Source organism: Acomys minous (genome assembly GCF_964271855.1).
Source record: "Acomys minous genome assembly, chromosome: 7".
NCBI classification, from domain to species: domain Eukaryota; kingdom Metazoa; phylum Chordata; class Mammalia; order Rodentia; family Muridae; genus Acomys; species Acomys minous.
In genome coordinates this window covers 90,977,451-91,049,539 of record NC_140488.1, presented here as the reverse complement: position 1 = coordinate 91,049,539, position 72,089 = coordinate 90,977,451, and the positions used below count along the sequence as shown (strand labels likewise).

The 72,089-nt window shown below is 37.9% G+C and overlaps 1 protein-coding gene across 5 annotated transcripts; it reads right to left on the bottom strand.

The window, feature by feature from the left end:
* Positions 1–48,320: 48,320 nt before the first annotated feature.
* LOC311601885 (uncharacterized protein) lies at positions 48,321–62,029 on the bottom strand. 5 transcript variants are annotated; one of them, XM_084789603.1, is made up of 7 exons: positions 61,266–62,029; positions 58,927–59,103; positions 56,978–57,382; positions 55,989–56,168; positions 52,827–53,231; positions 51,835–52,014; positions 48,321–49,753 (listed from the first exon to the last, which is right to left on the bottom strand). In XM_084789603.1, the coding sequence occupies exons 1-7, from the start codon at positions 61,891–61,893 to the stop codon at positions 48,345–48,347; spliced, it is 3,384 nt and encodes a 1,127-aa protein (XP_084645729.1). In that variant the 5' UTR covers positions 61,894–62,029; the 3' UTR covers positions 48,321–48,344. The 5 variants fall into 5 exon arrangements, with proteins under 5 accessions (XP_084645729.1, XP_084645731.1, XP_084645732.1 ...); XM_084789605.1 differs by having other exon boundaries at positions 51,835–52,011; XM_084789606.1 differs by having other exon boundaries at positions 51,835–52,011; positions 53,085–53,231.
* Between the last annotated feature and the right edge of the window lie 10,060 nt (positions 62,030–72,089).

Genomic DNA, 72,089 nt, shown 5'->3' with positions numbered 1-72,089 from the left:
AACACATGACAAATAATGTTTCTCTTCTATTTTAGCCTAGCTCTTTTTGTTGTTGTTGCTTATCTGTTTTGGTGGTTTATTTTTTAGGGGAAGGGCAGACATGTTCTCTATACCTAACTCTGACTGTCCTGGAATTTGCTATTTTAATGAAGCTGGCCTTGGACTCAGAGAGATTTGCCTGCTATTTCCTCTAGTGTACTGGGATCAAAGGCTTAAAACCATGAATCTTGGCTTAGCTTTTCCTTTTAAGGCCCTAGAAATTTTAGATGGTACAAGTGTTTTCTGTGTATGGACTTTGTTATCAGATTTGCTGGCTTTCATTGTCGAGACACGGGCAATAATTGTAAATTAGTAGAATTGGATCTTGTAATATTTGTATGGGAAGATTTATTTTGGAGATTAAGGGTGGTGGCAGGACTTAACTATTGATTTTTTCCTCAGTGGTTATTTTATTCTGGTTAATGTAAGTGTATATGCAAAAAATATTTAATAAAAGTCTAAAAATATCAATTTATTTTCTTTTTCACAATTTTTTGTAGTACATGTATTGAGAATGTGTCCATATGATTTTCCAGATTTCCTAAATGTCTGTTGTTATGTCCTTCTTTTTGTTTCTGAATTTATTAATTTTTGTATCTTCTCTTGCCTTTTAATTTAGTTTAAATAGGGCTCTTTCTATCTTGATTTTGTCAAAGAATCAACTATTTGTTTTATTGATTCCTTATATTTTTGTTTGTTTCTATTCTATTGATTTTTTTTTACCACAAGTTTGATTATTTCTTGTCCTCTATTCTTCCTGAGTGTGATTATATATATATATATATATATATATATATATATATATATATATATATATATATATATATATATATATTTTAATTCTAGACTGGTGGTTCTTCACTTTCCTGATGTGGTGATCATTTAGTGTGGTTAGTAATGTTGTGGTAGCCCACAACCATAAAATTGTTATTTTTTTCTACTTCATAGCTGTAATTCATTACTATTATTAATCATAATGTAAATATGTGATATATAGGATATGTGATATGTGACCTCAGAAGGGATAATGACCCAGAGTTTGAGAACTGATTTTCTAGAGCTTTCAAGTGTGCTGTTAAATTGCTAGTAGAAGATCTTGCTCTTTTACAATATAAGAACATAGTACTATGAATTTCCTCTTACCTCTGCTTTTATTGTGTCTCATAAATTTAATTATGCTGTATATTTATTTTCATTGAATTTTAGAAAGTCTTTAATCTCTGTCTTGTTTTTGTCTTGATCTGTTTGTCATTCAGTAGAGAGCCCATCAGTTTCCATGAGATTCCAAGCTTTCTTTTGGTTTGGTTGTTGTTGATGACCTGCTTTATTCCATAGTGGTCTGACAGGGTACAGGGAGTTATTTCGATTTTATTGTACCTCCTGAGACCTGGTTTGTGACTGAGTATATGATCAATTTTGAGAAAGGTTCCATGAGGTGCAGAGATGATTGTATAATCCTTTTTGTTCATGTGAAATGTTTTATAAATATCTGTTATGCCCATTTACTTTATAATGTCTGTTAGCCCCAGTGTTTGTTTATTGTTTACTTCAGAATGACATATCCATTGCTGAGAGCTGGGTATTGATGTTTACCACTATTAATGTCTGAGGATTAATATGTGATTTAAGCTGCCATAGTGTTTCTTTTTACAAATTCGGGGGCCCTTGTGTTTGGTGCATAGTTGTTAAGAATTTAAATGCTATCTAGTAGATCTTTTATTTGATGAGTATATACTATTTTTCTTATCTCCTTTGATTAATTTTCGTTTCAAGTAGACTTGTTAGATATGAAAAAGAATGGAAGAACATACAATTTAAAGGGGGTTTTAAGACAGCATGGAGAAGGAGAGGGGACTTTTTCCTTCTGTGACTTCAGCTGAATAGAAAGGTCAGCTATGTGCTTTCTCTGCTTCTCTGAGCTTTCACCACAGCATCTGACTCCTGAGTCTTTGCTAATCTGAATGTTTGAGAATTTGTTTAAAAATGATATAATAGAAGGATTCCAAGATGGTGACAAGTGGTGTGGACTTTGTTTAGAAGCCAGAGTAATCGAGTCAGGGAATTGAACTGATTTCTTAACTAGGAACACCGAACTCCCCACCCCACTACATCAGGAGAACTCCATAGTTTGAAATGAGCAAACTATGGAAAACCTATGCACCCCTGAACATGGGAAGAGCACAGACCCCCTGGAGAGTGGCAGCTGCTGCAGCAGCAGCTGTGGCTGCTGAGGTAGGCAGCTGGGAAAGACTGGCAGGGAACCTCTCGCAGAGTCAATTGGCATGGTGTCTGCAAGGAGAAACTGGCCACGTGCACTGCTCTACTGAGAAGCAGAGGAGAGGCTGAGGCAGAAGTCCAGCTGAATTTGCTACTCACTGGGGAGCAGCTCCATAGAGCAGTTCCCAATGCCTGCCCACACCTTGCTTCCAGTGTAGCTGCCCCAGAGCCCTGCAGTGAGAGTCACCTCTCTGACAAGGACATGGATTTCAAGATGGCTGTGATGAAGACACAGGGAAGAGATTGCTGAAGCTACCAGGAACCATGGACCACCACTGCAGCTGGAGATCACTGGATGAGAGAAATCTACACAGTGTGGACTATGGGCCCATGTGAGGGTCTGACCTCCTGCCATTCAGAGGCAAATAAAGAAGGGCAGACAAGTCCCCACAGCCTCAACCAGAGCCTGCCTCTGAGCTGGAAGCTGTGGCCTTGTTCTGGCAGTGTAAATTCGGTAAATGGGACTGAAATCATGCTGGCAGTAATGAGCTCTTGGCCCAGGGAAATCTCAGGGAAATGAGTGGATCAGTCCTTAGACACCCTCCACCCACCCTGCACCAGTCCACAGAAGGACCAGCTGCCACACAGGGGCCTAGAAGGCTATGGTCACTTTGACTGGACTCAGTAGGCAGTCTGAGACCCTAAATGCTACTGGGACCCACAGTCCAGAGAAGCTGGTGATCACTGGCTGAGACAGATCCACACAGTGGGTTTGACCTCCTGCCATCCAGCAGCATGGGGAGGAAAGTAGACTAGTCCACACAGTCTGAACTGTAGCTTGCCTCTGAGCTGGGAGCTGTGGCCTTGCTCAGCAGTGTGAACTCAGTAAATGGGACTGAAGTCACCCCAGCAGTGAAGCATCAGAGCTCCTGGCCTAGAGAAATCTTAGGGAGATAGGAGGATTTCTCCTTAGACTACCTCCAACCACACCACTCCAGTCCACAGAGAGCCCAGGTGCCGCACAGGGTCCCAGAAGGCTGTGGACACTGTGACTAGACTCAGAGCATGATCTGAGATCCAAGACACTACAAGGAGCCACAGACAAGGGGAGCTGGGAATCACTGGATGAAAGAGACTCTCACAAGCAGGTCTGACCTCCTGTCATTCAGAGGCACACTGAGGTAGGAAGTCCAAAGGGCCTGGACTGAAGCCTGCCTGTGAGCGGGGAGCTATGGCCTTGCTCAGTAGCATGAACTCATTTAATGGGACTGAAATCATGCCAGGAATGAAGCATCAGAGCTTCAGGCCTAGGGAAATCTTTAGAAAATAGGTGGATCTGTCCTCACAGCCCCTCCACCCAACACTAGAAGCAACCTACCAACATAAGAGATGGCAAGATGACTAAAAGTCAGCGTAAAAACATAAACAACAAATATGGCATCTGCAGACCCCAGCTATTCCAAAGAAAGCAACCCAGAGAAATCAAACGCAATTGAAATACAAGAAAATGACCTAAAATCCTTAGTAATGAATATGATAATGGAGGAAACAAATAAAATCCATAATCAAATGGAGGAAGACAAAGCCAAAGAGGTGGAAAGCATAAAAGAGGCCTATAGGGAGGCACTGGAAAAAAATTCAGGAAAATATAAACAACCAGATGAAGGAAATCAATAACACAGTTCAAGATCTGAAGGCCTATAAAAAGGCAATGAAACTCAGGAAGAAAGACAATCAGATAAAAGAAATCAATGAAACAGTTTAAGATCTGAAGATGTAAATGGATACAATGATAAAGACACAGACAGAGAAACACAGGGATGAGAGAGCTTAGAGAGGAATGCAAGCAACGCAGAGGTGAGCTTCTCTAACAGAATCCAGGAGATGGATGAACAAATTTCAGGGCTAGAAGATGCAATTGTAGATCTTAAAGCAACCATTAAAGAATAGGCTAAATCTGAAAAATTCCTGACACAAAACATCCAAGAAATCAAGAGCACCATGAAAGGAAAAAACCTTACGATAATAGGCATTAAGGAAAGAAAAGATGCAAGACTCCAAAGCACAGAAAATATTTTCAACAAAATCATAGAAGAAAATTTCTCAAATTTAAAGGAGAAGCTTATAAACATACAAGAAGACTACAGAACACCAAATAGAATAGACCAGAAAAAGAACATATCCCCACCACATAATAATAAAAACACAAAATATACAGAACAAAGAAAAAATATTAAAAGCGGCAAGGGAAAAGGCCATGTAATATATAATTGCAAACCTATCAGAATTAGAGCCGACTTCTCAGCAGAGACCATAAAAGCAAGAAGGGCCTGGACAGAGGTCCTGCAAACCCTAAGAGACCACAGATGCCAAGTCAGACTAGTATACCCAGCAAAAGGATCAATAACCATTGACAGAGAAATCAATATATTCCATGACAAAAACAAATTCAAACAGTATCTATCCACAAACCCAGCTTTATAGAAGTTACTAGAAGGAAAATTCTACCCCAAAGGGACAAGCTACAACTAAAACGACAGAGGAAATAGATAACTACACCATCACAAAAACTCAACCACACAAACTCTCTACTGCAACCAACATCAAAATTAAGGGACTTAATAGTCAGTGGTCATTAATATCTCTCAACGTCAATGGTCTCAATTATCCAATAAAAAGACACAGACTAACTGGATGGATGCATAAACAAGATCCAACATTCTTCTGTATTCAAGAAACACATCTCAGACACAAGATAGACATTACCTCAAGGTAAAAGGTTGGAAAAATATTCAAAGCAAGTGGTCACAATAAGCAAGCTGGTGTGGCCATTTTAATATCTAACAAAATAGATTTTCAACGAAAATTAATCAAAAGGAATGAGGAAGGACACGTCATACTCATAAAAGTAAAATCAACTAAGATGACATCAAAATTCTGAAAAATCAAACTCAGGGCTAAAATCAATAAATTAGAAATAAAGAGAACAATTCAAAGAATCAACAAAACCAGGAGCTGGTCCTTTGAGAAAATCAACAAGATAAACAAACTGTTGGCCAAACTAACTAAAAGACAGAGTGACACGATCCAAGTCAACAAAATCAGAAATGAAAATGGAGACATAACAACTGACACTGAAGAAATACAAAGAATCATAAGAGCATATATGCCACAAAATTTGAAAATCTAAGTGAAATGAACAATTTTCTTGCTCAATTCCACTTGTCAAATTGATTCGAGAACAGATAAACTAAATAGGCCCACTGCCCCTACAGAAATACCAGCAATCATTGATATTCCCCCAACAACAACAACAACAACAAAAGCCCAGGGCCAGATGGTTTCAGTGCAGAATTCTACCAGACCTTCAAAGAAGAGCTAATAGCGATACTTTTCAAGCTTCTCCAAAAGATGGAAATGGATGGAACATATACCAAATTCATTCTATGAAGCCACAGTAACTTTGATACCTAAACCTCACAAAGACCTAACAAAGAAAGAGAAGTTCAAATAAATTTCTCTTATGAACATTGATGCAAAAATACTCAATAAAATATTTGCAAAGTGAATACAAGAACATATCAAAGATATCATTCACCATGACCAGGTGGGCTTCATTCCTGGCATACAGGGATGGTTTAATGTATGGAAATCCATCGATGTAATCCACCATATAAACAAACTGAAAGAAAAAAGCCACATGGTCATCTCCTTAGATGCCGAAAAAGCATTTGATAAAAATCCAACACCCATTCATGTTTAAAGTATTGGAGATATCAGGGATACAAGGCACATACCTCAACATAATAAAAGCTGTATACAACAAGTCAATAGCCAAAATAAAAATAAATGGAGAGATACTCAAGGAAATTCCTCTAAAATCTGGGACCAGGCAAGGCTGCCCACTTTCTTCATATCTGTTCAAATTAGTACTTGAATTTCTAGCCAGAGCAATAAGACAACTAAAGGAGATCCAGCGGATCCAAATGGGAAAGGAAGAAGTCAAATTATTCCTATTTTCAGAATATATGATAGTGTACATAAGTGATCCCCAAAATTCTGCCAGTGAACTCCTACAGCTGATAGACACATTCAGCAAAATGACTGGATAAAAAATTAACTCAGCCTTCCTATATACAAAGGACAATCATGCAGAAGATGAAATTAGGGAAACCACACCCTTCATGATAGCCACAAGCAATATAAAATACCTAGGAGTAACCCTAACCAAACAAGTGAAGGACTTGTTTGAAAAAAATTCAAATCTCTGAAGAGATTGAAGATGACATCAGAAGAATGAAAGATCTCCCTTGTTCATAGATCAGGAGAACAAACATAGTAAAAATGGCCTTCTTACCAAAAGCAATTTACAGATGCAATGCAATGCCTAACAAAATACTTATACAATTTTTTAGAGGCATTGAAAGATCAATTATCAACTTCATATGGAAAAACAAAAAATCCAGAATAGCTAAAACAATCCTGTACGATAAAAAATCCTCTGCAGGAACTTCCATACCTGATCTCAAGCTGTATACTATAGAGCAACAGTAATTAAAACTGCATGGTACTGGTATAGCAATAGGCTGGTTGGTCAATGGAATCCAATCAAAGACCCAGAAATGAGTATATACTCATACGGTCACTTAGTAGCCAAATCAATTCAATGGAAAAAGAATAGCATCTCCAACAAGTAGAGCTGCTCTTACTGGATGTCTACATGTAGAAAAATTCAATTAGATCCATATTTATCACCATGCATAAAACTAAAGTCCAGATGGATTAAAGACATCAACATAAAACCAGAGACACTAAATCGATTGGAAGAAAAAATGGTGAAGAGCCTGGAACATATTGGCACAGGAGACAACTTCCTAAACAGAACACCAACAGCCCAGGCCTTAATGTCAACAATTAATAAATGGGACCTCATGAGGCTGAAAAGCTTCTGTATGGCAGGAGACACTGTCAAGAAAACAAAGCAACAGCCCACAGACTGGGAAAAGATCTTCACCAATTCTACATCTGACAAAATTCTAATATCCAAAATAGCTAAAAAAAAAAAAAAAAAAAAAAAAAAAACTCAAGAAATTAAACCCCACCAAACCCAATAACCCAATTAAGAAATGGGGTGCAAATTTAAACAGGGAATTTTCATCAGAGGAATATTGAATGGCTGAGTAACACTTAAAGAAATGTTCGATGTTTTGAGTCATCAGAGAAATGCAAATCAAAATGATTCTCATATTCTACCTTATATCCATCAGAATGGCTAAGATCAAAATCTCAAGTGACAGCACATGCTGGTGTGGATGTAGAGAAAGGGGAATCACTCCTTCATTGCTGGTGGGAATGCAAACTTGTGCAATCACTTTGGAAACTTTCTGGCACTTTCTCAGAAAACTGGGAATATGGCTCCCTCAAGACCCAGCTATCCCACTTCTTGGAATATATCCAGAAGATGCTCCAGGACACAACAAGGACATGTGCTCAACCATGTTCATAGCAGCCTTATTCATAACCGCCACAACCTGGAAGCAACCTAAATGTTCCTCAGTCAAAGAATGGATAAAGAAACTGTGGTACATTTACACTATGAAATACTACTCAGCTATTAAAAAAAAACAAAAAAAGAAACCCAAAACAAAACAAAAAAACAATAAAAAAAACAAAACAAAACAACAACAACAACAAAAAAGGAAATCCCAAAATTTGTGGACTAGTGGATAAAACTAGAAAAGATCATACTGAGTGTGTTAACCCAGAAACAGAAAGACTCACATAGCATATACTCACTTATAATTGTACACAAACCCACGAGGCATGTCACATGAAAGTCTTCACTTACCAGGAGATAAGAATAGTTGTGAAGACATTCTATTAGAACTCTAGGTGGGAGAAATATGGGAGATTGGGGAAATAGAAGGATACAGATGGTCCTAGAAATCTACAAGAAGAACATCATGACGGGTGTATCTGGGCCCAGGGGTCCTGCTCAAACTATTGCCCCAACCAAGGACAATACTTGGAGTAAACATCGAATCCCTTCTCAATTCTAGCCAATGGTCAGAACATACTCCACTGTTGAGTGGAGAGCTGGGACTGACTTGGACATGAATTCTGGTGCCCCATATTTGACTACTTCCCCCTGATAGAGAAGCTTGGTGGCATTCAGAGAAAGAATAAGCAGGCAACTAAGATGAGACTTGATAACCTGTGACCATATAGTGGAGATGGACATCACTCTCTATCACAGACAGAGGGGAGGGGAATAGGGTGAAAGTGGGAGGGAGGGAGGAATGAGAGGATCCAAGGGATGAGATAACAATGGAGATGTAATCTGAATTAATTAAATAAAAAATAAATATGACATACTATTTTCATTATTATGTCCCAAGGGGCCTTTTTTTCCCCCGATACAAGTTATTTTGACTTTTTTTTTTAAGATTTATTTATTTATTATCGTGTATACAGTGCTCTGCTTGCATGTACTTCTGCAAGCCAGAAGAGGGCGCCATATCACATTACAGATGGTTATGAGCCACCATGTGGTTGCTGGGAATTGAACTCAGGACCTTTGGAAGAGCAGGTGGCGCTCTTAACCAATAAGCCATCTCTCCAGCCCTATTTTGACTTCTTTATGGGTCTTTTTCCTTTGTAATCTTCTTTAGGTTGGAAAAACTATATTCTCTGACTTTGTTGAAAAGACTTCCTGGACCTTTGACCTAGGATTTTTATTTCTCTATTTCTATTACTCTTATGTTTGTTCTTTCCCGTTTAGAGATGTGTTTTCCAAGGACTTTCTTTCAGTGTAACATCTGGATGTGGGTTTCTATATCTGTTCCTTTCTGCTAGATTAGAAACCTTCTCCTTCTGATGACTCAATAAGATTGATTTATGGGTAAAGCAGAATATCATTAGGGGTCATTATATTGATACTTTTTGTTTCATTTGTATTTGGTTTTACTGAGTTCCCAACTCCAACAGGTAGCCTGTGCTAGAAAACCAGGTAGGATGCCTGCAGATCTTCTATTTCTCTGGGGTTGTCCCCAGATACAGTTCCTCAGTCTCATCATGAGCTATGCAGCTGAACACCTATTGGCAGTCTTATCTGGACCCTTTTCCCTTTAGATTTATTGTGTATTTGAGTAGGCTGGGTTTTTTTTTCCTTTCTATTATAAGGAGTACATACACAATAGGAGAAAAGAAGCAAATTGCAGTTAGAAAGAATTATAGCTTATAAATCCAAATTGGAGGAACTATAATGGAAAATGCACAAAAATGTAATTAGTGTTGTAATGAAATATTTTTCAAAAATTATTTTAGTTCATGGAAGTGGTAGTGATATAACTAGCCTGATAGTTTGCTGCCTTAAGGAAAACATTTGTCAGATTTGTTGTCGGAAACTTTACTAGGGTAAGGGATATTTTATATTTACTTTAAGTTTGTCCATTCTTTGCATGTAAGTATTATTTGGGCCACTGAGTCATTATTTGCTAAACGAATAAACTGAATGTAACTTCTTAGAAATGTGAATGAAATTTCCTATTTAAAGAAAATTAATTTAAATACACATATTTGGTAAGAGAACCATATTTTGAAAATAGTATGTTTCTCCAAAAATGGAAAAGAAAAATTTCTTCAAATTCTAATCATACATCTGATTTTTCAGTCCCACTCACATTGAAACTTTATATCAATATCAAAAAGAACTACTTCAAACAGAACCCAGTACAAAATACCTTTTTCATAAATATTACTTCATTCTCTTAATAGTTCATGATATTTGGATATTAGCCATTTAATACCAATTTATAATTTATATTAAATATATTATTTCTATCTAACATGAGTAAGTGGATACATCATTATTATTTTATACCCCTGAAAGTAAATAGGTTTTGTGGGTGTTTTCATTAAATAATATATTGGTATTAATTCTTAGAGAACTTCTTACAACTTATTTTAGTCATATTCACCCCCTATTCTTGCCTCCAACTCCTCCAAGCTCTACCTCTTCTGTTTGCCTCCCCCAACATTTTGTATCCCTTTTATCCTTGATTAAGAAACTATCTTTTGGGAGATGCTATGGTTTTCAGTCTCTCGCAATCTTCCCAGTCTTCTTTGATGTTCCTAGAGTTTCAGAACTAATGGTTGTAATGTAAAGGTACTTGGAGAGAGGTACTGCTATGCTTCTGACCTGTGCATTTTGACTAGTTGTATCTTCCTGTAATAATCTCCATGTCCTGCAAAATGAAGCTTCTCTAGTGAGAAGTAAGGGTTACATTCATCTCAGAATATAAGGATTAAAATTTAGAAGGCAGTTAGAAACTCTGCTGGTTTAGGAAAGTGCCAAATGCTGAGAGAAATGCTGACATAGCATTAAGGATGTGGTACTGGAATCATTCTCACAGACATATTCTTTTTTCTCTCCTTTCCACACTTAGTGAATTGTTGATTAGCCATGGCAGGACAATCATTTTACATACTGTCATATGATCTTTGTGGGAGTTATCATCCAAAACAAAGAAACATAATTTTTTTCAAGATTAAATCAGGATAACCACCAGAATGCAATGCTGCTTTACTTTAATTAACACACACACACACACACACACACACACACACACACACACACACACACGCACACATGCATTCACACTTGCATACATGAACACACAGACTCAGAAGTGGAAAAATTAATGATTTGTTAATAAGTTCTTAAATGTTGTTGACTTCAATTCCACTTATTTTGAATCATTTTCAACTTCACATTTATCTGACAATATAGAACAATTTGAAAGCCATTCATGAATCTTTCCAACTTTTTCCTCTTTCCAAAATTATTTTTTCAAATTCTGTCTCTCTATTTTCTTCTAAAACTGAAAAAAAAGATACCTTTTCCATCTTGTATCAACTCCTTATTTTCTTTTTTTCACTTTCTTTATTTCTTTGTCTTCTTTTGTTTTGTTTTTTGTTTTTGTTTTTTGCTATCAGTGTTTGGTTCTATTCTAGGTCTCTAGGCTATCCAGCCCCTGGATACTGGTCTTTTAGACAGTGTCAGGGGTGGGCTTTCTCTTATGCCATTGATCTGATAGTGGACCAGTCATCATTTGTTCACTCTTACAATTTGGGTGTAACCTTTACCACAGCACATCATGTAGGCAGCAGATATTATATATCAAAGGTTTTGTGGCTAGGTTGGTTTCATATTTTCCCAACTGGAAGTCTTGTCTGGTTTCAGGAGATGACCAGTTCAGGCTCTGTATCCTACATTGCTAGGAATCTTAGCTGGGGTGCCTTCATATATTCCAGGTAATTTCCACTGCACAACATTTCTAGATTGTCCCTGAGATTTCCCCTGAATCCAATTGACTCTCTCAGTACTCTCTCCCTCTGTCTTCCCTCAACCTGATCCCTCTTGTTCTCGTCCCCACCCGCATCCAGATGCCTCCATTATCCACCACCATGACTATTCTATTTTTCCTTCACAAGGAGATTTATGCATCCCCCTTAAGCCATACTTTTTGGTTAGCTTCTCTGGGTCTGTGGATTGTAGCATGGTTATCCCGTACTATATGAGTAATATCTGCTTATAAGTGAGTATACACCATGTGTGTCTTTCTAAGTCTGTGTTACATCACTCGGGATGATCTTTTCTAGTTCAATCCATTTACCTTCTAATTGCATGACATCATTATTTTTAACAGCTGAGTAAAAATATTTCATTTTATTTATTCATTTTTTAATTTAGTGACACGAATATTATTTCCTGTTTCTGGCTATTATAAATAAAGCTGCTATGAAAATAGTTTAGAAAGTAGGTATATTCTCACATCCTTTGGAACATCCTTTTCTTATATTCCCAGAAGAGGTATAGCAGGGTCATAAGGTAGATCAATTTTCAATTTTATGAGATATCCATACTAGTATCCAATGTGAACTTATTAGCACAATTAGAATAATCTTTTGATTTGTCATATTAAAAACTATTCAAATGCTAATATGATTGGTTCTATTATACAGGTATTCTAATGGTCTGGCATATTTGATTATCTGACCTTGTAAAATTTCTCTCCTACTACTTTTTCACAGCAGTCAATGCCACATTGGCATAAACATATTACTTTCAAATGTAACATTTGCTCACTCTGATATATATAAGTGGTGTATAAGCTGTTAAGCCTGGACATTTTAAACTTCAAGCTCAAGGAGATGAGAATCAAAAAGATTGTGTAGTAGTACTCTTCAGAGTTGCACATCTTCAGAAACATCAACTTGAATAACTACAGACATGAAAAACTTTCCTGGAGCTTAGAATATTAAATGGAATGTGATAGTAATTAGAAATGAGAGCAAACACTCTGAAATTTGTAAGAAGGAGAGTTTTACTTATGTCATTCCTTTGCATCCCGGGCAGCAGCCTGAGGTGTGATACAATCCATAATGCTAAAGTAGAAGGAAGTATGAACTGCCTAGTGTTCCAGATCTTTTCAATGTACTTATCTCAGTAAAATATCTAGGGCTACAGATGCTGATGTATCACCTACTAATTGATCCTGCCAATCCTGTTGTCAAGTCTAATCCTGCAGCCTGTTTAGTGAACATAGTTTCTTGACTATCCAACTGATAAATCAACATTAAGCTCCAGGCCCTAGCCTTCTTTTAGCACTGACTTTGGCTCTCATAGATATATGTATTAGGTAAACCTATTTACATTTAATGAACAAATTAACAACTGTGAATCTAGATTCCATAATGATCTATGGAGATTGACACAGGCACCATGCTGATCCAACAGAAGCAGAGAAAACCTCTTGCTCTAGGTTCTAGGTCTGCACATTGGAACTTTGTTTCCTAGTACATTTCAGCACTGGAGAGGGTCCTATAGTCTCAGGGAATAGACTATCTCTATAGCCTCAGCTTCTCAACTTATCTCTATACTAAGATAGTACAGAAGGTCATAACATGAAGTGGATTCAGGATTAGAGATCAAGGCTATCAATCTAAGGAATACAAATAAATGATATTAATGGGAAAATGTATATATGTTATTAAGGTTAAATTGTTATTGGCTCAAAATAACTTTTTTTTATTACATTTTTCTTTTTTGATGTTTACAAACTTGGGTCTTTTTTTTCTTAAGATGTATTTATTTATTATTATGTATACAGTGCTCTGCCTGCATGTACACCACATGGTGGCTCATGACCATCTATAATGTGATCAGATGCCCTCTTCTGGCCTGTTTGTGTATATGCAGGCAGAGCACTGTATACATAATAATAACTGAATAAATAAATCTTTTTTTTAATTCTAAATATTTATAAACTATTAATGGTTGGGGGTGTAGATGACTATGAGCCACCATGTGGTTGCTGGGAATTGAACTCAGGACCTCTGGAAGAGCAGACAGTGCTCTTAACCTCTGAGCCATCTCTCCAGCCCCTCAAAATAACTTGACAAAGACAGTTTTCCAATAATCTTCTTCCTAAGCAGAAAGCAGAGGCATGAAGTAGATATTAAAAGGATGAAAAATAAGACACAAAATCATTTTATAGAGATGGATGTCTTAAAAACAAAGTAAAAAAACAACAGAAGAAGAGTAAACAAAACTTTCCTAAAATAAAATATGGAATTTACAACTCCTTACAAATCAATAATTGTTTTGTATATATGAATCAAATATAATTGTGTCATGTTTTTCTCAAGCTACACTCACTTGGCTATCAAACTTCATTATCAGGAGTAGAAAGCTCCTTAAGTTGTTATTTCTATAGTGTAGTTTGCTGAGATAATTATTGTTCAGTCTTTTATAGCAAAGGGAGTGCCAAGGATTGATGCAACAGACCTCAGACAAGCACCTGGAGAAGGAGCTACCAGGGATGGAAGAGACATGTAAGAAGTTGACTTCTTTACATCTAACTTCACTATTGCTTTTAATGCAGGGTAAAATATAACAGGGCCCCAATTCTTTCTATTGTTCAGCTTTCAGACTTGTTTCCAGAGTCTTGATGTTTGTACTTGTATTTTTTAGGTAAAATGAAACTTATGTTGATTTTACAGACTGTTTTTCAAACAAACAGACCAGTTCAACTTGATTTGAACATGAAGCTTTCAGAAACTGGTCATCCACAATGATATTAAAAATTTGTAATGTGTTTATGCTAAGTTCTAATTATAAAAATTTCCACTTCTGTTAAGCTTTGCTTACTTGCATAAATCATAAAGGCCCTGTATAAGAATTCCTCTACTACAGCTTAGATGCCACTTTTCCTCCTACTAAGAGGGCCTGGGTATAAAAATATAAATTTAGCTTTGCAATATCTTGATGTAGCTCCTGGACTTTGACAACATAATGAGAAAGGGAGACAGAAAAATATGGGATGAGGAGGAGGAGGAGTAGAGAGGGGGGATTGAGAGAGAGAATGAGAGAGAGACAGAGAGAGAGAGAGAGAGAGAGAGAGAGAGAGAGAGAGAGAGAGGGAGAGAGAGAGAGGGAGGGAGGGAGAGATTCTGAGAGAGAGAGAGAGAGAGAGAGAGAGAGAGAGAGAGAGAGAGAGAGAGAGAAGGAGAGAAAGAGTAGGCTGTGACTCCACAGGCTTTATAAGTGGCGTGGGGTGAAGCATTCACATAATAGAAACATCATAATGAGACATCACATTGGCATTTAGCGTGACTGGTTAGTGAAGGCAAGAAGAATCTGCTTATGGGAATGTAAGTAATTTCTAACATTGATTACTATAATACAATCTTTTATTTCTTTGAGTTTTTATTTCTTTTTTCTTATGAATTAGTGTTTTTTTTTCTGTATGAATGTTTATGTATCACAGGTGTGCCTTGTGACTATCAGGGGAAGTAAAGGACACTGAATCTTCTGGGACTGGAGTTAGAGAGATTTGTGAGTTGCTAAGCTGGTAGTGGGACTAGAACGTGCATCCTCTGCAAGAGCAGCAAGTACTTTTTACTACTGAGACAACTCCCCAGGCTCCATTCTAGAGTTTTATTCAGATCTTGAAAAGATTATTTCATTCTTGTTTGAGAAACTTTGTTGAGTGACTGTGTAGCATTACCTCTTTGATAAATGAGATAGTGATAATTGAAAAAATTTCCTAACTAAATTCTTGTTTTCATTTGTTATTAAAACAATCCTAAATTTAATTTCTACTTTAACAACAGAAATTTGGCAAAATGCTAATAAATTTAGCTTAACGAAATCAACTCTCTTTTAAGATTAATTTATCCATGCCAACTTATTTACTTGGGACAAATATTCACTGAGTTTAATTGAATTAAAGCAACCATATAGTAGAAAATGAAAGGTGTGTCTAATGAGATGGGCCAGAAACACAGCTTAGAGTAAGCCTTGAAGAATCCAGACTGCTAAGCACACATGTCTGTGCTTTCTTAAAAAAAAAAAAAAAAAAAAAAAAAGATGCCTAATCAAGTGGAATGCTAGAATGAAAGTGATCTTTTGCTATTCTATTAAGTGAAAGCATTCACCTGAATTTTAACCAACTCTTGAGGAGTTTCTAGGCCCTAATCCTGGGCTTTGTCTCTCATTGAATAGAACTCATCCTTATGAAGGAGGTCAACCGATTTTACATCTTCCATTAATAGAATCCATTCTTATGCTTATTACAAAATCTTCCTCTAGACTGAAGCCAGTGGAATTCATTTCTATTGTAAATGTCCCAGGTTCTTTGTCATTTTACATGGAAATTTAGATGTAGCCATCCCTGAAGCTTTGAGAATTGTCACATGAAGAACTTCTCCAGAAGTCTGACTGTGTTTAAATGTGTAAGAGAATTAAAAAATGGTATCAGACTCTCTACAGGTTTTGATCAGGTCTGACTAGCTCTCAGGGACCTAGTGGCAACTTACATCATCACCTGTCACTACCAGGTGTGATTCATAAAAGGTCTTAGCCACCCCAGATTTCTCTCTATTCTCCCTGCTTCTCTTTCTTTGTTTCATTCACTCATTCTCTGTCATGTTCATCTCCCTATCCAGGCAGAGTGCCTGCCTCTCTGTCTTTATGTCTCTTATGCCCCAACTCTGAGATGGCCTTTCAGTCTACACCTCTTGTGTAGCCAGGCACAGTAATGCATGCTTCTAATCCCTGCACTCAGGGAAGCAGAGGCAGGCCAGGTGGATCTCTGTAATTTTGAGGCCAGCCTGGTCTAGAAAGTGAATTCAGGACAGAGATAGAGACTCCCTGTCTAAAACCACGACCACCACCACCACTACCAGCACCACCAGCAGCAGCAACAACATCAATAACAGCAACAACAGTAACAACAACCTCTTTCACTAGATTTGTTGCTTTGTGTAATTTTTTATCAGTACATCTTGGTATGGGAGTCCCCATACCTCTCCAGTTTATACTACCATTCAGGCTATAGAAAAGTACAGCAGAACTTCTGTTGAACAAAGGAAGAATAGATTGCAATGGGAAACTTATTTCAAATTTAACAATGCAGAAAATGTTGATTCCTTGAGGCAGAGATGAAAGTATGAAATGCTACAGATTAAGTATACTTTCCACAATATTTAGCTTCATTAATAAAATGATGTATAGCATATTTTCCTAAACAAAGTGTCCATATTTTTAGGATTTTTTGCATACTTAATAAGAGAGAGAGAGAGAAAATGGGAGAATCTTGTTCAGTTGGTATCTGCAGTTGCACTGCCCCTCCCCTACATGGATTTGATAAATCTCATTCCCTCTCTCCAACCTTGCCACCTCTGAGGAAAGCTTCTGCATTCCTGGCATTCCTGAGCACTGCCCCAACCCCTACACCTGGAGTCATCAGCTCCTCAAGTCCAGCAGGTGGCAGATACATTATTTTCCTTCCCCTGAAGTCATTTTTAAAAACCATACCTGGAGTGTTCCTTCCTCTGAGCTCATGCCCTGAGGCTGCTGAAGTCACCTGGGAGCCTCAGTTCCCAAATAAACCTGCCCTTTTTATACTTTTAATTTTGCTTGGGTTGGTTTATTTTGTCAGCAGAGACAACAAATCAAGTCTCACTTTCAAAAGAATAGGGCATTGATAGATTATGACTAATGCAAATTTCACAAACTCAAATGTTGTGAGCTAGTATAAAACATAAAATAAAGAATAATTGCTGATAATGAAGTAAACACACATGTTGGTACATAAAAGCAAAAATGCAAGTTACACAACAGACTTGAACATTTCCTGAACTTTGATTGAGAGAGCCTGGTTAAATAAGCCTAGCCAACTCTATGACAGGCTTCAGTTTCTTGTTAGCTTAAAACAGGCCCCACTCTTCAGAAATGACCAGAACTTACTGGGAATCTTTTAGAGAATGTGCAGCCTAGAAATTGTCTAGCCACCTGGCAGGAGGACAGTAAGTTTGCTTGAGGCTGATTAACTGCTGGTCTAATTGCTCAAGGATGATTTACTGCCTCTTATGATTAACTCATGACAATTGACTAAGGTTGTCCCCGCTTTTTAGGTTTGCCTGCACATTTTCAGTTTAAATGTTCCAATCATGTTAAAGATTATCTAACCCCTCTTGGAATTCCTCTGAATGCCTTTAAAAGGATCATGTGAGCTCACCTTGGGATTGCCATTTTGTATAAATGATGACTCCTGCAGAATAAATGTTCTTTGCTGCATGTAAACTATGTGAGTCTGAGACCTTTCTTTTGGTGAGTTTTGGACACTAACATGATATAAACACTGAAAAAATATTAATACCATTGCTCCCAGTCATCATTAATTTAGAAATGGAAATTAGAGTATAATGGAAAAAATCTATATCAGAAATTATAATGTTTACCCACCCATTATGATGGTGATGGTCCTGCATTGCATTTACTGATTTGAAACTTGTTATACTGTAATTACTGTAATTTTCAGAGCAAAAGACTGCTTTACAAGACTTCTCAGTGAAATAGAGAACTATAATTGCCATGTATTTGGTTATGGAACAACATACCAGATAATGTACCCTCTGATAATAGTTCTTGAATAATTTTCTTAAAAATAAGATGCCATAATGACAAAGTTTGTAAAATGCAAAACAATTTTTATCCTCCAGATAATTCAGTATTTCTTTTCATAGGAAAGCCTGAAAATCCCTGGAGTCAAATGCACAACTTAAAACCAAAACAAAGAAAAATCTTGCAAATTCAAATTGTATTATTTTTTACAAAGACACACACATACATACACACACCTATGTATAAACACAAATATAGTATTACCAATCTAGTTGTTCATGGAACAACAATTACTATTTTGTAGGTATGACTTTATAACAAACCCAAATTGTTTGAGAAACTAAATGTCCATACATTATGAAGGAAATGTACTTTTAAGTGAAAAGTGTGGCTGATGTAGCAATATTTGTGCTTCTGAATTTTCATTGATTGAAGGTTTTTTTTTACTTTATACTTTTTATTATTTTAGGGTTTTTTAAAATAAACTCTATGCTTACAAAAGAGAAATTAAAATATATCACTGAGCAGGGGTTGGCTCTGACTACATTGTTTGCCTCTGGATCCCTTTCCTGTAACTAGTCTCAGTAGAAAAGGATGCACCTATTCTTGCTGTAGTTTGATATACCTGGGCTGGTTAATGCCCATGGGGGGTCTCCTTTCTTCTGGGGAGAATGGGAAGAGAGGTGGATGGGGAAGAGGGGAGGTGAGAGAGGAGTTAGGAGGAGAAAAGGGAGGGAAAGGTATGACCAGGATAAAAAATCAATAAATGAGTTCACACACATATTTGATTAATATAGCTGTTGTAATTACAATAGTGTCTGGAAAGGTAATTTGGTGTGATGTCAATAGATACTAACTTTTGTCAGTTGGAAGCAAACGGAAAAAAAAAAAAAACAAAGTGTGAGACATCAATCTCAAAGAAGAAATATAACCAGACTTAGGGAATACAAAGAAAACTGTTAAATCAAGTCCTGTAACATAATCTGCTGCCTGGTATCTTATTATCTTATTCTCCTATTTCTTATATTAATTATAAAATTGATGCCTGTAACCCGAGATACAAAATCCAAAGGACCAAATTCCTTCCTCTAAGTATTTTCATTGCTCTCCCACTTCCTGCAGCCGCAGCTATCCAGCTGTAATAGCCCAGAGCCTGTGAGTAAGCTTTCCCAACCAGTTTTTTAAGGCTTCCCCTCTCCCCTCCCACAGTAGGATTCTGGAGATGCACAGGAGTGACCCTGACTCTTTAAGCCCAGCCTGCTAAAAGTCAGACCAGGGAAGGCCAGGGGTGGAGTCAACCTCCTCTACATGGTGTCCAGTGACTGGTAGCTTTGCTAACTTGGTGAATTATGGGCTAAGAGAGTCAAATATGCCTGACTCTCAACTAAAATTACAAATTGTCGCTGGTTTCTTTCTCTGCTCCCCCCGAACAAAAACAAAACAAAAACAAAAAAACCCTATGGTTATACTGTAAACTCTTATCTAAAGGTTTATAATTATTTACTGGGTGTGATGTTTGGACCATATATAAAGCTTCTTATTCATTATTATTCTCTGTTTGTATCTATTTAGATAAAAAAAAAAAACCAACAAGTCTCCTTTTATTGTACCTTGGTTCAATGTGTTTCTTATTTCAAGGTTATTATAAAGGTCTGTTTCAAGATTATGTTTTTACGCTGATCCTAAATGCTTTTGTTCCTAATTTATGTCTTTACTAATTCCTAGAAAAGTAAATAAAAACTGTTCCTACTGTCACCAGCAGCTACCTTACATTCAACTACAAACTTCCAGGCTAATGGGTTTGATACAATTTCCAAATTATTTTATAATGTTCTACTGCATAAACATTTATTTATTTATGATCTTAAAACTTAAATTACTGCCTTATAAAAATATTTAGACTTATTGTCTAAATGTGATGTTATTAATCATACAAAAACTCTTCTACTCTCTTTTTATGGACTGTGTTTTTAGACTGTGCTTATTTTTTTAACACTCCAACTTAACAGGGATAAAGACTAAACTTTTATTGTTTAAGTAGTAAGATAAACTATAAACAAAGTTGTCTATCTATTCTTAAGATAAACAAGACTGCAGGCTCATTGCCATCTTAACTAAATAGCTAAAGATGTTTCCTGAACTCCCTGAGAAGAGCTTTCCCAACTGGTTCAACTACACCCAAACTATACTACAGACCTTAGCCACTACCCCTGAGGAAAGAAAATAGAGGTCTACAATGCTCCCTCCTGCCGGGATCCAGCCTGAGCTAGTACTGCCAGGGACCTGTTTCAGATGCTGCCAAAAAGGAGACACTGGTCCCATATCTGCTGCAGCCTTGCCTGTTGGCAAATTAGCCTTTGGATGTCAAAATTCTCACAGGTAGGCTTGTTGTCTGTGCCCAGCCACTGGAAGTTCAACCAGTACAAGAGCATTAGACACTTCCAGCCTTTAAGATCCATGACCTTGTGGAATACTCTTAGATTTAGCAGCGTCGCCAAACCCAGGGTAACACTTCAGGTCTATTTTAACCTCATACTCAGGCTACACAGTCACATTCCCATGGGAGGCTTCAGGTACCTTGCTAGCCCTCTTCATATATAGGAGACCAAACTTTAACTGCTTTGTGAATGTTAAAGGGTCTAAGAAGGTGTTTTAAGAATGGTGCATGCAAGTTATAAATGTTAGAATGTCTAAAAAGTGTTTTAAGTTGATAAGTACAAGTCATGAAGGTTAAAATGTCTAAAAATATGTTTTATTTCATCCTGTTGCACTTGCTATTGTTGTATTAACTGTTCAGAATGTTGACACTGATCAATGGAGCTGTAATTTATTAATCTAACTATGAAATCATTCTACTATATGATCCTATCCAAGCTCAAGATTTTAATTTCCTTTGGTTTGTCTTTTTCTTAAAATGTCTCTCATTGTACTAAAATGAGATACTTCCGGTCTTCTCAACAGAGGGAAGAATCCCCTCTTTCATGATGTGTACTGATGCTAAAGTGAGCTTTTGTCTTCTGCTTTTACAGGAGGTTTCTGTCCTCCCTATGTTATCATTTCATGGGTATCAGAAAGGTTCCATAAGGCTTTCCTAAACTCACCTCAAAGACTATTTCTGCTTTTAACACAAAGTTCTTTTCCCATGCCTCTACTATGCTGTATGTCTACTGCATTTTCCTACAATGTATACTTGTCTAACAATGTATATTTCACTACAGATTTCAAACAGTGATGATGCTAATATGTCTAAAATTTATTTCCCTTTATGAAGTTAAAAGGACTCTTGTAAGCTACAGGAAATCCATCTCTCAGGTCAAATGGAAACCAGATAAGCAGTGTCAATCAAAAGCCTGTTTCTCACCTATCTCCTATCTCTGAGGGTGGGATTCCTCCCACTTTCCCTGGTTTTAGAACTCCCTAACTACCCTATTACCACCCTTCTGCACACAGCACCAGCTGAATTATCCCTTCCTAGTCATGTAAATGTTCCCCTTTGTCCAAGAGGCCATCGATATCTCTCTAGTTCACTAGGAGTAGGGCTACCCAACCGGAGTGCTCATGATAGAGGCTGGTCTTTCTCACTGACCTACAACTAGGACAGTTCCCACTAGATAAAAACTGATACAATTACCCCCACCACCTTTTGGCCTCTAAAAATTCCCAGTACACTAGGTAGGTGGCTGTGTCCACAGGCCAGACCAGCCACAGATCTGCATTCTTTTGGTCACTGTCCAGTTATGATGAGTGGCAGGAACAGTCTGTACACCTGTTTTTTGAATCACTATCTCTTCTGCGGATGCCCTAATAGATTACTGGTTTCAGCTCCCCATGGGAAATATTCAGACACCTGTTCCTCCTAGCATGCCTTTGGGATGCCTTCTGGAGAATTTCACATCCCTATGCCCACATTAAGGGTATCTAAGCTTACATGCCTCTAAAACCAAACTTGGACAGATCCAAAAATAAACCATTTTAATTATTGCCAACAATTGGGTAAAACTGAAGGAAGTTCCCTATGTTCAGTTCTTTTCATTGCTCAACAAAATTTTTCAAATATTGCCAGCATTGTCTCTTTCCTTGTTTTCAAGCCTTTTCTCTTTGCTCTCCCAAGAGTTTCAAATGTACACCTAAAAGAAAATTTCTCCCTAACCTACTAACTTTGTTTTCTGCCCATATATATGTTCCAGTATCCTGCTAGACTTCTTACATCTGGGACATTGTCAAAGCAGCTACCCACAGTTGCTCCAGTATAAATTCACAGATTGTGTCAGCTGAATCTGCACTGCCCCTACTGGCCACAGATGTTCTCATACCCTCGACAGCAAATGCAACATCCTGTTCTTCTGACAGCTGGCCAATATTTCAGCCATTTAAGCCCTGTTGCCAGCCTAATGTCAGCAGGAAGTAGTTAAGATGATTACTTCACCCCATCCATTTACAAAAGGCTAACCTGGGACAAACAGCTCCTTGTTTTCCCAGAATGCCTTGGTCCCTGTTTCAGGACATGGCTGACATAACCCCTAAACTTTCAGGGCAGGGCTTTTCCTTCCCCTTCACTACATAATCTAGACCTTTTGTTGCTATTGTTTATTCTTTTTCTTTTCTCCCTTACTTACATTTATATATTTCAACTTACCTTATATAAAAACAATCCAACATTCCTCATTATTTAATTATGAGAAAAGCGAGGAATGTTAGAATCCTGCTTCAGTCTGCTTTCCAATGATGTCATTGCCTACCTCCCATAGGGGCGTGGCCCTGCCCAGTATATAAAAGGACTGGCTTACCTCACCCTCTCACTCTGTTCTCTTACCCTCTCTTCCTGTCTTTTCCTTTCCTCTGTCTCTCTCTGTCTCTGTCTGTGGGGAGCCAAGACCATAGCGGGAAACATCTCGGACCTTGGCATAATACATTGAGTGGACCTGGGGCAGGCTGCCTTGTGACCTCTTTCCTTTCTTGCCTCAGGGTACATTCCAGAAGGCTGCTTGTGACCTCTTCCCCTCCCTCAAGGTACTCTCCATCTGTTCTCAGTATTCCTGGAATTACAGAGGCCTTCAGAGGACGAGCCCATCTCTTGTCCCCCATTCTCTCCCTAGGGGTCCAAGGGACCCAGTTGATTGTCTGGCGGGTCCGGACATCTGTCTGTCTTTCTGTCTGTCTGTCTGTCTGTCTGTCTGTCTGTCTGTCTCTCTCTCTCTCTCTCTCTCTCTCTCTCTCTCTCTCTCTCTCTATCTCTATCTCTATCTCTATCTCTATCTCTCTCACCCTTCCCCTTTCTCTTCTCTCCCCATGCTCATTTAATAAACTCATCTAAAATAATATCTGCTACCTGGTATCTTATTATCTTATTTCTTATATTAATTATAAAACCTGTCACATAGGAAAGACACTGTTTTGTTCAAGTCTTCAACATTAATTTTTATTCCCTCCCATATTTTACATAAAAGAAGTTATGAACCAGAGAATAAAAATATGCTGGTGTGAATACCTAAAACGTATTATAATTGTAAATACACTTGGTATTAGATTTACCACCACAAAACAATTTTAATTATATCATAAACTCATCTTTACTATAGGTATAATTTTACATATGTCTCTAGGATTACTTTTATCAATTTATTCAATTGAAAGTTTTATAACTGTATTAGTATTTCCCCTTTGACACTTGGCATGTACCATCTCATTCTTTGACTGTAAGTATTTTACTATTTTAGATAATTAATGTAAATGGAACCATGAAACTTTTTTTTGGTAACTTGCCTACTCCCTTCAGTGTTTACTTACATTGTCTTGTATTGCATACTCTTATTCTTTTCTAAGGCTGAAAGCATCACTTTGTATATGTGTTCTTTCTGTTCATTCATTAATGACCATTTGTGTCTCCATATTTGAGGCACAGACTTAAAAATGACAGAGACTGGCATGTTTAACTTTTTTCCCTGAGTCACTTTAATATTGTTAGGACCATGAACTTCTTATTAACAAAGTATGTTTGCTTTGCTATATTATAAATTCTATGTAGTGGTAGCTCATACACATCAGTTAAAATATTGAGTGTTGTAGTTGTTATATTATCATTATTTATTCAGATTAAAGTCATGATTAAGTATAGATGTGTTACATGTGCTTCCTCCAATGATATCAACAATTATTTAAATTATGTTTAAAGTTCAGACATCTAATACTGGTAATAAATGTAAACACAAGGTTTCCTTGTAAGGAGGACAGTGGTTGTATTTGTTTCTTCTGTTGCTGTGATAAAATACCATGACGGAGGTAATTTATAGAAACAATAGTTTATTTTAGATTAATGTTGCAGACAGTCCATAATGGTTGTGAAGGCATCGTAGAGGGAGTATAATGCTGAAAGTCCACATCTTCAACTACAAACACAAAGCAGAGAGAGTAAACTGCACATGGGTCAAAGCTATAAACATTTAAAACCTTACCCTAGTGATGTACTTCCTTCTGCAATGCTGCATCTTTTAAGAGTTTCATAGCCTCCACAAATATTTCCACAAGGAAAGGAGCACATATTCAACACCTGAATGCATGGGGGGATATTTCTCATTCAAACAACCACATCAATTACATTAAAGTACATAGGATAGCATCTGTGGAGTGCATAGTTATAGCTGAACCGTGTGAACCACTTTGCTTTCACCCAGAGATCAAGGAGCAAAGTGGAAGAGGGACCAAAAGACTATGAAAGCTCAAGGTTGTGAAAGACCAAGATCCTTTATTCTTTTACCATTAGGTAATATTCTAAAGGTAATGAGGTAAGTAGTTTTATTCCTTGGAAGGACCAAATAGATGGATTCTATTTTCAGTCCAATCTGCTACTTTTTACTATTTTATTGGAAAATTGAGTCTATTAACACTAGGATTATTATTGAAGGATGCATGACAGTTCTTTTCAATTTGTTGATCTTGTGGTTTTCTTTAGACTTCATTCACCTACTTTCCTGAAAATGTTTATTTTTCACTGTGATCTCTTGGGTGTAGCTACCATTCACTTCAAGTGAAGTATTCCTTATAGCATCCACAGTAGAGCTGTCTTAGAGGTCTTTAATTTCTTTTATCTGTAGTCTTTTAATCTGTTTTTAATTATGGAAGGTTTTAATCTATCTTTTAATTTTAAGAGATAATTTATCTGGGGATGTAATAAAGGTTGATAATTGTAATTTTTCAGAACTTGGAATTGAAGATCAAATCTTTGTAGGTTTAAATTTTCAGTCAAATAATCAGTTATTATTTTGGTAAGCCTGCCTTTACAGGTAACTCTACCTTTATTTCTTGTCTCAATATACTTTTTAAATTCTGTATTTTATATGTTTTAGCTATTATATATTGTATAGAGTTCCTTTTGTTGTTCAGTCTATTTTGAGTTCAATAAGTCTTTTGTGTCTGCATATGTGTATCTTTATGTGTGGAAATTTGTCTGTATAATTTTACTAAAAATTCTATACCTTTGATATGTTTTTCTCTCTCTTCCATGCCTATTATACAACTTTTTGTCTTTTCATGTTCCATTCATGGATGTGTATAAATTTGTCTAGACATTTGTTATACAGCAATATTCTTGTCTCTTGTCATAAAAATCTGATACAATGCTTTTTTTAATAGGATTAAGTTTTTTGAGGCTTTCCACTGAGGTTCCATTTGGTTTATTGAGTTTTTAAATTCTAGTATTATTTCAGTGTTTTTTTTTCTCATATTCTATCTTCCTGGATTTAACAGTTCATCATGATTCATTTCATGTAAAAATCTTCAGGCCATTAAGCCATGTAGGAATAAGTCTGAAAATTTTGATGCATGTCACAAATTTGTTTGCCATCATTGCCTACAAGCCATGGTAATCTTTTTATCATTTGAATACTATTTCATGTGTTGCTGGAGTGAACACAGAAAGTATCTACCTTTTTATTCTGTTTTCCTTCCAATGTTTTGACTTACTTGTTTCACTCACATGTTTTTTTTTTCTTCTGTGGCATGTATTCTTGAAATCATTCAGCTGTTTCAATGTAATTATATTGATTTTTAAGTATTTTTTCTTGAATTTCTATGACGTTATTTTTATTGGCTTCCGTTATTATGAGACAGAGTTTTATTTTTTTATTTTTTTATTTTTTAGTAGAAGAAATGCTTTCTTTTCCCATGTTTTTCTCTTCTGTTCTGGGACTTGCACATCTGTAGTTAGCTAATTTAGTGGAAGTATGGGATTTGGGCCTACTGTCTTGAGATTGTTTATCTGTCAGTCTTCAGCATTCTGGGAACTACTTAATTGTGTGTTAGAAAGTCAGGGTACCTGATATCTGTGAAACTAGAATGTTAGTGGTCATTTGAAGAGCAGTATCTCAGTATCTGGAGGCCACCTTACATTTCAGATACTGGAAGTGAGAAAATTGTAGAATTTGGGGGCATGTTAAGATCCAAAAGCCCCTTACTTGTCAGCATCAGTGGCTAAAAGGACAGCAAATGATAGAGTGAGTGTTCTCTTTTATTTTGAAGTATTGGGAGCTGGGCTGAGGGCACAAAGTGAGCTAGTGGTAGAGGTCTGGAAAACTCTTACTTGTCCTCTGAATGTTTTATTTAAGGTACTACACTAATCTGTGCAAGTATAACAGCTATTTTAAACAAAAATTGTTTTGAGACAAAATGTGTCAAGTAAAACCTGGATTTAAGAAGTATGAAAGAGATTTCTTGGATACTTGATTGCAAATAACATCAAAAAATCTGTGGACAAAAGGAAATTTAAGAAGCAGCTTTATACAAAGATTTTTTCACACATAGTTTAACTAAACACTTACCTATAAATGGCACAGTTGCATTTACAAAATATAATAAATCTTTTATCATATATATTCTCCTGGGAATAGACATTAGGCTCTAGATATATTTTTGTAAAAGTAGAACCAGTCAGCCAAAATGCATATTCTGTACCCAATTCTTGGTAATAAAGTGAGCTGTACTGTGTGTTACTAATTTTGTGACTATAGTAAAACAATGCATACTTACAATAGCATTTTTCCTAAAAACAAGACTGATATAATACTATCAAAAATATTGAAAATAAGTTTGCATTTAATTTTCAGCTATATTTATATTACTACTTCTATCTTATGCTGTGGTTTGAATAGAAATAATTCCCATAGATTCATGTGTTTAAATGTTTAGCCTATTGAAATTTACACTATTAAGAGGTGTGGCTTTGTTGAAGTAGGTGTGGCTGAAACTCAATAACAACAGAAACAACATGAAGCCTACAAACTCATTGAAACTGACCAACTCCCTATTCAAGGATATCTATGTAAGGAATGAAATTAAAAAAAAAGAAATAAAAAACTTCATAAAATTCAATGAACCTGAAGGCACAACATACTCAAACTTATTGGATACAAGGCTAAGAGCAAAGTTCATAGCACTAAATGACTTTATAAAGAAATTGGAGAGATCCCATAGTAGCAAATTAATAACACACCTGAAAACTCTAGAACAAAAAGAAGCAAACTCACCAAAGAGGAGTAGAAGTCTGGAAATCATCAAACTCAGGGATGAAATCAATAAATTAGAAACAAGGAGAACAATTCAAAGAATCAAAAGCAAAGCAAAACAAAACAAAAAAAAAGCTGGTTCTTTGATAAAATCAACAAGATAGACCACAGAAAGACTCTACAAAGAAAATTTCAGAAAAGTTTCTCTTATCAACACTGACCCAAAATTATTCAATGAAATATTCATAAACTGGATATAAGAACATATCAAAAATATTCAATATGACCAAGTAGGCTTCATTATAGGCATGCAGGGGTGGTTCAATATATGGAAACCCAGCAATGTAATCCATCACATAAGTAAACTGAAAGAAAAACATGATCTCTTTAGATGCTGAAAAAGCATTTGACAAAATCCAACACCCTTTCATGTTTAAATTCTTGGAGAGAGCAGCGATAAAATGCACATACATAAACATAATAAAGGCAATATACAACAAGACTATAGCCAATATCAAACTAAATGGAGAGAAACTTAAATCAATTCCACTGAAATCATGGACAATACAAGGCTTTTCATTCTCTCCATAGCTCTTCAAGATATTACTTGAATTCCTTGATAGAGCAATAAGACAATTAAAGGAGATGAAGGGGATACAAATAGGAAAGGAAGAAGTCAAACTATCACCATTTGCAGATGACATGGTAGTATACATAAATAACCCTGAAAATTCTATCAAGTAACTCCTGCAGCTGAAAAACAACATTAGTAAAGTGGCTGGATACAAAATCAACTCAAAGAAATCGGTAGCTCTACTGTATACACATGACAAATAGGCTGAGAAAGAAATTAGGGAAACTACACATTTCACAGTAGCCACAAATATTATGAAACATCTTGGTGTAACTCTAGTCAAGAAAGTGAAAAAAAAAACTTCACATCTCTAATGAAAGAAATTGAAAAAGATATCAGAAGATAGAAAGATCTTCCATATTTGTGGATTGGGAGAATCAACAGTAAAAATGTACATCTTACCAAAGTCCATTCTCAGATTCAGTACATTTCTCATAAAAATTACAAGACAACTCTTTACAGACCTTGAAAGATCAATTCTCAACTTCCTATGGAAAAAAAAGAATAGATAAAACAATCTTGTACAATAGGATATCTTTTGGAGGTATCTCCATCCTGGATCTCAAGTTGTACTATAGAGCAACAGTAATAAATACACAATGGTATTGGCATAGAAAAAGGATGGTTTATCAGAATAAACCAACACATCTATGGGCATTTGAGTTTTGACAAAGAAGCCAAATCCATATAATGGAAAAAAATAGCATCTTTAACAAATGGTGTTGGTCTAACTGCATGGCTACATGTAGAAAATGCAAATAGACCCATATTTATCACTCTGCACAAAACTAAAGTCCATAAGGATTAAAGACCTCAACTTAAAACTGGACACCGTAAATCTGTTAGAAGAAAAATGGGGAAGAGATTTGAATTCATTGGCACAGGAGACAACTTCTTTAACAGAGAACTCAGGGTCTTATATCAACAATTAATGAATGGGACCTCATGAAACTGAAGAGCTTCTGTAGGCAAAGGACACTGTCAACAGAACAAAACAACCACCTACAGACTTGGAGAAGACCTTCTCCAACCCTACTTCTAGGTATCTGGGAATGAAGTATGGGTGATGAAATACCTGTCTGAAGCTGCTGGCCTGGGAAAAATGCAGAAAAACAGGTGATTCTGCCCTCAGACCAACCCCTGAGTCCACAGAAAGCCCCAAGGTCATGACAACCACATGGGCGCAATATCCAAAACACAGTGCATCTAAGCATGAGTGCCTTACCTGTGCTCTCTCCCTCTCTAACTAATGTGTGGGCCACACAGTAACAGCATCAAAGCCAGCTGGCCCAGGCAGGGGTCCTGAGAGTGTGGATCTATGATAGATCTTACGGCCGTTCATCCCACCAGTCCACGGAGGGGCCCAGGTGGCTGTGGACATGTTCTTCAGATACATATTCACACTTGGGCTCACTTGAAGTAAGGTGACATGGTCTGAGCAGATTGGGCAGAAACCTAGCCAGCCACCTCAGCGGACTATTCTGGCATACTATGGCAGAAATGAACTGGCATGAATGGATTGGGCAGATGCCTAGCTAGCCACTATCGCACAGCAGCGAGCCCCATGTTCTCTAAAAGAACTGAACTGGCCTGAGGGGATTGGGTATAAACCTAGCCACCTTCCCCAACCCAAGCAGCCATTTCTGCAAGCTCTGGTGGAGCCTGACTAGAAGCCACAACACAGCGGGAGTTTCTGAACATACTCAGACAGGACTGAACCAGCCTGAAGGGATCTGAAAGAAGCCCAGCCAACTCCCACAAGGCAGAGGGCAGTATCTGCTATCTCAAGCGGGACTGAACCTAGGCCCCAGGGCTTAGACAGATCAGACAGAATCCTATCTAACCCCCACAAGCCAAAGGGGTTCTGGCACTCTAGGGTGGACTGATCCTAGGACCCCAAAGCCCCAGCGTCAAGGGGCAGGGTTTTCAAAGCCCAGGCAAAGGCAGGATAACCTGCTTTATCCACACCACTTTGAAATGATCCTTGGGCTGCAGAGCCCCAGCTCCCAGCCTCTGCTGACCCAGTGGGGAACCGAGGGTGTAGAGTTAAGTCTCCTGAAGCTAAAACCAGGTAACCTGCCTGATAAAAGGAAGGGTTCCCTGATCCCCACAGGAGAGAGCTCTTGACCTATAGACGCTCAACAATGAACTTCTTTCAACCACCAGTGAAAGACACCTGAAACTACCCCCTAACATTAGAGGCAGCAAGATAACTAAAGGCCAGTGTGAAAACACAAATAACAAAACCCAAAAACAAAGTGACGTCTCCGCGACCCAGTTAGTCTAAAGAAATCAACCCTGAGAACTCAAACACAACTGAAACTCAAGCAAATGACCTTAGATTCTTAGCAATGAAAATCATAATGGTGGAAATGAATAAAGTCCCGTAAACAAATGCAAGAATATGCAGCCAAATAAACTGAAGACATTAAAGAGGCCTATAGAGAGGCACTAGAAGAAATTCAGGAAAGTACAGTCAGATGAAGGAAATCAATAAAACAGTTCAAGATATGAAGATAAAAATGGAAACAATGCTGGAGCTTCTCCTTCAGCCTTCTGGCCCAATACATCTCATAGAAATATTTGTGTGGCAGGAACTATTGAGGACTTGCTTAAACCTTCTTTGCAGAATTTGGCGATCGACTCTGCCTGCATCCAAGTTTGACATTTTTTAGGCAGAATTCTGTCTGTTGGGTGACTATTCAGGTAGAAAACTGTCTGTGTCATCTTCTCATTTGGAAAGCTACTAACATGCACTCCTGGAATATTCAGACAGTCAAGCTTATTCCTGCTCAAGTCTCTGATGGAGTTAAAGACCAGGTAGCTTAGTTTTACAATGAAGCTTAGTTGTTTTAGGATTAAGATGTGTTTAGGTCTAGAGAGGTGTTTTAAATTGATAATGACAGTATGTGATGGAGAATGATTTTCATTCAGAAATTTAGATGCACCAAGACTGGAAAAATGTCTTCTTCAAGGCTTTCAAATACAAATAGCCAACATTCCTTATTGTGTTATGGTTCTTTCTGCTATAGGTAATATATTGTATATATGTGTACTAATATATGTAGGCAATATATTGTATGTATGTGTAATAATATAAATATATATGTAAAAAGAATGGAGGGAGATAAGAAAGAGGAAGAGAACAGAAAGAAATGAGACTGCATCATATACATGTATGAAATTGCCAAATACATGACTTAATTCATAAAAAAAGAAAGAACATGGAAACAATGATAAAAACAGACAGAAGAAAGCCAAGAATGAGAGAACTTAGAGAAGAAAGCAAATAATACAGAAGTAAGCTTCTCTAACAGAATTCAAGAGATGGAGGGGATTGGGATAGATAATGGGACTTCCTACTGGGACTCTAGGTGAGAGAGATAAGGGAGAATGGGGAAATAGAAGAATTCAGAGGGTCCTATAAACCTACAAGATCATTAATGCTGGAAGATATGGGCCCAGGTGGGTCACCTCAAACTACTGTACCAACCAAGGACAATGCATGGGATAAACTTAGAACCTTTATCCAGATTTAGCCAATGGACAACACATTTTCCACAGTTGTGTGGAGAACTGGAGCTGACTCGGTCATGAACTCTGGTGCCCCCTACTTGACCAGTTCCCTTTGGTAGGGAGACCTGGTGACACTCAGAAGAAGAATAAGCAGCTACCGGGAAGAGACCTGATAGGCTGTGCTCTTATAGTTGGGGACAAGGTCCCTTCAGTCACTGACCTAGCACAGGGCAATAGGATGAAAGAGGGAGGGAGGAAGAATGGGAAGATACAAGTGAGGCCAAAGCAATTGTGATGTAATCTGAAAAAATTACTTAAATAAAAAATATGAAAAAAGAAAAATACCCATTAAACTTTAACAAAACATTGACAACATGTTTTTGACAATTTTACATAAGTATGATCTATTCTTATTTCCCCCACTATTTAATTTGGAACTTGAATCATTTTCCATAGCCATTCAATTACTTTGTGTATTTTATTTACTCTTTTGTTGTTGTTGTTGTTAAAGAGAAGGGGCCCATTGATTTAGAGAATCCTGCACAGTTCAGCACAATAATAAAGATGAAAATAATTGAGAAATATTTGAAAACTACCTTTTCATGTGCAACATGTTGTTAATAAGTATCTAATCAAGTGTCTATTTGGTTATTTCTCAATAAAAGTATAAGGCAATAGAAATGAAGAAAATCATTTTTTGCCTTTTTATTTTCAAAAATTTCAGAGTAGTACGATTGAAGTTCTGTTGCAGGATATTTGATCTCAGTGTGATCCATAAGCTTGTGACCTGTAAAAACCTGTCATTGATTCCATTGTAATACATGAGATTGAACTGTAAATCCCTGTTTCTTGTGGTTAAGCTTGAACCCACAATTTTAAGCCAAGAACTTTCTGTTTATTGTAAATAGGTGATTAAGGTGTGTTTCAGCCAACCTTACACATACCTTTAATTCAAGAGCTATTTGTACACAGGATATAATAAAATTCACCCTACAAAGAGAGGCAGAGGAGGAAACCAGCTGACTTTGACTTGCGGAGTATTTAAGACAATGTAGGCATTATAGCTCTTGGGGCTTGGGATTTCAGCTTGGGCTCCTTAGCTCTTTGGCTCATAGATCTCTAGCTCTTAACCTCCTCAGCTCTTTTGTCTTTGTATTTCTGGGCTTTGATCTAGGAAGCACTGGTCTTTTTTTTTTTTTTTTTTTTTTTTTTTTTTTTTTTTGTCTTTTCTTGATGAGCTAGTGAGCCTTTTTCATAGGGACATGAGCTGAGTAGAAAGGTCAGCTAGGCACTTTCTCTTTTTTGAGCTGGCAGATTTTTCACCACAACACTCAGAGTCATTTTGATTTGCATTTGAACATTTCTTTAAGTGTTTCTCAGCCATTTGATATTCCTCTCTTGAGAATTATCTGTTTAATTCTGAGTTCAATTTATTAATTGGATTACTTGGCTTTGTGGTATTTGATTTCTTTAGCTCTTTATATATTTGGCTATTACTGCTTTGTCAGATGTAGGGTTGGTAAAGATCTTTTCCCAGTCTGTAGGCTGTCACTTTGTTCTGTTTACAGTGTCTTATGCCTTATAGAAACTTCTCACCCCCAGGAGGTCCCATTTGTTAATTGTTGACCTTAAGGCCTAGGCTCTTGGAGTTCTGTTCAGGAAGTTGTCTCCTGTACCAATGAGTTCCAGGCTCTTCCCTACTTTTCTTCTAACATATTTAGTGTCTCTGGTTTTAGGTTGAGGTCATTAATCCACTTGGATTTGAGTTTTGTGCATGGTGATATAGGTCTACATGCAGCCATCCAGTTAGACCAGTACCATTTGTTGAAGATGCTATCTTTTTTCCACTGAATAGATTTGGCTTCTTTCTTAAATTTCAAGTGTCCATATGTGTGTGGATTTATTTCTGGGTCTTTGATTCAATTCCATTGATCAACCAGCCTATTATTATTGCAGTACCATGATGTTCTAATTACTGTTGCTCTATGCTATAGCTTGAGATCAGGAATAGAGATTCCTCCAGATAATCCTTTATTGTACAGGGTTATTTTAGCTATTCTGTGTTTTTTGTTTTTCCATATGAAATTGAGAATTGATCTTTCAATATCTTTAAAAAATTGTGTACGTATTTTGATAGTAATTGGAATCAGTTTGTAAATTGCCTTTGGTAAGACGACCATTTTTACTATGTTGATTCTCCTGATCCATGAACAAGGGAGATCTTTTAATCTTCTGATATCTTTTTCAATCTCCTTTTTCAGGGATTTGAAGTCTTTTTTCAAACAAGTCTTTCATTTGCTTGGTTAGAGTTATTCCTAGATACCTTATATTTCTTGTGGCTATAGTGAAGGATGTAGTTTCCCTAATTTTTTTCTCAGCATGTTTGTCATTTCTATACAGGAAGGTTATTGATTGTTTTGAGTTAATTTTGTATCCATCCTCTTTGCTGAATGTTTTTTTAAATCAGCTGTAGGAGTTCTTTGGTGGAATTTTGGGAGTCACATATGTACACTATCATATCATCTGTGAATAGGGACAATTTAACTTCCTCCTTTCCCATTTGTACCCCCTTGATCTCCTTTTGTTGTCTTATTGCTTTGGTTACAACTTCAAGAACTATATTGAAGAGATATGGGAAAAGTGGACAACCTTGTCTGGTCCCTGATTTTAGAGGAATTTCCTTGAGTTTCTCTCCATTTAATTTGATGTTGGCTATTGGGTTGCTATATATAGGCTTTATTATGCTTAAATATGTGCCTTGCAATCACTGATCTCTCCAAAACTTTAAACAAGAATGAGTGTTGGATTTTGTTGAATGCTTTTTCAGCATCTAAGGAGATGATCATTTTTTTTAGTTCATTTATATGGTATATTACATTGATGGATTTCTGTATATTGAACCATCCCTGCATGCCTGAGATGAAGCCTACTTGGTCATGGTGAATGATATCTTTGATGTGTTCTTGGATTTGGTTTGCAAGTATTTTATTGAGTATTTGTACATCAATGTTCATAAGAGAAATTGTTCTGAAATTTTCTTTCTTTGTTGGGTCTTTGTGAGGGGTGACTGTGGCCTCATATAAAAGTTTGGTAATGTTACTTCCATTTCTGTTTTGTGGAGTAGTTTTAAGAGTAACGGTATTAGCTCTTCTTTGAATATCTGATAGAATTCTGTGATAAAACCATCTGTCCCTGGGCTTTTTTTTTTCCTTGGGACACTATTAAAAACTACTTTTATTTCTGTAGGAGAAAGAAGACTGATCTTCATTCAACTTTGGCAAGTGGAAACGATCAAGAAAGTTGTCAATTTCTGTTAGATTTTCAAACTTTGTGGCAAACAAGTCTTTGATGTAGGACCTTATGATTCTTTGTATTTCTTCAGTGTGTATTGTTATGTTTCCCTTTTCATTTCTGATTCTGTTGAATTGGATAGTATCTCTCTCCCTTTTAGTTAGTTTGGCTAATGATTTATCTATCTTGTTGATTTTCTCAAAGAATTATCTCCTGGTTTTGTTGATTCTTCGAATTTTATTTCTTATCATAAGAAATATATCTTGATTTAATTTTTTTTATTTTATTTTCTGGCAGTTCTGAGATTGAACCCAAGGTCTCACATACGCTAGTCCTCTAACCCCATGATTCAACACATACACTTTTTTCCTCTTTGTCCTCTTAGGTTTATCTTTCACTAATGTACTCAGACTTCTTTCTTTTCTGCTCCTGAAAAATAATTCTTGAGTAATCCTGTATTCTTTTGTGATTTCTTCATTTTTTGTCCTCTTGAAATAAAATGAATGAACTCATTTTCTTGTTATGCTGCTGTTAGTGTTATCAGATAAAATTTAAATAAGAAACAGGCTAGAAAGATGCCTCATTGGCTAAGAGCAACTTACAGTTCTTCTGGATAACCTAAGTTCAGTTCCTCACACCATCTCAGGCAGTTGACAATTGCCTATAACTAAGACTCCTTAGGTTTTGGTGCCCTCTTCAGAATTTTGTGGATACGGCACTCACATACATATATCCACACAAAGAAATACACATATATACATAATTAAAAGTAAATCATTGAGCTCTTCTTGAAAGTGGCCAGAGGTGACCTGTGAAGATGGTCTACTCACTTCACCCAGAAAACCATAGAAATGATTCATGCAAATCAAGAGGTTCAAATCTTCATGTTCACTTGAAGAATACCCTGCAAACTGTGCAGGCCATCAAGGGTATGCATATCTGAAAAGCCACCAAAGTATTTGAAAGATATCAGTGTAAAAAAGCAAGGCATTGAGAAACCAAACCCTGTAAAATTCCACAGCCTCACCTACCCTTCCCCTCCAAGAACTGTAGAAATAAAAATAGTTCTGAGAAAAACCTCAGCTGGACCCCTGAAACCTGCATAATTGAAAAAATCCCGACCTTAAGGCAAACAACCCTACCTCACCCAATCTTATCCCATCAATGAGTTGCTTTAAACTGCTGTTACCAAAATCTGCCCAGCCTAAAAATATAAAAACTCTGAGATTCTTCTGTTCTGGGTCTCCTCACTCCTGTGTGCAGGTGTACCTCAGCGTGGTGGAACAATAAACTGCCTCTTGCTTTTGCATTGAGCCCCATACCTGTATCTCTCATTTGGAGTCTGCTGGAAGTAGGGAACTCTCTCTATGATTCTTATATTTGGTACATTGGCCTAGAATTGAACTCCTGTGGGAGAACAGAGGTCAGAGATCAGAGGACTCTGACATAAAGTACAGTGGTTGTCTGTCTGTGTCTCGTGTCTGGTTGTATTTGCTGGGTCAAGGCTCATGAGCATCGGTGAAGGTTATCTGTAAGGATCCTTCCAACAGGTTTCAAGGCAGAAGTGTTAATGATGCTGTGAACTGTAGGGAGTCTGGAGGACACTCTGACTGCCCCGGAAGGAGTTGGGAGGACTGAACTCCTTTTTGTGGTTGAACAAAGTGCAGGTCGAAGACAGCCCGGGGAGAGTTTTCAGTGGTTAATTCATCAGTGACAGTAGCAAATTACTTGTCTCAGTGTTGTATGTCTTTTTTGTGGACTTGGACTGACGATATTTTTGGATCACAGACCATTGGCCAGAGGTTAGAGCCCATAACATGTGTCTCTTTACTAAGAAGGGCAGAATGATAACTTTCTATTCAGCTAAGTGGCTACATTTGGTGTAGGGTGGCCAATGACCGGTAATTTCGATTTGCATATTGTCATGGCAGTTAAGAGAAAAGGCTTTGCTTTAGGGTCCGTTGGCCATCTGGACCAGGGGCCATAAATGGTTGTTCACAAAGAACTTATCACCGACCCACCCGCCCCCATGGGTGAGGCCCTTTCTCCCTCTTATGCTCAATCAGGTTTTTTTAGTCCAAGAAGAGGAGTCGGAAGACCAAAGTCAAAAGAAGGTGCTCCAGGACTCTGAGACCGAGGACCTACTCCTGTTAGATCCTCCTCCCACATACCCTCCAAATGCGGCACCGTCGGCACCACACTTGAGCTCCGGGAGGATCAGAGGTAGGGGGTTCTATAACAAGCCCCCTCCCAGTACTTTCTCCCCGGTCCCTTTTTTCCCCTTTACCAGATTTACCAAAGGAAGAAGGCCCTGCTATGAGCACCTGGAGTCAGAGGACCTCCTAGCCTGACGCCGCGGTGGCTCTGCCCCTCCGAGCCTTCGGGCTTGTGGATCATCTAGGAAAACAGCAGATGCAATACTGGCCTTTTTCCTCTACCGACTTTTATAACTGAAAGGCCCAGCACCTGCCCTTTTCCACGAAACCTTTGGGCCTCACTAACCTCATTGAGTCCATTCTCTTCACCTATGAGCCCACTTGGGATGATTGCCAGCAACTCCTACAGATCCTTTTCACCACGGATGAATGGGAACGCATCCTCCTGGAAGCCCATAAAAATGTGCCAGGGGATGATGGAACCCCCAGCCAGAACCCCGCCACTATAGATGAGGGATTCCTTCTCAGGCAGCCAGACTGGCATTTCAAAACAGCAGCAGGTATGGAGCACTTCAAGGTCAATTGTAAGCCTCTGTTGGCAGGTCTCAAGGGTGCCACTGGGTGACCCGCAGTTTGGCTAAGGAAAGAGAAGTTAGTCAAGGAAGGATGAGTCACCAGTGGCTTTTTTAGAATGGCTCATGGAAGCATTCCTTCAGTATATGCCTTATGACCCAAGTAGGGAGGAAAACAAGGTGACCGTAACCATGGCATTTATACAGCAGGCTAGTAAGGACATGAGAAGCGATCTCCAAAAATTAGGACTTTACGATAAGACTTTGCGCGAGCTGGTGCAGATTGCAGAAAAAATGTATAACAACAGAGAAATAGAGGAAGAGAAAGAAGAAAGAAAATAAAAAGAAAGGGAAGAAAATGAACTCAGGAGAGATAAGCACCAAGAGAGGAACCCACAAAATATTTTAGCCATGGCAGTGCAAGAATCAAGAGAAGACAGAGGCACAGTCCGTCGAGAAAGAACCACGCTAAGCAAGGATCAGTGTGCATACTGCAAAGAGACAAACCATTGGGCCGCGAGTGTCCTAACTGTAAGGAGGGCCTCAACCGGAGGGGAGCCAAAGAGACCTGGGGAAATTGGGAGAGATGAGGCCCAGTCACTAAGGTGTTAACCCTGGAGGAACACAATGATTAATGGGGACGGGGTTTGGAGCCCCTCCCCAAGCACAGCGTAACCCTAAAAGTGGAGGGGAAACAAACCCAGTTCTTGGTGGATATGGGAGCTCCTCCTCCAAGCAGATGGACCTCTGTCAAACAAAAAATCCTGCATAAAGGGGCCGACAGGAACTATACAATATTCATGGACTACCCGAAGAGCGGTTGATTTCAGAACAGGCCAGGTATCCCATTCCTTCATGGTTGTTCCCGACGGTCCCTACCACTTGTTAGGTCGAGACTTACTAACTAATATGGGAGCCCAGATCCATTTACCCCCAGAAAGGCCCCAACTCCAGGGTCCCCAAGGTAAACCCCTCCAAATACTCACCCTGAAAATAGAGGATGATTACCGACTGTCCGAACCTCGCCAGACTACAAGCTCCCTTGACATGGAGAAATGGTTGAAAGACTATCCTCAAGCCTGGGCAGAAACTGTGGGATTAGAGAGGGCCACGCACTAGCCTTCCATCTATGTGGAGCTGAAGGCCCAAGCCTAGCCTGTGGCTGTAAAGGAAAATCTCATGTCCCAGGAAGCTAAAGAGGGCATTAGACCCCACATCACCAGCCTTTTACAACTAGGGGTGCTCTGCAAATGTCAGTCCACCTGGAAAACCCTTCTCCTGCCCGTGAAAAAACCAGACAGACAGGACTATCGACCAGTCCAGGACCTACGTGAAGTTAACTGACTAGTGACCAACCTTCACCCCATGGTACCTAACCCTTATACCCTCTTGTATTCTCTGCTACCCTCTAGGACTCGGTAGACTGTGCTGGATCTCAACAATGCATTCTTTTGCTTGTCCCTGGCACCTGAAATTCAAGACTATTTCACCTTTGAATGGAAGGACCCAGATGCTAGTTTTACTGGGTCCACCTCCCCCAGGGCTTCAAAAATTCGCCATCCATTTTTGATGAGGTCTTAAACCTGGATATGGCTCCCTTCCGGGACTCAAATCCCCAGGTAATGCTTTTGCAGTATGTGATGACCTCTTGTTGGTGGCAGACTCACAAGAAGAGCGCCTTGAGGGCACCTAAAGTGTCACAAAAAAGGCCCAGATCTGTCAATAGCAGGTAACATACCTGGGTTACTTGCTACAGGACAGGCTGCAGAAGCTTTCATATGCCATAAAAGAGACTATCTTACACATTCCCCCTCCCAAAAGCCCCAAGCAAGTAAAAGAATTCCTGGGCACAGCAGGATTCCATAGTCTGTGGATCCCAGGATTCGCTGAACTGGCAGCTCCCCTCTACCCACTCACTAAGAATGGGAGGCCGTTCTTGTGGGGAGAAAAAGAACAGGCCTCTTTTGATCCCATTAAGAGAGCACCCCTGCCTGCTCCTTCTTTGGGCCTCCCAAACATGTCCAAGCCATTCCAGCTCTATGTTGCAGAAAATAGTGGGGTTGCAAAAGGCGTATGGACTCAGAAGCTTGGGCCTTGGAAATGACCAGTTGCTTACCTGTCAAAGAAACTAGACCTGGTGGCAGCTGGGTGGCCGGCCTGCCTCCACCTAGTAGCCGAGCTGGCCAGCTTAGTTAAGGATGCTGATAAGTTGACTCTGGGATAGGATTTAACAGTAGAGGCTCCCCATGCCCTGGAGAGTGTGGTCAGACAGCCACCTGACCGATGCATGACCAAGGCTTGAATGACTGACTCATTATCAGACTCTCCTGTTAAACTGGGACCAGATAACTTTGCCCCGCCTGTAGGGCTCAACCTGGCGAAGCTGCTCCTGGACCCGGACCTGGATGTTCTGTTGCATGACTGCCAACAAGTGCTTGTGGAAACCCACTGGTGCCAGGGTGGCAAGGTGGCAGAAGGATTTGTCTGACCAACAGATGGATGACGCCGAGGCTGTCTGGTTCACAGACGTATCAGTCTCATAATTGAGGGGAGGGGAAGCAGTGGTAGATGCTGTAGCCCTGTCCCTGGAACATCGACCCAAAAAGCGGAATTAATAGCTTTGACCAAGTCTCTGGAACTGGGAAAGGACGGCAGGTCCAAGGGGGCAATCAACCAGCAGAGAGAGCTATTGACCTCCGACTGGAAATAAATCAAAAACAAGTCTGAAATCCTGGACTTGTTAGAGATTCACTCCACCTGCCTAAGAAGGTAAGCATCATCCATTGCCCATGGCACCAGCGGGGCAACAACCCTGTGGCCAATGGAAACAACATGGTAGACCGGGTGGCAGGAGAGGTCGCAGCAGAGACCATGCCCAGGGTCCTGCACCTGAAAGAGTGCCCTCGGCTGATATGGGATTGGACAAAACGGTGGCCCCCTCTTGCCACCTCCTTGCCTACGCAAAGGAGGATGAATATCCCACCAATTACTACTTGCCTAAGGAAGGACATTTGGAAGACTCAAAATGGAGAGACCTTCCTCCCCAGAGAATAGGCAAAAGATTGGACTCACCTAGGGTACAAAAAGTTGATAGAGGCAATAAAGGGGTCAAAGATGTTTGTTGTGAGTCTCAGGACTATAGTAAAAGAAATAATACAAGTGTGTGACTTCTGCAGACGAGTGAACAGGACAAAAAAAGGGACATAGGAAAAAGGACTCAAGGAGATAGGCCTGGAGTCTACTGGGAAGTTGACGTTACTGAAATAAAACCAGGAAAGTATGGGTATTGATACTTGCTAGTGTTTGTAGATAACCTTTTCAAGGATGGGTAGAGACCTACCCCACAAAACATGAAACAGCAACCATTGTGGCCAAGAAGATCCTAGAAGAAATCTTCCCCAGGTTTGGTGTACCCAAGGTAACAGGATATGACAACAGCCCTGCCTTCATGTCTCAGTTGAGTCAGGGATTGACAATTGTACTGGGGACCAACTGCAAACTACATTGTGCTTATCATCCCCCAAAGCTCAGGACAGGTAGAGAGGAGGAATAAAACCATTATAGAAACCTTAACCAAATTGGCCCTAGAGACTGGCGTGGACTGGGTGGGGTGGTGCTCCTCCACTTGGCCTTCTTTAGGGCCTACAGTACTCCCTAAAAACTTAGACTGACACCTTTGAAATCCTATTTGGGTCCCCTTTGCCACTAGTGGCAACAAGGCCTGAGCTCCAACTCTCATGGACCCATGACAAAGACAGTGTTGGCTCTACAATCTATACAGCAGGAAATCTGGTCTCAATTGTCTGCTTTCTATGCTCCAGGCACCCAGGAGGTGCCACACAAGCTCCAGGTGGAGGACATTGTCTATGTTTGAAGGCATCATGCTCACTCACTGGAGCCACTTTGGGAGGGGCCTTTCCTTTGCTACTGAAGACCCCTACTGCTGTGAAAGCTGAGGGCACAACAGCCTGGATCCATGCCTCCAACATGAAACCGAGACCTCTGCCTGCAGAGCCTGCCTGGGAACATAGAAAAACTGACAAACCCTTAATGCTCACGCTGCACCATCTAGATTCCAACCAGGACAAGAATACTGAGGAAAAATGATAACTCATCCCTTTCGGCACCTAGTACTCCTGACTACCCTTTTGACTGTATGTATGGCTGTCCCCAACTCACATGCTCTCACCTGGTTGACCTGGATGGTCCTCTTGGCTACTGGGGACGTGCTCTGGTCAACCTTTGAGGAACACCCACCTTATACTTGGTGGCTCACTCTGACCTCATACCTATGTGAGCTGGCAGAAGGACTGGACTCCTGGGATGTCCCCACCCTGGAAGCCAGAAAGGGCCTGCCAGAATGTAATAGGCAGACCACCTGCTCAAAGAAGCCCTGCCTGGACTCTGGGATGGGGCAATGGGTAATGGGATACAGATAATCACAGTCTAAAGCCAAGCTAAGGAAGGCATCCCTGTATGTGTGTCCCTGAAATGGATGAAACTGACAACTGGCTCTCCATTGTGGGGGAACAGAAATCCATTTTTGTACTTCTTGGGGATGCAAAACCACTGGAGATGCCTATTGGAATCCAAGCTCCTCCTGGGATTTGATCCAAATAAGCAGAAACCACACTGGCCCAGAGTTGACTTCCACCATCTGCAAAGGCCACCAAAAGTTGGATTTGAAAATTGGCCAAGGGGAATCTGGGAGGGTGATGGGCCCTGCCTACAGTTTGCATGCAAACCCATATCTATCCAAATCACTCAGCAAGGAGAGGAAACCAAAAGTTGGGAAAAGGGAAATACTTCGGGAATAAGGCGGTACAAAGAGGGGCCAGAAAACGGGCTCTTGTTTACCATCTGCCTTAAGATAGAAACTCTGAGTGTCCTTCTGGGACCCAAGCCAGTGTTGGCCCCCTCTTGTCCTGAACTGTTCCTACCAACCCCTGGGACCCTACTGAAGCCCCAGAGCCATCCACTACAAAATTGGGGGGTGGGAACTAACGAAGAGAGGATGGGGACATCTTTGATTTATCTCATAGCTTGGACATTCCAGGTACTGAATGAATCTGATCCTAATGTTACCAGGTCCTGCTGGTTATGTTACAATGTATCACCCCCTTATTATGAGGGAATAACCATTAAGGCTCCATTACCCAGAAATACCTCTGACCCAAGCCAGTGAAGATGGCAACAGGTACATGGTGCAAGATTTACTCTCCAGTCAAACACTGGCTCAGGGCTCTGCTTAAGAAATGTCCCTACCTCGTATAGGACCTTACATTCCTCACACTGGAAATTAGATGACACCCTACATCCTTTAGTCTATTACCTGCCCCCATTAGAAAACTGGTGGGCTTGTTTTTCCAGTCTAATTCCTTGCATTCACTCTGCCATTTTACAGGATGATTTCTGTGTTCCAGTCAAGTTAATTCCAAGGATCATCTATCACCCATATGAAACTCTGTTAGATACTTGGGATGCGGGGTACTATAGACAATGCAGAGAGGTGCTCACCAGACACACAGTGTCATTACTTCTGGGGCTGCGAGTGGCTGGAGCCACCATTGGAATCTCCTCCCTAATCTTGCAGGGCCAGAACTAGCAGGGGCTGAGGTCAGCAATTGATGAGGTTATCAAGGACATAGAGACCTCTATTTCTCATTTAGAGGAATCTTTAATGTCTGTCTCTGAAGTGGTCCTTCAGAACTGCAGGAGATTAGCCCTCCTATTTCTACAGCAGAAGGCCTCTGTGCAGCCCTCAAGGAAGAATGTTGTTTTTATGCAGACCATTCAGGTATAGTGAGGGACACCATGGCAAAAGTCAGAGAAGGGCTTGCCCATATAAAAAGAGAATGTAAGGCCAGCCAGGGATGGTTTGAATCTTGGTTTAATTGCTCTTCTTGGGTCACCATCCTGATCTCTACCCTGCAAGGGTCTCTGATAATTTTCCTCTTGCTGCTTACTTTTGGACTTTTCATCCTCAATTGCTTAGTGGCTTTTATCAAGGAGCACATCAGTGCTGTAAAAGTAATGATTCTAAGCCAAGGATATAGAAGGTTGGATACTGAAGACCCTCACATTGCCTTGAAATAATTTTGGGAGTGCTTTAGGATTGAAGCAGTTACAAAGACAAGGGGGTAATGAGAAACTAAACCCTGTAAAATTCCACAGCCTCACCTACCCCTCCCCTACAGGAACTATAGAAATAAGAACAGTTCCAAGAAAAACTTCAACTGGAACCCTGACACCTGCATATTTGAAAAAATCCCCACCCTAGGTCAAACAATCCTACCTCACCCAATCAGAACATACCAATGAGTTGCTTTAGACTGCTCTTACCAAAATCTGCCCAGCCTAAGAATATAAAAACCCTAAAATTCTTCTGTTATGGGCTGCCTCATTCCTGTTTGCAGGTGAACCCCAGTGTGTTGGAACAATGCTTTTTGCTTTTGCATCAATTCCTGTCTGTGTCTGTTTCTGTGTCCCTCATTTGGAGTCTCTTAAAAGTAGGGCTCTCTCTCTCTATGAGTCTTACATTGTGCTATTTTGCCTGCATAATGGTGGAGTCAGGAGGTGTGTCCAGGACAAACAGTGTGACTGGACTCAAGTAGGTTGTAAGAGGAAGGAGACATGTGTTGAGCAGAACAAGGCCTGCCTGGAAATGTACATGCACTGAAGGGGGCCCTCATTTAGCACTGGCCTGATACCTACCTGGACATGCTTGGGCATGCCCTGAGATTGACTGCCCAATGTCTAGTGACATCATGACAGGAGGTGCTGCCACAGCAGAAGCATGCAGTTTAAGAGCCAATGGAATGCCTATTTATGCAATAAATGAATCTGCTTTTGCCTCATGAATAACTCCTGGAGTCTCCAGGATGGCATGACTCCTTGCCAGCTCATGCCTGCCCCCAAATGTTCTGGGAATGGGTCCCAGCAACAGTTGATTGCCAAAAACCAGTGCTGAAATTTTTGCTGCACACACATAAAAATGCAGAATAATGCTGAACTTAAGGGTATAGATGTAGATTCTCTAGTTATTGAACATGCCAGATAAACATAGCACCTAAGAACTTATAGAGCTCATAGCCAGATGAACCCATACAAGAGCTCCCCATGCCACATTGAGATGGATGGCATGCACTGAAAAGGAACAAGTTGTTCCAAAGCCAGAAGAGGAGGTTGCACAGAAGAAAAAGATATCCAAGAAGAAACTGAAAAAAAAAGAAAATGCATAAAATAAATGCAGATAAATGTAAAAAAACACTGAAAGTTTTAGATAGCACTTAGGTTTATGAAGTTCTTCCTTTATATTATTGCATGACTCATTATATTCTATTTCTAAATCTCTATCAGCATCTAGATGGATTGTTTCATATATGTCTTTATCTAGCAGTGAACAGAACCTATTTCTGAGTGATAAGCATTATACTTCCAAAATCTTGTGCGAGTACTAAGCATTACCCTGATACATTCTATGCCAATATGTATGTCAACATGTAAAATAACAGCTTGGAAAATTCTGGCAGAAATTAAAAATGATTAAGCAAGAAATTATATAAAATATGTAAGAGGACTAGCCTATGGCAGATTAAATATATCAGGTGAACATATTAAATTAATTTGTCTTCAAAGGATGAAAATCAAGGTTATATACTCAGATTATTGAGAATTTTATGGTAAAATAACATCCTAAGCAGCCAGATTTTTTCACTTGGTATGCTTTATTTATTATATAATATATTTAAGAAACAATTTTATTCTTTAGAAGTATAAAACAGTTTGAGTATCCTTAATGCAAAATTCTTGGGATCACAAGTATTTCATATTTCAATTTTAAATATTAGCATTGCATATTAACTATATGTAATATATCCAAATACATATATCTATATTAATACACACAAACATATGTGGCATGGTATCCAAGTCCAAAGATAAAATTCACTTGTATTTTTATACACCATGAAACTTAGAATTTGAAATTTTGAGCAATGCTAGAACATAATAAATACTTTTGGACAAGGACAAAATATACTTTAATTTGGAGATAAGCATGAGACTTTGATAATCTGAGATAGACTACTATAGAGCCGGTGTCAAATATTCTTCTAAGTATCATGGTTTGAATGCTTTATTCTTTGTCAATAGTGTTACTGAATGGTAATAAACCTTCTCAGTTACTTTGTCTCACTAAAGTAAATTAATTTAGCCAGAAACTATCATCAGAACTTTATATGACCCAAGGAAAGTAAAGCCAGGGGGTTTATGTGCCCTGTTTTCTACTTTCAGTCTTTAATTGGGTAGTAGATATTATGTATGTATCCTAAGGTTATTACTTTTAGTGGGTGACCCCTTATTATGAATACTGGACATGAGATGCTATAGGAAATACATGCTTTCTAGGAATTTTTAAGAAATGTATTATTATAAGTATCTCTGGATAACTTGATTTCTTGATTATCCCTCATGCCTCTTCCTGTTAATCATTAACTTTATAGGTATATAAAATATCAGGTTTCTTCATGTCATATTATACATAATTTTACTTTCATATTTGAAACTTTTTCACAGTGGTTAGTTTTTCTCCCTCTCTTTTAATATCTGTATCTGTCTATCTATCTATCTATCTATCTATCTATCTATCTATCTATCTATCATATTTATTTTTCTTCACCAAAAAGTTCATTTGGCTGTGAGCACGGGATCCTTGGGGTTCAAAAGATGAGGTCCTCAATGCATTCTGAGGAGGATGATTTTGCTCCAGAGCTACACAGAAATGTTCACCCCCGAGAGTGGCTTGATTGGGAGGAAACACTTAGTGCAATGTATTAGAAATACCCAAGCCTAGATCATCCAAGATGGTGTTGATCTCACACTGTGCCTGATCCACAGAACAGCAGTGACTGCACAGTCACAAAAGGACCATACTGAGAGTTCCAAAACACAATGCTGGTATTTCCCAGAAAAAAATTAAATCCTGTCATGTGGATCGTCCATGCCCTCCCTCCACAGGACCATGATCCCAGGGACACTGGGCTACTGCCACTGCCACTGCAGCTGCTTTTCAGGTTGCGGCCCACGCAGTGTAGGCCAAGGAGATGGTGGTCGAGGAGGGGGTGCTATTTGACTCAAGCCTGAGCGAGGACTAATGCACCACCCACACCATAGGGGTCAAGGACCTCCTCTCACAGGGCCGGGGCCATGCTCAGTACCAGTGCCCAGAGTTGGATTATGCAGAGGTGGACGCTAGGGGTAGCACCGAGGCAGGGGCCTCATGTCTGATGGAGGATGTGATGGAACCAGAGACTCGCAAGGTGAGAATCAACAGAATCACAAGTTCCCTGGGACACAAAGCTGAGCTGGGCCAACATCCATGGTTTATGCGAGCTACTCAACAAAGACTTTGAGGGACCTCAACTTGCCATCTGCTTGATGGCCCACAAGATCCAGTACCAACAGGAATAGGAGACTGTTCAGGCCCTGATGGCCAGTAACCATCTAGTGAATTGAACAGGAACAGGAGAGCTGCCCCTGAGGACACAAGAACAGGAGAGCTGGCCCTGAGTATTGGAGAGAAGGTGAGCCAGCCCTGAAGACATGGGAGCCTGAGAGCTGGCGCTGCCCTGAGGACACAGGAGCTGGGGAGTCATTCCTGCCCTGAGTACATGGAAGTGGGAGGATGGCCCCACCCTGAGGACATGGGAGTGGAGAGCCAGCCCTGACCTCAGGACACAGGAGTGGGGGAGCTGGCCCTGCCATAATGACAAGGAAAAGGGAGAGTGGCCCCACCCTGAAGACACAAGAGCAGGTGAGTTGGCCCTGCCATGGTGACATGGGAGCAGGCCCTGATCCAGGACTCTGAGTGGACCTCACCTCATCATCTACCCCATGTATGACCTGCTGGAACACATGAAGTGGACGGAACAGGACATGCAGATTCAAAGACTCTGAAGGTTTGAATATGATTTATATTTCAAAATTAACTGAGCTTTTGATGACAATAAAAAAGGAAAGGTTATATCTTAAGAAATGATGGTGTTGTGTGAAATTGACAAAGAATCAACAGTGCTGGCTAGTTTTTCTCAACTTGACACACGCTAGAATCATCTGAGATTCTAGCCTGTAGGGTATTTTATTAATTGGTAAATAATAGGTATGGGCATAACTCATTGAATATTGCATAAGAAAAGTTACTATATTAAGAGCAGGACAGTAAACAGCACTCCTTTGTGGTACGTGCAACACCTGTTTCCAGGTTCTTGCCTTGTTTGAGTTCCTGCCTCAGCTTCTTTAAGTTATTACCCAGAATACATAAACCAAAACAACTCCTTTTGCCCAATGCTGCTACTGGTCATGGGATTTTTCAAATCAATAGAAACTCAAATTAAGACAACAAATTACAATTTTTCATTCAGCATATTTTATTTATCTGAGGCTCAGCCCTCAAAATCCACTTTCTGTGTCATCGGGATTTATTATATGTTTACGACAAATAGGGCAGGTAGCATTGTCAGATAGCCAACGGTCAATGCATTTATCATGAAATTCATGAAAGCAAGGTAGTATGCGAATCTTACTTCTTCGTACATATTTTGTAATACAAATACTACAGGAGTTTAATTTATCATTTTCCTGAAAAGCTCTTACTGGTAATGTGTTAATCTGTTCTTTGGTAAGTCCAGTAGGGTGGTTATTGTGAATATCATTGAAATTGGCAAAATTAGGCAAAGGTGGCCAAGAATTACTATTACGGGCCATTCCAAAGTTTGGTCTATGCCTTCTAGGGCTAGCCATTGGAGGAGGGTCAGATAAATATATTACATTTCTATCATTTTCATCAAAGCGGTAATATGCTCGTGTAAGTATACTACCAAACATACTATTGCGACTGGTGCTAGGAGTAGGAATATTCTGTTGTCTATTCCTTGAATTATTAGTAGAAGTTGAAATAGAATTAGAAATAGAACTGTCATCAAAATGAACTCTTCTATTATTTTGCGTTGATGATGAGTTATGAGCCTCTACTTCGATATCAGTGCCATGATTATCACCTACGGCAAAATTTCCTGTCATGGTGTGCTCTGATGTTCTAAAAGGAGATGTAGCTCCTATAAATTCTAAATCAGTGTTTGAAGTTTGATCAATAGCTATTACTTCATCATTCTGCATAACTGCCTGATTAGAATTAGAAGGGATATTTGCTTCCTCTTCTTCTTCTTCTTGAGCAAGGTCTACAGTGATAATGTTAGTTGGTGTTACAGATGTAGACTGATCTATACTAGTAGTGTTCCCTCTGAATATGTATTCACTTGTGGAAGAATATCTTCTTTGTGACTCAGATGTGGTCAAATCATTTGTTAATGGTAATGTGTGACCATTAGAAAACGAGTAAGGCTCATCCATACTAGGATAATGATAAGATCTCACAAATTCCACATTGTCCGTATGTGGAAGTGGCTCATTTCCTAACATTTCACCAACTATCACAACATCTGGACTACTGTCTCCTGTAATTCTTTCTTCAGTAATTGGATCTTCCATTACAACTTCAATTACATCATCATCCGGTGTAAAGGGAATTGAAAATGTTGACTCAGGTTGTCTACAGTCTACTTGCTTCTGACTTTTCCTATTTCTCCTATGGCAATTACGCCCTGACAATAATTCACAGTCATTTTGTGGATTTGAATTCTCACTATCCCTTCCAGTTATGCCATTAGTATTTGGGTTACTTTGACTAATTGCTGTCAAATGTATCTCTGTTTGTGTTCGATTATCAGATTGTTCAAAGGAGGTAAGCTGGTCTGTTTCAGAACCAAAACTAGGCCAAACATTTGAAGTATTTCGTACACCTGTAAACATAAAATGGAAGTTAATCAGAAAGGAACTCTCAAAATTAGAATGAGTACTTGTTTGACACTGCTTTAAAAATTAATAAAAACAAACAAATTAAAGATTCAGGCATTTTAGTCTGAATTTGATTCAGGTTTCACATAGAATCAACAAAAATCAATACAAGTGCTAAGTATAAAATCTAAATTTACACATAAAGGAAAGAAGGTTTCAAAACTGCCTTTGAAATAACCTAGCATACTTTAGATAATTTGATGAAAATTTAAAGTGAATCAGAGGATATTTCTGTTGTTTCAGAATTGTATGTATCACCACAGAAAGGAATTTAATAAAGATGCTAATATAAATAAACAAATCAATACTTAAAAAAAATTTTTAAAGTTTTATATTGTGAACATTTATATGTGTCTGTATGAGTATATACCAAATGGGTGCAGATGCCTGTTGAAGCCAGAAGGAATCAGATCCCCTGGGTAAAATCCTACAGATTGAAAAATACCCAAACTGGGGAACAGATATTGAACACAAGTCCTCTGGAAGAAAACAAAGTGATGTTTACTGCTGAGCCATCTCTATAACCCTTAAAACAAATTTTGTACAAATTAAATACCTGTATCAAAGTTCAAGTTTTTAAAAACATTATTCATTAGCCTGTAATGTTATTTGTAGGGTCATAAATTGCATGCTTTCATTGAAAATTTAAGAAGCAATTATAAGCAAATAAGAAAGAATAGTGATGATTTATTATGTAGTAATATTTGCTAGAGCATCCTGAGAAAGAAAGATCAATTCTTGATTTTGAACAGGGTTTCTCAATGAAGCACCAACAATATTGGGGACCACATGGAAGTATTTAGTGGGACTGTCAATAAGACTGAAAGCAGTGTTAGTCTTGCAACACTGGATAGAGTTAAGATAACCACCACTGATACTATGCAATATCACTTCTCCCAGTATCCTCTAGTCCCTAAGTATTACATGGTATGGATGGACAACTGTACCCATAAGCAACCAGGAACTCTGCATCCCAGGGTCAGGGACTTACCTTCCAGCTCTTCACTATATAATCCATACATTTTTGTCCCTAAACTCTCTCTCTCTTTCTCCATCTCCCCCATTCTCTCTCTCTCTCTCCTCTCTCTCTCTTTCTTTCTCTCTCTCTCTCTCTCTCTCTCTCTCTCTCTCTCTGTCTCTCTGTGTCTCTCTGTTTCTCTCTGTGTGTGTCTCTCTCTCTCTCTCTTCACTCTCTCTGTCTCTCTCTCTGTCTCCCTGTCTCTCTCTTTCTGTCTTGGTCTCTCTCTTTCTCTTCTCTCTCAGTCTCTCTGTCTCTCTGCTCTCTCTTTCTCTGTCTCAGTCTTCTCTTCTGTCTCTGTCTGTCTGTCTCTCTCTCCCTCTCTGTATCTCTCTATCTCTCTCCCTCTCTATCTTTGACTCTTTCTCTTTCTCTTTCTCTTTCTCATTCTCTTTCTCTGTCTTGCTCTCTCTTTCTCTTCTCCCTCTGTCTCTGTCTCTCTGTTTCTCTGTGTCTGTCTGTCTCTCTGTTTCTCTCTCTCTCTCTCTCTCTCTCTCTCTCTCTCTCTCTCTCTCTCTCTCTGTCTCTCTCTCTCCCTCTCTCTCTCTCCTCCTTGGTCTTTCTGTTTCTCTTCTCTATCTGTCTCTCTGGGTCTCTTTCTCTAGTTTTCCATTCTCCTCTCTCTGTATACAAACTCCCCTCTCACTTTTCTGTCTCCTTATCCATGGCAACTTATTTGACCCCTTTCGCTGGTACTAGAGAATTACCTAGAGCTACTCTCAATAAGCTAATGCATAAGTATTTTAATGTGTCTTGAATTGTCTCATTTCACTGGGAAAAAGATAACCTATCACCTTCATGTATAGAACCCATCTGGAAAGTAAATGCCTATCAAGAGCACATTGACATGTTTGCAACTTCAATCTTACGTTTGAATTCAATGTTTGTGGTGCTAAATTCTAGAAAATAACACAACTTCATTTACTGTAAGATATTCAGAAGATTCAGCTAATAAGATATTGAGAAATTTCAACAATATTGAATTCAGAGAATTGAGCAGTTACTGACTTCTCTTTGACTTGCTGGGTCTTGGAAGTCTTTGACTCTTCCCTCTTGTTTTTTTCTGAGATCTTTTATTAGTCATCAATGTTTGAGGATTAACTTCCTTTGGATCACATGGTTTTTTAGATATTGACTCATTTTGTGCATATCCCATTTGCCCTTGGTTATTTTCTGTATTTTCTCCTGCTAGAAAAAAAAAAAAAAAAGTGTTTCATACAGGTAAGCTTGTATCACACATGTTAGTTAACAGTAACCTTGTATTACCATTAGGGATTTTCAAATTATTGTGATGTGTTCCTGTCCAAGACTGGTATTCTCTTAGTTCACTAACAGGGGTCTAGCTTTACTGAATGCATTGTTCTTGGTTGGTAGAACAGTTTGTGCAGGTGCCCTTGGGTCCAGATCCACCAGCCTTTATGGTCTCGTTGTGGGGTTCTTGAACCCTCTAGGTGCTTCCATCCCCAAATTCTTCCATGCCACTCTCACCTGGCGTCCATTAGTGAGCCCCAGAAGGATTTCTGGCAGTTAGGTAAGAACCAACATAGTTCAGTAACTTGTGAAGCTAGTTCCCTCCTACCAGAAGGATTGATTTCCTTTACCCTTAGCAAAAGGGACATACTGCTCTCCAATTAACATATATCCATGGTGATCATCGCCATATTAAGGTCTGTGCTGCCATCCAGGCTCCCCTAGTCTCTATCCACAAATACATTTCCAAGCCCTCATACCAGTCTCCTGGCCTTTTCTTCCCCCAGCTTCTGATAGTGTCCATAATCTAATTATTTTGTGCTCCTGCACTTGCTATTCTCACTATGCTTTTCTCTACTGTCTATCCCCTGCTATTCTCCCATCTCTCAAATATCTCTGGCTATGTCCTTCTAGTTTTCCATTCTCTCTAAGCTTTGCAGTCTTCCAAATGCCTCTAGCTATCTCTCCCATACTACAGTAAAAACTTTCCATAACATGGAGCAATCATATTGTCAAATTATACTGCTTACTTTCGATCACTGGGCTTTTTGTCCAATTTTTTGCATCTCTCTGTCGTTTTCTTGTCTGATTTCTGGAAAATTGACCTTCTGTCAATGTCTTGGTTGCATTCCCTTTTGATGTATGTGGCCGTTCAAAGACAGACTTGGATTGTGTATTTTTCACTTTCTTTTTGTTCTTCTCCATATTTTCATCTCCAAGAAGTCTTGCAAAATATAAATGGTCATGATCTAGATCTGGGCTCTCAGAAATATCATTAACGTGCCCACCTGTCTCCCGGTGTGAACTGCTAGGTGGTCTTCCTGTACAAGAAGGCGATTCCCTTTGCTCTTCATCAGTCATGATTTCATGGTATTCAAAAGTAATTGGCTGGTAACCAGCAGTATCATGACTAGTCATATCATGGTCTTCTTCACCTGTTACCACAAGAAGAGAAGAAGTAGGAAGGAATTCCAAACATCAAACCCATCAAAATATTTCTCAAAAGCTTTGTTTTATAAACTACATGCACAAGATTCTCTGAATATATTTTATGTTTGTTAAATTGGTGTTTTGTGGGACTTGTAAGATTCAAAGTGGGTGTCTCTCTGATTTTTTGCCTCCTTTTGGGACTGCTTTTCTCCTACTGGGTTTCCTTGTTCACCTTCAGTATGAGGGTTTTTACCATGTCTTATTGTATCTTGTTTTGTCATGTTTGGCTCCTGTTTCCCACTCTTTCTAAAGGAAAACTGATGGTGTGTAAGTCTTTGGGAGAAGATGAGGTTGGACCGAACTGCAGGGATATAAGGAGGGAAAACTGTAACAGGGGTGTATTGTATGAGAGAAGTACCCATTTAAAAAACACACACGTGGATGGTAACCTATAAAGTTAGATATTTTATGGAAATTTAGTATTTTCATAATCAATACTTTGCAGAGAATAAGTGGATTGCAAAAGAGAATGATAGTTTAAATTCTTACAGACAAGCTAATTATTTTTGGAAAAGATTAGGAATATCTTAGAAAAATTAGAAAAAGTATTTTCATAGCAATCCTTTTGATATGTTATCATCACCAACAAAATAAGCCAATTAAGTCAGATTGAAAGTAAAAAACATGGGAGGTTTATACAGTGATGGGCACTCCTGGGCAAAGTTCAACACTATCAGGGGACAAGACCAGAGACAGTCTCACCAAAACTATTATGGGGAAGGTTTTTATGGATTGTAAGCGAGGGAAACTGACATTTTGCCACCCACACACTGGACTTGCGCCTAGATGTGGGAATATACCTGAATCCACCTCTCACATGTCAAATATACTCTGGACAAGTTCTGTCAATCAACAGCCTGATCCCTTACCTGCCTATCCCTGGGGATGGGATCCCTCTTCCTCTCCTTGGTTTTGTGACTCTTCCTTCAACTATGAGAGTTTCAAATGAACACCTAAGGAAAAATTTCTCTGCCTAAAGTCCTTAATTTTATATTCTGCCCCTAACATATATCTATCTGTTCCATCATCTTGTCATGGCCATGTGCTTTCTCAGGAGCTGTATCCAGAATGCAGTTGCTCATGCTTAACCTTACAGACTGTTTCAATTGGGTCTATATTTTCCTAGCTGTCTCACTGTGTGAATTGCTAGGAGGTCTTACTGTCAAAAGATGGTCAAAAACATACTGGAGAGCAAGTAAAACAGCCTTCTCCTCCCAGGCATGCATAACATTCCAGCATTTATGAATGTAAAAATCCACACACTAGCTTTCTGACCCTTTCCATGTCACCTGCTATTCCCTTACTATGCTAGTCCAGGCTGTTCTAGCTAACAAAGCCTTCTCCTTCAACATAGCTTCTTATAACTAGCAGGATTATACCATAACTTTTAGTAAAATTTTGGGATGCTGGGGTTCATACCTGGGACAAGAAGATGAGGTGTCTTTGGAACCCAGGTGGGACGGGCTTCAGCTTCTCCCAGTGTCCTCTAGTCCCTACGTATTACATGGTATGGCTGGACAACTGTACCCACAAGCAACCAGGAACTCTGCATCCCAGGGTCAATGACTTACCTTCCAGCTCTTCACTATATAATCCATACATTTTTGTCCCTAATCTCTCTCTCTTTCTCCATCTCCCCCATTCTCTCTCTCTCTCTTCTCTGTCTCTCTGTCTCTTTGTCTCTCTGTCTCTGTCTCTCTCTCTCTCTCTCTCTCTCTCTCTCTCTCTCTCTCTCTCTCTTACTGTCGTGGTCTCTCTCTTTCTCTTCTCTCTCTGTCTCTGTCTCTCTGTCTCTCTGCTCTCTCTTTCTCTCTCTGTCTCAGTCTTCTCTTCTGTTTCTCTCTCACTCTCTCTGTATCTCAATATCTTTGTCCCTCTTTATCTTTGTCTCTGTCTTTGACTCTTTCTCTCTCTCTTTCTCATTCTCTTTCTCTGTCTTACTCTCTCTTTCTCTTCTCCCTCTGTCTCTTTCTCTCTGTTTCTCTGTCTCTGTTTGTCTGTCTCTCTCTGTCTCTCTCTCTGTCTCTGTCTCTGTCTCTCTCTCTCTCTCTCTCTCTCTCTGTCTGTCTCTCTCTCTCTCTCTCTCTCTCTCTCTCTCTGTCTCTCTCTCTCTCTGTCTCTCTGTCTCTGTCTCTGTCTCTGTCTCTGTCTCTCTCTCTCTCTCTCTCTGTCTGTCTGTCTGTCTGTCTGTCTCTCTCTCTCTCTCTCTCTCTCTCTCTCTCTCTCTCTCTCTCTCTCTCTCTCCCTTGGTCTTTCTGTTTCTCTTTTCTATCTGTCTCTCTGGGTCTCTTTCTCTAGTTTTCCATTCTCCTCTCTCTGTATACAAACTCCCCTCTCACTTTTCTGTCTCCTTATCCATGGCAACTTATTTGACCCCTTTCCCTGGTACTAGAGAATTTACCTAGAGCTACTCTCAATAAGCTAATGCATAAGTATTTTAATGTGTCTTGAATTGTCTCATTTCACTGGGAAAAAGATAACCTATCACCTTCATGTATAGAACCCATCTGGAAAGTAAATGCCTATCAAGAGCACATTGACATGTTTGCAACTTCAATCTTACATTTGAACTCAATGTTTGTGGTGCTAAATTCTAGAAAATAACACAACTTCATTTACTGTAAGATATTCAGAAGATTCAGCTAATAAGATATTGAGAAATTTCAACAATATTGAATTCAGAGAATTGAGCAGTTACTGACTTCTCTTTGACTTGCTGGGTCTTGGAAGTCTTTGACTCTTCCCTCTTGTTTTTTTCTGAGATCTTTTATTAGTCATCAATGTTTGAGGATTAACTTCCTTTGGATCACATGGTTTTTTAGATATTGACTCATTTTGTGCATATCCCATTTGCCCTTGGTTATTTTCTGTATTTTCTCCTGCTAGAAAAAAAAAAATAGTGTTTCATACAGGTAAGCTTGTATCACACATGTTAGTTAACAGTAACCTTGTATTACCATTAGGGATTTTCAAATTATTGTGATGTGTTCCTATCCAAGACTGGTATTCTCTTAGTTCACTAACAGGGGTCTAGCTTTACTGAATGCATTGTTCTTGGTTGGTAGAACAGTTTGTGCAGGTGCCCTTGGGTCCAGATCCACCAGCCTTTATGGTCTCGTTGTGGGGTTCTTGAACCCTCTAGGTGCTTCCATCCCCAAATTCTTCCATGCCACTCTCACCTGGCGTCCATTAGTGAGCCCCAGAAGGATTTCTGGCAGTTAGGTAAGAACCAACATAGTTCAGTAACTTGTGAAGCTAGTTCCCTCCTACCAGAAGGATTGATTTCCTTTACCCTTAGCAAAAGGGACATACTGCTCTCCAATTAACATATATCCATGGTGATCATCGCCATATTAAGGTCTGTGCTGCCATCCAGGCTCCCCTAGTCCCTATCCACAAATACATTTCCAAGCCCTCATACCAGTCTCCTGGCCTTTTCTTCCCCCAGCTTCTGATAGTGTCCATAATCTAATTATTTTGTGCTCCTGCACTTGCTATTCTCACTATGCTTTTCTCTACTGTCTATCCCCTGCTATTCTCCCATCTCTCAAATATCTCTGGCTATGTCCTTCTAGTTTTCCATTCTCTCTAAGCTTTGCAGTCTTCCAAATGCCTCTAGCTATCTCTCCCATACTACAATAAAAACTTTCCATAACATGGAGCAATCATATTGTCAAATTATACTGCTTACTTTCGATCACTGGGCTTTTTGTCCAATTTTTTGCATCTCTCTGTCGTTTTCTTGTCTGATTTCTGGAAAATTGACCTTCTGTCAATGTCTTGGTTGCATTCCCTTTTGATGTATGTGGCCGTTCAAAGACAGACTTGGATTGTGTATTTTTCACTTTCTTTTTGTTCTTCTCCATATTTTCATCTCCAAGAAGTCTTGCAAAATATAAATGGTCATGATCTAGATCTGGGCTCTCAGAAATATCATTAACGTGCCCACCTGTCTCCCGGTGTGAACTGCTAGGTGGTCTTCCTGTACAAGAAGGCGATTCCCTTTGCTCTTCATCAGTCATGATTTCATGGTATTCAAAAGTAATTGGCTGGTAACCAGCAGTATCATGACTAGTCATATCATGGTCTTCTTCACCTGTTACCACAAGAAGAGAAGAAGTAGGAAGGAATTCCAAACATCAAACCCATCAAAATATTTCTCAAAAGCTTTGTTTTATAAACTACATGCACAAGATTCTCTGAATATATTTTATGTTTGTTAAATTGGTGTTTTGTGAGACTTGTAAGATTCAAAGTGCGTGTCTCTCTGATGTTTTGCCTCCTTTTGGGACTGCTTTTCTCCTACTTTGTTTCCTTGTTTACACCCAGTAAAAGTCTATTTTAGACAAAGGCAAATGAAGAAATATAACTCATATTGTTACCAGGAATTTGTGTTAACCTGAAATTGTAGATCAGATGAAATGTGTTGGTGCATCTCTTTTGTTACATATAAAAATACTTTTTCAGACCAAACTATTACAGGAGAGTACTGGGAGTGAACAATTCAAATGACCACTCAGTCTTCGGAGAAGAGGTATGTATGAAAGGCAAAATAGTAAGAGGCATCCCGAAGAGTCAAATGGCAATCACCAGGACAATCTCTCTGGAGAAGACAAGATAGCAAAAGCTTTGGGATAATCCTGCTGGTTGTAAGAGGTTATGTTGAAGAAGGGGAAGGCTTTGTTAACCAGAACAGCCTGTGAACTAGCATAGTAAGGGAGTGGTGGGGGATCTGAGAATAATCAGAAAGCTCTTTTTTAAATTTTTTATTAATTTATTTTTGTTGCATCTCAATGGTTATCCCATCCCTTGTATCCTCCTATTCTTCCCTCACTCCCATTTCCCCTTACTTCCCTCCCCTATGACTGTGACTGAGGGGCATTTCCTCCTCCTGTATATGCTCATAGGGTATCAAGTCTCTTCTTGGTAACCTGCTATCCTTCCTCTGAGTGCCACAAGGTCCCCCTCCAGGGGACATGGTCAATTATGAGGCACCAGAGTATGTGTGAAAGTCATACCCCACTCTCCACTCAACTGTGGAGAATGTTCTGCCCATTGGCTAGATCTGGGTAGGTTTTTAAAGTTTACCACTATTCTTAACATTGGGGTCTACATAACAAAGTCTGAGAGCATTTTCAGGTGTTTGGCAGTATTTCTAGTCTCTCTTTAGCAGGTGAGTGTAACGTTCCAAATCATAATTGTTACATGACTAGCAAATCTGTTCCTCATATCAGATCAACTTGATTAGAATTTTCCAACATGGCAGCTCGGTATTGAGGATGTTGAATTCTTGAATATTTAAAATAACAAATAATGCCAATAAATGTTATAAAAATAGCAGATATTATTAGTCACCATATAAAACATGTAAATATACACTTAAATGTCACGTCATCTCCTTTACAATAAAAATTAGGTCAACTATTGAAGTTCACAGAGTCATTGCAGGTGGTTGCTGGAGAATATTCTACAGGAATAAATAAACAAAAAGATGAACTCAGGAAATGTTAGATTTTTTTAATCTGTTTGTGCTAAATTCTATACAATATCTGACTTATTTTCAATAATACACTAAGAAGACACACGTTGTAAAGGGAAACCTAAGTAACACTCTATTCCATACATTTAGAGGTAACTTACTTTCAGTATGTTCTCTTTCTTTTGGAAGATTTGGGTGCATGATTCTTTCATGACTTGTGGTAGGTGGAATTTCAGTTACTGTTTTGGATGCAATTTCTTTTAATATATCTGTCAGTACGACCTTTAATTCAAATTTTGGAGTTTTTCTGGATGGCTCATTGCTTTCTATATTTTCTCCTGTAAGAAAATTTGGTAAGTATATCAATGGCTTTCTTAATTTAGGTTTAAATTCCTAAAGTTAACTTATCTCAATATATCATAATTCCTTGGTTTAGTCTTATTTGTTACTGAAAAATATAGAGTTCTCTATACTTCTTTTCCAACAAATTTTCATATTGTTCCAAAAAGATTAGCTAGATTTGTGCAAAATTACCACTAAGCATGTCAAATATGATCATCTACCTATTAAACTAGTTAACATAAAAAAGGAGAAATAAAAAAGGAACTTCAAAAACTTATTGTAAAATAATATGCATAAACTTTGTTTATAAACAACATAAATGGGAAACCAAAGACTTTGATATTTTACAAAGTTTAATATTTTCAAAATTAATACATTTGCTAACACACAGCATAGTTTTATCACTAAAGGGAGAAGTAATATTTTATTTCAACTGCCTTTGGAAAGACTGATCTTGGCCTAAACAAAACCAATGAGAATCCCAGATAGCAATGAACAGATTGGAACACTAGAGTAACATGAAAATGGAAACAAAACTTATCTAAATATTTCACACATAGAAAAAGAAGTTCTAAAAAGGCAGTTCATAAGAAAAATGTTTATATTAAAAATCAGAAACATTAAATAAAAAAATCAATGATATACATCAAGCACACAGGAAACAAGGACAAGCCAACAGGAGGATTTATTTATTTATTTATTTATTTATTTATTTATTTATTTATTTTTCCACTTAAGAGGTTTAATAAGGAGATAAAGGAACCGTCTCTAGAGACACATGGGGTGGGGGGGGAGGGGGAGGGAGAGAGGGAGAGAGGGAGGGAGAGAGAGAGAGAAAGAGAGAGAGAGAGAGGAGTTAGAGATGTAGAGAAGTAGAGAGAGGTTAAAAGAGCCAACAGGAGGATTTAGAAGAACTGGAAGACAGGTTTTTTTGGCAAACTATTACCAATGACCAGAGATCAAAATTAAAATTAGAACACAATTGTATAGAAAAAGAAGGTCTTTTGGACACAGAATTTGATATATCAATAATCTCACAAGAAATTGGAATCTAAATTGGCATTTTCAGAATATATCTACACAGTTTTTAGGAATTGAAACAGTATTCCATGTAAAAACAAAGTATAAGACAAATTAAATATGTGGGACCAAAAGTTGATATAGGAAGACCAAAGCTTTATGTGGTGGATATAACTATAAACCTCTGAGGAAGTGGTCAACTTCAAGAATGGAGAGATCAGTTCTATATTCTTTCAACCTCAGACAATGGATACCTGTCACAGACATGAGGATAAGTCATAGATGCTTTGCTTACAAAGTTCCAGAGACCTCTGATTGTCCAGCATGATCTCTAGACATTGAGAACAGCTGCTGAAGCTTTGCTTGACAACATTCCAAAGATCTCAGGCTGATCACCACTGCCCCTAAATATTATATATTGTCCAGGTGGAATGCTGTTTAGAAATATGCTATTTCTTCTAAAACTGTTTTTTTTTCTCTTTATTTCTCATCCCTAAGGAAAATCATACAGGGAAAACTTTTTCCCATAGAAAATGTTGACAGAGGGCATCTGGCCAAAGGCTTAAGAAGCAATGATAGAGTTTTTTGTTCTGACTGTGAGCATCCAAGCAAAACTGATAAATATTTTTAAAAACATAAGTTGTTATACTTTTATACAAATGGATCTTTTTGTTATCATTTAGATCAGAAAAATATATATAACAAATGCATTTTTACAATTTTCATGGGATTTTAACTTGAAAAGTTGAAGACTGTAAAGGTTCATTTCTAATTACTAACATTTAGATAAGAAACCAGAACGCACATTTTCATGGGAGGCATTGATGCTAATACTCTATTAACCATTTTTTAAATAAGCATTCTAAAGATACTGTTTTACTTCAAATACGTAAACAAAAAAATTAAATAATTTATACAGGGAATTAAAATATTCAAATAACAGCAATAAAATGCAGTATGAAATTAATTTTAAAACTTGACAAAGATTTACAATAAAATTCTACATAATGTATCATGTTTTTCTATTTCCCTTGTCTTTTGCCAAAATCCCTCTCAACTCAGTAAACCTCCTTTACTCTCACCCTTCCCAGGAACTCAGGCTATTTGCTGAAGAATTTTTTAACCCATTTGGGCCTACCTTCTCCTGAAAGACCCTTGGAGGCGCACTTCAATGAAGATTTAGACTCGGATTTCTTGTGTGCTTGTTGAAGACTTCTGGTCCTCGCCAGAGGCCTGCCACGGGGCTGTTGAGTGGACGCCGAGGACTCGGCTTCACATGTCTTGATTGATGATGATCCTCTTCGAGAGTGATAACAAGATCGAGGTAGGCCTTCTGAGTGGCTTAGAGAAGACTTGCTATGACATTTGGATTGGATCTTGTTCGTGCGACAACTGTGTCTTTCACTTCGACTCGGGAATTCATGGTTTTCTTCCTCGTTATGTTGTTGCCCTCCCTGGCCACAGTCAGGTTGAGCATTCTGTCGATCATTGTTGTGAACAAGGTGCACCTTCAGTTCACAACCACAAAATAAAGTCCCATTTAAGGCATCCACGGCCTTCTTGGCATCATGGTTATTGTAAAAATAAATAACGGCACAACCATAAGGTTCCTTAGTTAAGGGATGTTGGGGAATGTATACATCACCAACAGGCCCGTAATCTTCGAAGACGTGCTTCAGCGTGAAGGCTGAAGTGTACTTTGGTAAGTTGTCCACCCTGAGGGCGGTCATTCCTTCCCTCCCTACGGAGGGACGGCTGTAACTCATGGTCCTTGATACCTTAGTTTTGGATCCGCTAAATCCATCTACCTTTACGGCTCCATGACAAGAGATCAAATGACTCTGTTACCTTTGGTTCACTTGACTACACAGCTTTGACTGTGACGTTTCAGTTGTATTATTATCTCAGACATTCTAAAATGGCTCACATAGCCCCGCCCATTAACAGAGGCGAGACCATTTCAGAAACAGGGGGATATAACTGCATACCAGTTTTAAACAAGTGGTATAAGCCAACACAATTTTTAGAAACTTTTCCAGTATAAATTCAGACATGCTACATGAATAAAATATTAGAATTGATTTATACACTTAATATAACTTTAGCTTCCGATGTTCTTAATCATAAATTGATATACAGTTAATAAGTTTTTATTCCTCCCATTAAATAACATATATAGCAGCAATATGAAAGTAGAAGAGGGCTATTAATTAGAGAATTATTTTTCGAAAAGAGAAAATTGATAATTTATTTTGTCCAAACACTATTATTTTACTATTTTTCAAAGAAATATATTTGTTAATTTTTGACTTCTTTTAAGATAGAATTTCTCTGTTCTGAATCTTACCTTGTAGAGCAAGCTGACCTCAAACTTACAGGGATTCAACTGCCTCTGCCCCCCAAGTGTTGAGACTAGGGATCTGTAAGGTACAGATCCTTAATCTGTAGCCTCATGCCTGGTCCTCAAAATATTTTTTACAGTAGTAGGAGTTGAGCACAGGTCCAATACATGCTCGGCAACTGTTCTTACCACTAACCTACACATTTTAAATAAATATGGTTAAATAAAAGCAAGATAGATAGGAAGACAAGTAAAACCTGCTGAAAATTAGAAATAACTGAACTTGTAAATTTCTCTCTATTTGGACTCAACAATTTTGTAAATTTACTTTCATGATCATATGTCAGCTAAACTAAATTAATTTATTACCTTTTTCAGTTAAGCACCAGGATTTCTTTACAGTGACTATGATAATTATGCTGTATGTATGTAGATAATATTTGCAAATACCTAGTTAGAGTTCAAAAATGATTTAAAGGGGAAAGCAGAATGTGGAATAAATAGCTCCTTTGTTTTGCTTTGTATCCAAAGCTCTTGAAGAGAAGTAAATATTAATAAAAATTAAAGAATATTTAGAGACATGAGTAAGAGACTCTGAGAAAGTAGATTCTTGACTTCCATAATATAGAGGATTTGGTATTTTTTATAAATGATTTTGTCATGAAAAAATAACTACTGCATTGCAGTCAAATTGCTTATTCCATCTGGATCCCTTTTGTAGGTTCTTGGTTTTAGAGAGAAAATAATTTTTAAAATGTATGAATAAGGTAATTGGAAGGCTACTGTTTGAAAATGGACAAAAAATCGATAATGTAAGCATGCTGAAGATATCAACACTTGTTGGGCAAAGGGATTTGGCAGGAGGAGAAAGAATAGAAAGGATAATTTCTGGTCTAGAAGTAAAAGCAAAAATTCCAACTCAGCACTGAAAATCCTTAGTTCCATTGAGTGAGTTGGGCAGGGGAATGACACTTCAGACAGAGACAATGTCCCAACAGTCTGAAAAGCAAATTTGGGATTTTGGCCTTTGTAAAAAAAAAAAAAAAAAAAAGATGGTAAGGCATGAAAGAGAAGATGTCATGAAAGCAGACAGGTTTAGCAGAGTCTTAAGGCAACTGCTTCGGACAAGGGGCTTTGAGATCTATACCTATATCTATTTAAGAGGAGAGTTTATTTCTTTCACATTTTGAAAATGTACTTTTATTTATGTGTTTGTGTGCTTTATTATTGAAACTACCACAGGCATTTTTAAAAATGATATTTGTGATTCACTCATTTTGTGGTGGGAACTTAATATCTATATTTCTTTATTTCATTTTTCTTTCTTTCTTTGGTTTTTTGAAACAGGGCTTCTCTGTGTAGCCTCTGCTGTTCTGGATTTGCTTTGTAGACCAGCTGGCTTTGAAATCACATTGACCCACCTGCCTCTGCCTCCTGAGTGCTGGGATTAAAGGAGTGCACCACCATGTCCAGCTCTTCTTTTTTGTTTTTTGTTTTAAATAGCTATTATTTCTAACATGCTCCAAGATGACATTGATGAGGCCACATAGTTTCATAGACATTGAGCTTTAAAAGATTATTGCTTTGGATTTACATAGGCAGATCCAAATTAAAATAAAAAATTACTCACTTACATATTGTCATAGTTTGTTGAACTTATGTCTCAATTTCCTTATCTGTAAAATTGATATAAATCATTTTGATGACATTTTATGGTGACTATATGAAATATTATCAAAAAGTGTGGGTACTATAGGAAATGTATAAAATATGTGTTTATGTTATTACACAGACCAAGTATGATAAATTTATTTTAAATGCCAGTTATTTTTATTTTTACATAAAGTATAAATATGTTTTATTTAGTCTATTGCTCTGTTTATATCTTAGGATGCTAGATAATGTTAATTTTTTGCCAGAATTTGAGTTGTTACATTGCATGCATGTTTATACTCTTATCTAAAGCACAAGAGAGAAGTATTAGAAAGAAATAAAACTAATTCACAAAATGGATGAATGTCCTTGAAGCACTCAATACATCGAAAATAGTGTGCTTTCATCCTCTCAAATGGCATTAAGCTTGAGAAATCAAAATACTTTTGGGGGTATAGAGCAGCCAGAAAATCATAATTCCAAGAATGTACATTTGAATTTGTCTTTAAAAGGAAAAAATTACAAAAATAAGATGAAATTATGCATGAAATAATTCTACACCATACACTAAAAATGTGAGAGTACCCACTCTTTCCTAAAATGAAAGGCCCTAATATTCCTGTTGCTTTTTTATAGCTAAAATAATAAAGAAGGAAAAACAAACCTCAAAGTTCCCTCCTGTGTTTATAAAGGGACTAAACATTTCTCATCCTCTTATCCTGTCTTGCTAGCCATTCCATACAAGTTGCACTAAAAAAAACCTTATTTATCTTTCTTCATCTTTAAATGGAAGTTAAAATATAAGTGAGGCCCTGAAATACACTAGGAAATAATTTTGTCGTGCAATCCAATATATATTTAGAATAAAAATGTAGCATTCATTGTTCTTTCATTTTGGATATAAAGTTTTCAGGTATAGAAATTACTGTCAGATAATTTTTAAACCTATATTGAAGTTACTGACATAGAGTATATTGTTTATATCCTTAAAATAAATTTGCCATGAATTTATTAAGAGGTTATGTGCAATTTATTATGTAAAATATCATAATAAATAAAATGTTCCATTTCCTCTCTCTTTCAAACTTGATAGTCATATGTTGTAGCACAAAAAGTCCATTATCATAGTCTTGGTAATGAAAGAATGTACTGGGTTATAAATAAGTGCCTCTTCAAAGGATTATTTTCAATAAATTAGTTAGGTTCATAAAGAAGCAAAGACCTAAATTTGTTCAGTATGGAGTATCCTGTAATTTTTATTAATGATATGATATATTGTATATTATATATAATTATATATAAGTATTATATATATATATATATATATATATATATATATATATATATATAATTTGAACTTATGAGAAGCCAAATGATCAAGGAAGCATGTATAAATTAAAACATAAATATAATGTTAGCATGTATCAAAAAATATATCAAGTAGGGATACATAGTGAGTAAAACAGGACATAATAAAAGTAAATGCAAGTTAAGGTTGGTTTTATACACACACACACACACACACACACACACACACATATATATATATATATATATATATATATATATATATATATATATTCTATTTCTCAGGAACATATGGGTTACCTAATTGAAGATAGGGTGAAAAAGTATATTAATTTATATTGTGAAAATTGAATTGTACCTTAGAAATTTATATTCAGTTTGTATATAATTATGACCCACTGAAAGGTTTGTTTTACAAATGTGTAAAATAAAACTTTCTATTTGAGAAGCAATATATTTAAAATATAAGAAATAAAGACAAAGCAAAGATGTCTTTTGTAATGTTCTGCATTTCATTTTTTCAAAGGTCTATGACTTTTAGACTTGATTCCAACCTGCTTGACATTTGATCCTCAGGTTTGCAGCATGTGTATGAGGTATACAACCTTAGCATATGGGCCTAATAAGAAGTCCTTATGTTAACTGAGGGTGTAGCTATCTGAAGCAATTAAGGCAGTTCTTTAGAAGACTGAACTTGACCCTTAAGGTTTAATTTGGCTTCTTGTTTTAAGATATGATAGATATTTCTTCCTGTACTTGTTCCAACTTTGAGACCCTCACCAGCGGTTACTACTGTGAAACTGCCCAATGTTTGCTTTGAGCCTCCAAAATCTGTAAGCCAAATACATCTATAAAGTTAGGTTTCCTCAAGAATTTCACTGTGGTGATATAAAATAGATTGTTAGGCTTCTTAATTCTTAAATTATAAAGTGAAATACACACATGTGCATTGAAATTAGATGATATTGTTATGGTCAGAGTGGAGACACAGTTTGAGATTGGGGATGACAGACCAGTGCTATGGAAAGAAAACTGATGTAGAAATAAATTGTCATTTCCACATGAACATTCAATGATGCAGTACATTGTATTTTATACATTTTTAGCTTTGTTGAAAATATCAAACTTAAAACATATATTTTTTATTTAATTGCAATGATAATTTTATAAATCAAAGTTAACCATCTTTTATCTACTTTTCTGCAGAAGGTGATTTTTTTTAGGAGACAGTTAATTTCAAACACTGATTAATAATAAAGCCTACATGTGTCATTTACTTCCTTCCTTCTATGTTTGATGGCTTCATGTTTCTTCAATGAGATACTTCAGAGAAGCATCTTATATGGAGGAAAAGTATGCTTTTGTTTCAGTTTGTGTTCAGTTGGCTTTGTTGCTTTAGCGCTGGAGGCAAAGCAGTTCATAATGTGAATATAAGGTATAGGACATTGCTTCCTTTGTGGTTGGAGATAAAGAAAAAGAGATAGAAAAAGAACAAGATTTCAATATCCCCTTCCTTTCTTACAATGACCTAACTTCCTTCCACTTGGTCCACAGTTAAATGTTGCACAACTTCCCAAATTTCAAGCTTACTCAGGGATTTAAAGAGGATTATTAGGCCAACAATACAACTTCCTGGCTTAATCAAGAATGAGTCTGGCTTATAGGTAACAAAGAAAACAAAAATATCCTTTCACAGATAGTTGTTTATATCATTGCTCTTGACATAGCTTTAACTATCAATTCTCTTATTTGTCACTTGCTTTCCATACACCTTGGCTTATTACATGTTTTAGAAATCTCTGTCATTCCTTTGTATACATCTTGACTCTTGTATCAGTCCTGAAAGGTTACTGGCAGTCATGAATAAGACCACATACTACCTGCTATTAAGTAGTATCAGTCAGGGGTTACCTTAGGTCTGACAATCACAAAACATCAGCAACAGTGGAAGAAAACACAAAGGAATTTGTGCTATAAACTTCTCTTTACTCATAGTTACCTTCGCTCTACATGAGATGAGGTTGGGGATTTAGTAAAAATCTGTGAGAATCATACACTAAGTTTTGGGAATGATTTTATACAATGAATTAGAATTAAAATTTTTCCTGGTACATGTATAGATTTCCCAGGGCTGCCATAACAATTTCTCATCAACTTTATAGACAGTAAAGTAACAGTAAGTGTAAAGTTACACTAAGGGTACCATACTTTTCATAGTTCAAGATACCAGCTATCTAGAATCAAGGTCCTGGCAAAGTTACTTCTTTCTGAAAGCTCTTATTATTACTGCAGGACTCTTTCTGAGAATGTGGTTTCCTAAAAATTGTTTGTATGCCTCGACTTGTGGCAACATGAACTCATTCTTAGAGACTATCTTCTCACAACATTTATATTACCATCTGTCTGTAAATATGTATCCAAATTTCCTTTGCTTTTCTCTTATAATGATACCAGCTAGCAATGTAGTACCTACCTGAAATCCAAAATGGTTTCATTATTGAGGCCTTCAAATACAAACAACTACAGATATTTAACCAAAAAAGCCCATTGGAGATACCACAGGATCTTTTATTTGTAGTTTTCAATACTTATGTTTTGGATGAAAATTTGTATATTACCTGAGAGGTGTAAAATTAATAATTACAAATAAAAATTACACTATCAAAAATTGGTCTAGACACACAAATCTTGTACCTTTTTCCTGATGTTCTGTTTTAAAATTTCAGGACAAAAATCAGGGAAATTTAAAAATAAGAAAAATAATGCATAAAGAATTATTTATTGTTTTTCAATAATTTCAAATTATTTCAAAATTAAAACTGTAAACATGTATAAAAAGCCACACTCAAAAGAAAATCATGTGCTAACTAAAACTATGAAAGAAAAACTGCAATCCAACATTATATAGATTGATTCCATGACTTATTAATGTTATTAGATTATTGTTTATATAACTAGGTAATTTTTTATTATTGAATGGCACAATGAGACTTAAATATATTTGCAAATAACCAGGATCTCTTTGTCTCAAATTACTGTTTTTAAAGATAATTCAAATTTAAAAATGAAATAGTTATATTCCTATATCTTGAATCAGTTCCTCTAATGCCAGGTTTAGTAATACACTTATTCAGAATATTCAACAAAAATTAATATAAATGAGTCAAGAAAAGAAGAAATATGAAAACATAAGTCTCAGTTACTAAATTTAGTCTTTTCAGACTATATATAACTGAGATAGCTTGGGCACATCTTCCAAGTAGAAAATATGATGTTGCATTTTATAATCCTATAGCTTCTAATCCTTTCCATATATTACACGGTAGCATTGTTCCAACATTGTCAATACTAAAGTGGTAAATTTTTAACATAAGACAATAACAAATGTTCAATCTTTTTCATTGCTTCTTTTTCTTTCCTCTTCTCTAATGATTCCTGAGAGCAAATCAAGGGCATCACACATGCTGTGAAAAACAATTACTCAGTGAGCTATGTAACTCCTCATTGTTTTGTGTTTTCTAAATAACTTGTACTAAATTTGTTCTTTTACAATTTCATACATGTATATAGTACAATCTGATTATTGAAAATTACAGTGACTCTCATACTACTTCTATGTCTACTATACTCTGCCTCCTTACAAGTCCCCATTCCATATTCACATCATTTTGTTTTGAGTTTCACAGAGTTTAAACAGGATTGTTTGCATGACCATGAGTTTTGAACTATCCCTTGGAGCCTGGAGGGCTCTTATAAGGTACATTATGAAGAAAATGTGTGTACCTCCCCAGAATCCAACAGCAAATAGTTCATCTGCAGGGAAGGGTAGGATCCAAGGCCTGGCCCAATGTGTGATAGAACATTAAAAGGCTCACTCTTTTTTAGGCTTATGGAAGGTACCCAGCTGTTGTGTGATCATGCCTTCATTGGTTATAGTATTTCCAGAAAATATGGGTTTTAATATTTTCTTATTTTTTTCAGAGCTGAAGACCAAGCCCATGGCTTTGCGCTTGCTAGGCAGGCACTCTACTACTGAGCTAAATGCCCAACCCCAGTTTTGAATATTTTCCTTCCTAAATTTTAATTATTTGAAATTCAGAAATGTAAGTATGAAATATAGAAATACAGTCCAGGCTGCATTGTCTTACTATCTTCCCAGTATACTTGAGACTTCCTGGGCTGTTCTGATTTTTATCACTCTATCCCTTGGGAATTGATCAAATATAATTACCACTTCATCTGCATCAGTATGATTTGTAGTACATGAGAGCCATTCCTCTTCAAGATCACAGATTGAACTGATTCACAAGCATCATAACTAATATTAAAATCAGGTATAATATGATGCAAGTTAGCATTTCCCCAACCTCATCAGTCATGACAGAAACAAAACAAAACCAACAACAAAAACTAAAAACTGTAACTGTTCCCTGGTTTTCAGGTAAACTTTGGATGTTAGTATGATTGAGCCATATTAACAGTACATCTAACATGTAGTGTTAACACCACCTAGTGGCATACACATAGACTTTAAATTTTATATTTACATTTTTGCAGTTGGAGATTCCAAATGCTGTAGAAAAACATTGGGGGCGGGTGGGGTCCTGAAATCTAACAGGCATCAAATTTAAGCTAAAATTGTAGTTGAGATATGAAAACACGTTCTCAAAGGCTATAATTTTAAAATTAACTATTAGGCTGAACTGAAACAAAGAGAGAATAGAAAATAAATATTAAATTGGAAAACAAGTTAAAAAACAATTTAGTTCCTTCAGAATAGAGTACATTTTGATTCACCCCCTTTTCTATTCCCACTCAAATTTGTGTCTTCTTTTGTTTCTTTTAAAATTATTCAGTGCAAAGTATGCTATCCACATATTATTCTTGACTTTGAGGCTCTCCATAAAGGCCAGATAGACTTACCAGAGGCTACAGTCTTAGAGAAAACCAATTCTTCATCTATCAGTAGCTATCAAATTGCTAATGGTATGTTGGCTAGAGAATGTGAAGGTTTTTTTCTATTTATTTTATTTTTAATATATTTTATTAATGTATTCATATTACATCACAATTGTTATCCCATCCCTTGTAACCTCCCATTTCTCCCTCCCTCCCTCCCATTTTTCTCTTACTCCCCTCTCCTGTGACTGTGACTGAGGAGGGGCTCCTCCCTCTGTATATGCTCATAGGGTATCAAGTATCTTCTTGGTAGCCTGTTATTCTTCCTCTGAGTGCCACCAAGCCTCCCCATGTAGGAAATGTGGTCAAATATGGGGCACCAGAGTTCATGTGAAAGTCAGACCTCACTCTCCACTCAACTGTGGAGAATGTCCTGTCCATTGGGTAGATTTGGGTGGGGTTCGAATTTACTGCATGTATTGTCCTTGGCTGGTGCCATAGTTTGAGCAGGAACCCTGACCCCCGATCCGCCCATCATAATGTTCTACTTGTAGGTTTCTAGGACCCTCCAGATCCTTCTATTTACCTAATCTCCCTTTCTTCTCTCATCTAGAGTCCCAACAGGAAGTCTTCCCCTCTGTCCCATTTTCCTGGTAAGTCTTCACGGGACATGAAAGTCTTCACTCTTGATTTTTTATGTTTTACTTTGAAATAAGACTACTAACTTGGAGGCTTTTGAACTACTAAGTCTCAAATGGGATGTCTCTATCAAATCTGTCCTTTCAGGAATCAGGGCTCCTTGGAGAAGAGAAGGCAGAAAATTTGTAAAAACCAATGGGAATGGAGGATACCAAGAAAGCAAGACCTTCCCTACACAGCAGGACCAAGGCACATATGAATATATATAATGTTTGTGAAGAATAATCTTACATTTGAATTCTATACCACTTTACCTAGAATTACACTTATTTTGCATCTATATACAAAATTCTATACCAGTGTGTTAAAAATAACCGTGTGAGTGACAATTGAGGCATTAAGTTGAGGAGTAAATTCACTAATCCACTTTTTGTTCTACTATCCCTGTATATTTCTATATTCCCCCTTCTTTCTTTTCAACCCCTATCTCCAAACCTCAGAATGGGAGATAAAAAAAAGAGAGATCCCTGAGTCCAACCTTGTTTTCTCTCCAAATAAGACCAACAATGGCTGTAACTAATTCCCATTGAAAATAATCCACTATAGCCCAAGAAAGCAACCAAAAACCTACCCAACCCCCTTAATAGAAATGGGGTATCATTGTCTTAAAGTTTCTTCCAGCTGATTTGGGACTACTAATACCTTTGTATGGGCACAAATAAAATTGAGGAAATGGTTAAACAAGCCAGGAATAGCATTTGTGGTCCAGATTCCAGGCTCAATTAGAGTCTTGTGTGGGAAAGGATGAAATGCTGGACCAATTGAGATTGGAAGCTTTCTTAAAAGGTGTCCTGGGAGCTGTCTTCTTCTGGTGAGGAACAGGATCTGAAGCACATGGTGCTGGAACCTGAAGGATGCAGGAAGTCAGTGTCTAGCATGCTGAGAGGAATGAATCTTATCAATTCTGACCTAATATCAGTGGCTGGTTCTTTTGTTCTGAAAACATACAATTTATCACAAGTACTATGTAGGCCTCAAATTATAAATGTATAAAATGCAGGATGTATAGAACAAATGAGCAGGAAAAAAAGACATCTATATATCTTTGTTCATGCCATAAGA

Excerpts from the sequence above, each read along its gene's own strand:
- LOC311601885 (XM_084789603.1), bottom strand. The coding sequence starts at position 61,893 with ATGAGTTACAGCCGTCCCTCCGTAGGGAGGGAAGGAATGACCGCCCTC. Across the intron at positions 56,169-56,977 it reads AAAAAGCCCAGTGATCGAAA|CAGGAGAAAATACAGAAAAT; the intron begins GTAAGCAGTATA and ends TTTTTTTTCTAG. Across the intron at positions 52,015-52,826 it reads AAAAAGCCCAGTGATCGAAA|CAGGAGAAAATACAGAAAAT; the intron begins GTAAGCAGTATA and ends TTTTTTTTCTAG.